This window comes from Diadema antillarum, unplaced genomic scaffold (genome assembly GCF_040938485.1).
Source record: "Diadema antillarum isolate AM-2024a unplaced genomic scaffold, OU_Dant_1.0 seq00000384_RagTag, whole genome shotgun sequence".
NCBI classification, from domain to species: Eukaryota; Metazoa; Echinodermata; class Echinoidea; order Diadematoida; family Diadematidae; genus Diadema; species Diadema antillarum.
Genome location: NW_027271382.1, coordinates 1556622 through 1618105, shown reverse-complemented (window position 1 = coordinate 1618105; position 61484 = coordinate 1556622). Strand labels below are relative to the sequence as shown.

At 39.4% G+C, this 61484-nt stretch overlaps 2 protein-coding genes across 2 annotated transcripts; one reads left to right on the top strand and one right to left on the bottom strand.

Moving 5' to 3' along the window:
* Positions 1 to 10821: 10821 nt before the first annotated feature.
* On the bottom strand, positions 10822 to 27984 carry LOC139731751 (methylcrotonoyl-CoA carboxylase beta chain, mitochondrial-like). Its single transcript, XM_071642633.1, has 14 exons — positions 27810 to 27984; positions 24628 to 24779; positions 23543 to 23644; positions 22824 to 22951; positions 21411 to 21523; positions 20516 to 20629; positions 19153 to 19217; positions 18192 to 18291; positions 17426 to 17594; positions 16032 to 16175; positions 14813 to 14969; positions 13907 to 14021; positions 12092 to 12177; positions 10822 to 11038 (listed from the first exon to the last, which is right to left on the bottom strand). Exons 1-14 carry the CDS (start codon positions 27945 to 27947, stop codon positions 10921 to 10923), a joined length of 1701 nt encoding a protein of 566 aa, XP_071498734.1. The 5' UTR covers positions 27948 to 27984; the 3' UTR covers positions 10822 to 10920.
* A 7547-nt stretch (positions 27985 to 35531) lies between these two features.
* On the top strand, positions 35532 to 52545 carry LOC139731750 (fumarylacetoacetase-like). Its single transcript, XM_071642632.1, has 13 exons — positions 35532 to 35826; positions 38709 to 38819; positions 41676 to 41797; positions 42434 to 42574; positions 43444 to 43538; positions 44470 to 44522; positions 45588 to 45687; positions 46357 to 46487; positions 48031 to 48106; positions 48633 to 48679; positions 49665 to 49766; positions 50421 to 50538; positions 51721 to 52545. The coding sequence occupies exons 1-13, from the start codon at positions 35740 to 35742 to the stop codon at positions 51792 to 51794; spliced, it is 1257 nt and encodes a 418-aa protein (XP_071498733.1). The 5' UTR covers positions 35532 to 35739; the 3' UTR covers positions 51795 to 52545.
* The last annotated feature ends 8939 nt before the right edge of the window (positions 52546 to 61484 follow it).

Sequence of the window (61484 nt, the reverse complement as noted above, 5' to 3'; positions counted from 1 at the left end):
GAACACCTGCGCACACACAAACACACTCATACTTATATACAGACATGCACAAACATACGTGAACATTTACATTGTATGTGCACGTACAGGATTTGTGTTGCTGGTAAAGGTTGTGTGATAGTTCATGTTCAAACTTTTTATGGTGGGGGGGGGGGGTGGTGGTGACCATGCCTGTTCCCACTGCTTGCATGCAGTGCTGGGATGTGTGGAACCCACCCTGCTAGCTTCTTTTGTTCCTGTTCCCAGATTTGTTGCAAAGATTTTCCGCGTCCCATACATAGCTTTAACAGGACCTGTTTTTTTTTTTTTTTTGGGGGGGGGGGGGGTTGGGGTGGGAGGAGAGATGGTAAACCTGAACTTGACTAAGAAAAAGAAAGAAAGAAAAATGTATAAAGTCTTCCTTTTTCCCAGGTATGCAATTTGCCACCAATTACCGGTAGTTGTGCTTTGGGAGTCCAGGTGTGCTGCTTGCCATTTTCATGAATGTTTTCATGAAATTTCAATTAATGCATGTTAGAGCATTATCAGGCCTTTTCAAAAGGATTTCCGTACTCTTCTTTTTTGTAAACACATGAAGTTTTCAATTAGTGCATCACAAAAACTGAGAATTTTGTAACTGCTGAGTTTAGCAAAGTAGTTTACCGATCAGAGAAAAACAAAACTGGTTTAAATGCAGTGAATTAGTCTTGCATACAAGTAGGTCTGCTGTGTCTGACTTTGCAGATATATTCAAGTTTTGAGTTTGTATGAACTGATGAATCTATTCAGTATGTGGGACTGAGCAACAAAAACACTCACAGTGAGCTATTTTCCATATTTGAAAACTGCAGAGTGTTTGTGTTGTTTTGTGGCAAGAAAAATTCTTAACAGGATTTGCAAAGCTTGTTGTAGCCACCCAACACAGAACTTGATTCAAGGAGGGGTAAATGTAGTTTTCTAACTTGCTTTCACCAAATTAGGTGGACTGTTTGTTGATGATGTTTGGCAGGTGCAGCAAGGAGCTCCATTTCCTAGTGTTAGGTTCCCTTGCATGTCTACAACATTCTACCCTGTTCAGAAGCTAATGCCCAGTAGATGAAAGACATGCAAGAAGGTCCCAAGTGGTGCTGGTTACCCCACTAAAGAAAAGGGCCTCGCATAGATCGCAGTAATTTGAGCCTGGGTAGGATACAGGTAACCATTGTTTGTATGAATTGTGATGGTAGGCCCTGCCTATTGCATTATTTTCTTTGCTTTCAATTGATTTCTTTTGTCACGTAACTTTCCTGTCCATCAGCCATCTTTATACTTACACATGATGCTGATGCAAGTAGCAGAAGGCATACTGTACGTTCAGTTAAGGTTTGTCAGCTTCCCGCCAAAAGGCCACTGTTGCCACACCTTGACGTCAGATAACTGAGAGGCCTCCTCGCAGGAAAAGTATCACACCAACTTGTCGTGGTCCCTGGTTTCGATACTTGCTCTTTGTTTATTCTCCGCGTTTGTCTTTTTTTTTAAAACATCTAGTCTCTGCTGCTATGATTAGTGGTTCATCATTCATGGCTTGTGTTAAATGTCACCGGATGATTTTGACATCAAATGAATTTTGTATTCTGCTATAAAAAAAAAAAGTAGACAAATCAATGAGCCAGAACATTATCTGTGTACAGGTGTAGATGACAAAGCAGCGTCACCAAAGACATCCGGATGTGATAATGATAGTGAAAGTGTATCATCTGTGAAGATAAGAATTCCATATCTGGGTTGTTGTCTGCAGAAGACATTCTTAAGTAGTTATCAAATCTAGGCACAACAATTCTTTTGCATTTTTTAATTAATTTTTCATCTTTTCTTAAATTTGGCAGCATGAGTCAATACTGTAAGACACTTGCTAACATGGCGATGGGTTTGCACAAGAGCAAGAATGCGTCGATATAACAATCCAGGGGCTGTGGAGAGTTGAAAAAGGCGCGTGGCGGGCAAATCTTTGAGCGGGAAAGTGTGATGGCTCACCCCAACCCCCGAGAACCCTAATGGCGAGAACTCAATGAAAAAGAAAAAGTAAAATGTGTACAAGTTTGATTCTCTCGCACTCTCTCTCTCTCTCCAAAAAAAAAAAAAAAATCCAATGCTGGTAATAATGCAGGGCAACACTGGCACAACATCTGTCTATTTGCAATGTGATTTTAAGCATCATTTCCCCAGTCATTGCATAAACTTTTGGCAAATGGGGTACATGTATTTGAAAGGATAGAGACAAAATTTCTATGATGTATCGACACAGTGTGACTTATAGCCATCATTACCATCATCACAAGCAACATCATCACCATCACCACTGTCATCATCGTCGTCATTCTCATCTTCAGCTTGGCCATCCTGGCCAATTTTGTGATTAAGTGAACAGAGTTTATGCACCAACTTTTTTCCTCACAGTAAACACAGTTATGGCTGTACGATAATGAAGTTAGGATAAGCTAAGGAAATGTATGTCTCTCAAGAACATATTGCTGACCCTTTTCAATACTGTTCTGCCAATGGACTGTAGCTTGGGTTATTTTATTTCAATTTTTTTTTATGTATAGTGCACTATGTATTGTACAACTAATTTGCAAAGGCACAACCATATTTGTATGAATTATGTGTGTATTCTTTTTTTTTTTATTCCCTCTCTGATCAGCATTATTTAGGATATAATCACTGTCAATAATATCCTTTTTTTTAGGCTGTTTTACATTATTTAATTCATTTTGTGTAAGACAATGATGGTTTTGCAGTCTGAATTGCATTACACTTAACTCTGAGAAAACTATCGTTACTCCAAATAACAAGTAATTACTCATTTCTTTGCTGACTCTTTCTGTACCTGTGCTGTAGGATGGACATCATCAACAGATGTCCTTCAATCATTAAAGATCTGTTGACCTGTATGTCATTCTATATGATTGACTTTAATCATTTGAATTTTGCATAGTATACATACCTCTTGCTTGAAAAAAAAAGAGAGAGAGATTAATGATGATGATATTGAAATGTGTTTGTTGATATTCAAAGAGGGCATTTATGTTTTACAAACTTTGTATCAAAAGAAGATGACATTAGTTTGTAAGCCCACTCACTGCACAAAAGTGCAAACCTTTGGCATAGCACTATTCTAGTTTGTTTTTTAATCTTTATCATGACCCCTTTGTTGTGTCTGTGTGTGCACATGCCTTTTAGAAACCAAAGTGTGAGATTCTTTTTTAAATCTAAGATTTCTTTTAAAAAGTGTAACCTTGCCACCAATGTGATTCATCTTTTTTTCGATATGATTTAAAATCCCTGAAACAGAATATGTAGGTGTTATGTAACATGGTGGCACATAGTGTGAGTCTGAACGGAGTACTGTAAAAGTGGATATTTTCGCGCGACTAATTTTTCACGCTTGGCCGAATAATAAGAGTTTCACGTGTTTCTAATTCCGCATTATCAAGACATCAACTGCAGGAACATATGGCAAGCAAAAATATTTGCGTGCTTTTCTTTTCACGCTAGTTTCTGATTGCGCGAAATGCGCAAAAATTTCAACACCGCGAAAATTTCCCCTTTTACAGTACCAGCTTCTTCGCAAACGGGTTTGGAATCACCTTTTTTTTTCTCTCTCTCTCTCTCTTTCCCCTTGAAATTCACCATTGTGTTTAGTGGTAACGTTTTTTGCAATCATCATAACACGTAAAAAGGCCCAAGTTTGCCATCATGTTGACAAAAGCATTCTGGTGTCAGAGCTCTAGGTCAAAGGTCATATTGCATGTTATCTGAACATGCTCTCTCCTACACTGTATATGTTGTGAGAGTCTCTGCCATCATTGACTGTAAAAGTGGATATTTTCGCTCGAATAATTTTTCGCAATGGGCTGGGTAAGATGAACTTCTTTTGTCTTTAATTTTGTGAAATCAAGACAAGTAATAGTGGTACATACAACAAACAATAATATTTGTATGCTATTATTTTCATGCTAGTTTCTGGTCGCACAAATTGCATGAAAACTTCCATGCCACAAAAGTGTCCACTTTTACAGTAGGGGTTTTTCTCTTGCACTGACTTTACGAAGAAAAAAGTAGAAACAATGCAATTGTAAACATTCCAGTTTAGTTCTTGTTAAGCTTATCCCGATTGTCTTTGATTAGGTCCATTCACACATTGCAACGCAATGTGAAAATTAAGTTCCGAAGTTTGGACGCAAAATATTATGAAGTATTGCGATACTCATCATGATACAAAATAAGTCCATCTTGATTTTTTTAAATCCTGGGATGTCAGTGCCTATGATCACGTTCCAGTCATTGTTTAAGCGTGCTTTGATAGATTAGAGATTTGAAGTTCCTGGTGTGCAGCAGCGCAAGGATTTTTTTTTTTGGGGGGGGGGAGGGGGGTTTGGTCCTTTTTCCATGTACGTTGCCATGTACATTGGCAGGTAAAATCTATTTCTGCATTTCCATCCCAGAAGCGATAATTCATATGTATGAATGGGCCTAAAGTGAGTTTATGTTACAAGAAAAATGAAATTAAGCGATTTCATGTTCCTGTTTTGGTCTTTAAAAAATAATTGTGATAAGACCTGATCCAACGTGTACTTCTCATTGATACATGTATACTTGAATATATCTTCTTGTAGAACATAAGATATGAGAAATTCCCCTAAAATCAGATCAGAGTTTTTTCACGTTTCCTTGTCAAACTTGTAAGTGCATTTTATTTACTTTTACTTTTTAGCGCTCAAGCAATCTGAGTTCTTGTCTGCATCCTTCCTTGATGATTCTCTGCAAGTTATAGCTACTTTCCCTCGCAGCATGTTGCTTGCATTGACTTGGTTGGCTCAATTTGCCCATAATTGACACAAGTTATATTCGTTCACAGTAAGGGTAGGGTGCCATCGCCCCCCCCCCCCCCCTTGTTATTTGATATGTAGCTGGATTTTCGCTGTTTTTGTTTTTTAGGGGAATATTGATTGTCATTGAGGCAAAATTTACTTGATTTCGGCTGAGACTAGAGTACAATGTATCTTCCTCCTTGATGTAATATCTCACCCCATCATGTACGTGATGTCATTTGATATGGACTATTTTTGGAGGTGTTGTTCTAAACCTCCGTAGGTATGAGTGTCGTGTGAAACTTGCTTTATAATAGTTTGTGTGTCAGTGGCCTAGAAGAAATGGCAGGGATAGAAATTGTAGGAGGGAAAACGAGAAGTATTATGAAATCCTTGGAGGTACCACTTGTATACTATTATTTATTTTGTTTGCCAAACTGAACTGCGTTTTGTATTCTCCGCTCTTTAACTGAATCCAGACAAGCTTAATTTATTCCAATTTTGAGAGCGCTAGGACGTTGTTTGTTTGGCGTGGTGCTGTACGCAGTGCAGGAGTTGGTGTGAAGCAAAACGAAACGAGCCACCAAATGCCATTGAAATGTTCCAGTTGGTGGAAATTAGACTAGATCACACAATATTATGTGCATTGAGAGTAAGTTGGGGTGTTAATAGGTAGTTCCCAAGCATGGGGTAATGCAAATAATATTCTTGGACTTTGCCATGGATAGATTAGGGTACTGAATACATAATTTTTCCAGAAGTCAGGCTGTGCTTGGCAGGTATTAGCACACTTACTTCCAATACTGTAAAATTCCCCTCTGTTGAATTTTACCATACAGGAAACCCATTTTAATTCAGCAGAGACCTGTAATTAGCAAGTTGAAGTATTAGATTGGGAGAAGAGAGTTGTAGTGGCTGTCCTTTAATATCAGTTGTTAAAGGGAATAGATTTTTTTTTTTTTTTGAATTTTGAGTAGACATTACTCTTGCATAGCTTAGAAGAATGATTACATTGCGAACCTTACAGAGATTTGCGATATGTTCATCATATAAATCATTTCAGTATGTGCTGGCATCGAAACATGGCAGTTTTAGTTTGCCTGACAGTTGCTCAGTCCATTGGAAATACTGGTTCATTACATGACAAAAAAAGAGAGCTAGGTAAGATTTACAATTTTTTCACCCTACGTCATATAAGATGTGCCAGAGCAAAACGTTGTTGGTTACATGTGCCATAGAAACGATGCAAGGCAATCCTTCACTGGGCCCCCTTGTTGGAAGAGTTGAAGTCAAACATTAGGCTTGTTCGAGGCAGGGCTGGCCAATTTGTTACGACCAACGCCAGTCTTGCAAGTCAAGTGCAACTACGCCGACAATTCATGCGAGACCCAGATTTTTAGGATGCACTGCTGCCACTTTGGTATCCGCGACTATGGGATGTTGTTCGAAACTTTCTGTGACAAGACAGTGTTTACGAGTAGGCTCGCTTCCTCTGTTCCAGCGTTCAGTCAGTATCTGTAGGGGGCCATGGCTTTACTACGTGTTAAAAGTGTTTCTACCCCACCTATCATCCAATGTGTGTTGTGCTGTGGTAAATGCTTGCTGTGTTGGCGGCAATTAAATGTGGACACGTACGTATATATATTTTTAAAAAAATTTCTCTTAGTGGCCAGTGTGAGGTCAGTGGTCGAGAGCATCTACGCAAGCCATCCGCCGTGGTCTGGGATGGAACGTCCCTCTTGACCACACCCATTCATTCATATGTACGTAGGGATGGCTTTTGTGAGATGACCTCTGTCAAACAAGGAGATGGAATGTTGACCGAACGTTGTCATTTGGTCCTACGTTGAAGAATTACAGAGAGCATGTTCCAGCTGGTCTGTGTGTGTGTAGTCTGATTTAAAAGAAAAAAAAAAAGAAAATATAATTCACCGGAAAAGGATGCCTCTTGCATATTTTGTGCAGAGACATCTAAACATTTATGTTTTTGTTTGTGTTTGCAATTTTAAGCTGAAAATAGAAAATTTGGGAAATATGATATTGTGGAGAGCATTTTTACATTTCCTATGTCAAGTTGATGTGTTGATTTTTTTTTTCTTTCTTTTTTTGCTCTACCTGTCCTTTTTATCCCCTGTCCACTTTTACCTGTATTTCTGTTTTGAGTGTGCAAGAAACTGAATTTCTTTTGAAATACAGAAATATAGATACAACCACTGATCTTGTGTAAGACGCGTCTTTCTGTGTGTACATATTTGTGTGCCTTCCTTGCCTATTTCAAAAATAGTGTAACTATTTCTGTTAATGTAAATACTTTCTAAAGCATTAGGCCATCTTTCAATATGCTGGTTACATTCAGTAACCATAGCAGATTGGGGAGGGAAAGATGACAATAGGATGGATGGGGGGGGGGGGGGGGGAATGAAACCCAAATATATATTATATGTTGATTTAGTGAATGCAGCAATTTTAGTTGAACGCATCAGTGAAAGTTTGAGGAGAATCGGACAATACGTTCAAAAGTTGTGAATTTATTAAAGAGTTTCAGTGTCGCCATTGCTGGATGAGAAGACTACACCATTTTGGATGTCTTCTGGGTTTGCTGCATTCACGCGATCCACATACTGTATAGTTGGATTTCACTCGCTTGAACAGAGATGAAGCAAAAGATGTTTAGTATCAAGTTTCAATTCAACCAAATCAGTATTAACTTACAGATATCTCATAAACTTTTAATGTACATGTATGTGCAGCATCTCGTAGTCGTACAAGATACATTATTGCCACAAACTGAGACGGAAGAAGCAATCACAGGAAATTTATGGTCAAATTCAAGAAATGTCTTCATTTCTGTCATCCGTGTATTGGTGTGGTTTGGTGAATTTTGGGCACCTGCACTTCTAAACCCCGTTTCATAAAAGATGTTAGGATGGCAACTCTTGCTGGAATGGCAACTTCGCACAGCAACAGCCAATCAGGACGCTCGATTCTTGTCGTTACCATGGCAATTGCCATTCCAGCAAGAGTTGCTATCATATCAACTTTTTATGAAATGGGCCCCTGGTAATCACTGGCCACTATTGGATATGATATTGGCGATGACAGAAGGGAACATGATAGGAGTCACCATCTATCTAATTTTTATACACAATGGAAATGCTTTCCAGGAATTCCTCTCTCCATTTCGGAGGACTTTTGGCCACATTCCAAGCCCAATATGAAGAACATGAATTATTTCAACAAATATCCGGCAGAGTGATGGGTCAATGACACTGTGCCTTTACAACAACAAAATGCTGTCGTACATTCCTTTGCAATAGTCACACATCATGTTTCTAGTTGGTACCCCTTTCATACTGGGATGGGAAAGGCAATAGACAAACACCATGCTTCTAGTAGATACCCCTTTCATACTGGGATGGGAAAGGTAATACATGTAGTCACACATCAAGCTTCTAGTGGATACCCCTTTCATACTGGGGTGGGAAGGGTAATCGACACACACCATACTTCCAGTGGATGCCCCTTTCACACTGGGGGGTAACAGTCACACATGTTTCTAGTGGATACCAATTTTATACTGGTGTGGAAAAAGTGGGTTTGTGAAAACATTTTCTCTTCATAAGAACACATGAAAAAAATGTGACCAATTAGAGAATAGCTTTTGAGCAAAATGGTGACGAAAAAACAACAACACACACACCGTAACATACCATGCTGTTTGTTAGATATGTATTATCTGATTTTATTTACACACAAAGATATTATAGTTGGTTCAAACATGATGTACCCCTGACACGAAATTTGACATTATCTTCCAACATTTTCAAAACAAAACAAAACATGAGGACACACCAATGGTATTTGGTTTAATTAAAGTTCATTACACCAGCTTGGTTTGCAAATCTGGAGATCGCCAAGTTGGACATGATAGAAAAAATCACATCTTTTCAGATGTAATAGTAACAACTCTTCCATTGGTGTCTCAAAACATACAGACATTGCAGCTTTTGAATACAGGTGTTGAAAGAGTTCTGCTTCATTCTACATTCCTGCAAATTGAAATAAATAGACATGGATATGTAAAACGACCTACCCCATGCCACATCATGGTTTGGCTTGCTAAGTCCTGAAGAGGCATAGTGAACAAAACAAAATGAAAACAAAACACAAAATAAAATGTAAAAAAAAAAAAAAATCAGCAACATTCAAAAACAAACACATGACATCTATCAAGAGTAGTTGTAAACATTCTTGTCTGAAATAACACATCTCCATTTGCACGTTTTCTGTGCATTCCATTTGGGGAAGATCAAGCCAACTTCACTTAAATAATTCCAGCCATGCATATGGGAGGAAGGATTGTCTGAATTCCATTTTCATCATTGCCTCCCATTCCAGTCCCATTTCTCTACGCTCTGTTACATGAAAGTTACCTCATTCCTGTTCAAAGTTCTTGCGAAAAAAAATTCCTCCCTTGACAGTGGAAGTGTACTGCCTACCTTGCCCCTCCTGACCCATTGTCCACTGAGCACAACGGTTAACTCAACCTCACCTCCAATGGGGGTCTAGTTACTGGACACCACATTCCATATTGCGACATGCTCCTGTTTCATTTTCACTCCTCCCACATTTCCAAACACTTTAGTTCTCCCCATTTCCCTGATAAAAGTGGAACCTCGTAACAAGATTGGATACAGCGCAGTACCTGGTATATTAAACAAGGTAATTGTGCAAGTCCCATTCTTTTTTATATACTCACTTGGTTTCATCCCTAATGTAGTGAGATACCAAATATCGTCGGTTGAGAATGATAAGGGCGTTAAGTTGCTACAAAACCCATAGTGTTCAAGACAACTTAACGTCCTTCTCATTCTCAACAGACGATATGAGGAGTTACGACAAAGTTCCCCCTGTACTCTGCCACAAGGGAAAGGAAGCAGACTGCAATTATCACAATCTAACAATGAATACTTCACTGCTAGTAAAACCAAACACCTTACAATGAAGAAAGAAAAAAAAAGAAGATAAAAATACAATTGGCAGCAAAAACACAGTTCTGCTGTGGTTCTTTCACTGATCTTTGTATCATCATTCTTGCACCACAACATTTTCCTCTTTCGTTTCCCTCAAAGACTTAAAATATAGTTTGTCCATCCACACGTACACAGAGATTTGCATCATCAAATATCTCCTCGCTATAATGAATGTGAGACCACAGTCTGTGTAGCTAGCTTGCCAGATCTGAAACAAAAGCACACTTGATTTTTTTTTTTTATTTTCTGCTCGGGGTGATCAGTTTCTTCCCCGGAAGCACCTGTCTGATAAGTGGATCACCTTCTACATCAATTTGAAGGCTGAGAACGTGACTCGGATTCAAAAGTGGTGGTGGGGGGGGGGGGGGGGGAGGTTGGGGTTGGGACTGTACTATATCTTTCATTAACGGCAAAAACAGGAAACTGACACTCAAATTGTGAGGAGTACTTGAGACTACAGACCACTTAACAAACCTACATATGCATTTGGATTGCAGGTTTTTGTTTTTTTATGTTCTTGTTCCAACGGGATATTGTGGTTTTCACTGCAGTCTTTATAAGATCATGCCATGTGCTACGACAAGTATACCAGAGCTCTTGTCATGAAGGTAGGGGCTTGACTTCTTTAAACGGATCCATGAGCCAAGTCCAGTTTCGATACAAAAGGGCTGTAATGCATGTACAGGGAATTAGATATAGTGAAGGAAATTGGAAACTCTGAAACCATCTAGCAATGAAAGGAAAGCCTTTTCGACCACTTCATAGGTGAAGATCCCATTAGTACAAAATATACCCTGTGCAGCAAAAGTCTTTTGGGGTTCTAGAGTTTCTGTTAGTCTGTGGTGCCTGCTTATCCTATCACATACTCCCACCACCCAACCCAAGCCCACCGTTCTTTCCAACCGATACCTAAATCAAACCAGAGGGGAACTACAGAAATGGCGATGTAACTCCCGAGAGAGACTGCCGACGACCCGCTGCCGACGACGATGATGATGCCGACAAAGCAGGGGATATTAAAACATTGTCACATTTGGTCGGTCTGCTCAGAGGAGGGGTTACATGCGGAACACCCCAAACTGTGTGTCAGGAACCTGGGCATTCAGAGAAGCACTAAGACTGAGGGCAAGGACCTTCCGGGTGTCGGCCGGATCAATGACCCCATCATCCCATAGCCTGGGGGAGTGGGAAGAGAAAACAAGGAAAATGTTGGCTGTAATACACACCACCAGTTTATATGCTCACATAGTCACATTTTGCACATGCCATGTGAACAAAATACCATTACTTTAACAAGATGTTTGCTGGCACTCTGCTCATACCATGTGAACAAAACACCCATTACTTCTTTAGGAGAAAGACAGCAAAAAACTCTTTAGCATTGATTCAGCGCAAGGCTTCTTCAAGACACACATACCCACGCACCCAGAAATACACAGAATTTTCACCTGCCTTTAGGCTCATTGTTTAAAAAAAGACTCTAACTTTTCAAACAAACCTCTATGAGTATTATCAATGATATTTGTCTTCTGGTTTTCCTACTAAACATAAAATACCAGCGCTTAACTTATTCATAATTCAACCTCCTACAGGAAGAAACAACATATATGTAAGGGGATCAGAACAAACACAGATTGCAGAATTATTCAATAAAATCAACCATGTTCAATTCAATTCAATTCAATCATAGTTTATTTCCAATCAACGAAGATCATAAACATAATACAAAGTATACATGAATGAAATTGTCCAAACGTTTACAAAAAGATTCATGTAGTATATGAAATAAATTATACATAACAACATAATGTACAATAATTACGAGGAACAATGCATGTATACTTCGTGAGCGTTCGGAAAATAACTTCAATCATGGAAAATAGCGATCTACTAAAAAGCAAAGCTTGTGGGATGTGGATCGCTAGATAAATAATGAGTAAACAATATATTATTCAAGGTTTTTTTTTTTTTTTTTTTTTTACAGCTAGTGTATTAAATATAGATTACTTAAGTCATTTGTAAAATATAGTTATTTTGATGTTATCATCATCATCACCATCATTTTTTTTTTTCATGGGGGGGGGGGGTTGTGGGGGTAATAAATACCCATATTTTCCTACTCCACTGGTACAGACTGTCAGCTATGCCCCACAAGTGTTATAAACTCTTCTTTTCACAGCATGGGTGTTCTTTCTGTTCTTTATGGGTGGCGGTCTGAATGGGTCTTACCTGGCGCTAGAATAGTACGGGCTTCCTTCCTCCTCATACTTGGCAAGGATGGGTGCCATGATTGCTTCCTCTTCCTCTTTGGACAACTGGATGGGACGGAGCAGAGGATTAATTCACAGAATCAAACAACGATGGCTTTAGCCCATCAATTCCTGGGGGGGGGGGGGGAGATTTTGCTGTAGAATTAATCATTTTTTATCATTTAACCCTGTGCATGCCACATTAATTTCCTGTTAACAGGTATGTTTGTGAAATTTGTACACATTTGACTCACTGGAATGGAAAGGGTTAAATTGGTGACCCTGAATTTCACTGCATATCTAAAGCCTTGTTTTTAAAGAGAGCCTTTCAAACTAGAGTTACTATGGCATACATCTGGGTAATGTCCTTTTTCACCCTGCTTGTTAAAACGGTCCCCACAAAGTGTTGCTCGGATGTTGTTACCGTAACTTGCCAAATTCTACCCTAGCATAACCCTGACATTACCCTGGCAATCCTTCTACTAGAACACAACTGCGGTAACATTCCTTTGATACACTCAACTCGCATGCACAACTTTGCAGACAGAGAATGACTGACACGCTACGGCTACGCGCCGATCATGTACATGGATTGTAACCACTGATCTCTACATGTATGTAGTTGATATCAATGATTGTACATGCACAATCTAAAACAATAGGCAGCGCTGGCAGGTAGGCATGGTAGGTACAAACTTGTGGTTGCATCAGTGGACACATCCCCTTCATGGAAACCTACCCAAGTAAGGTTTTCGGTGTGTGTCTGGTAAAACTGTACCCCTCACTCTCTCCTGCGTTTTCATTGAATTTTAGAGGAATTTCATTCTCTGGACTTTGTTGCCGCATTGCTACAGAAAGGTCTGTTAAAACAGGGCTTTATATATAATAATAATACAGGGTACTTATAATGCGCCAATTCCACATAGCTAACGTGCTCAAGGCGCAGTAGAAGAAGTGACTTATGAAATACAAAAATCCTTAATACACAAACATGCACATGAAAATGAATGACACAATAATGATGATGGAAAAAAAAATCATAATATACAATTCTACTGGAAAATGGTTACAAACAAATGAGTCTTGAGGGCAACTTTAAAGGAGTCAACATTCGAAATGTAACAGATAGCTTGAGGCAACTGATTCCACAGGTAAGGTCCAGCATGTGCAAATGACTGATCCCAGCATGATTTTTTCGTTTTTGGAACAACAAGCAATCTACAATCGGATGACCTTAAACATCTGGGAAAATTATAAAATGTCAGAAAATTAACATTGTACTCTTGGTCAGATCCGTGTATGCAATGAAAAACAAATAGTAATAGTTTAAATACGATGCGAGATTCAATGGGTAACCAATGCAATGAGGACAAAACAGGGGTAATGTGAGTATTTCTCCTGGTAAGGATAACAATGCGAGCTGCTGAATTTTGCAATTTTTGTAACCATGAAAGTTGAGATTGTGGTAGCTGAAATAGGAGTTGATTACCAAAGCCAAGTCGGGACGATATAAGAGCATGAACTATTTTTTCTGTGGCTGAACGAGTTTAACTTGCGAATAATGCCCAAATTGCGTAACTGATACCTCACAGATTTACAGACAGCAGAGATCTAAACAGACATGGGCATTGTAGAATCAAATAATACTCCAAGATTTCTACACGATTTAGATATAGTAGAGAAAGATTTGGTGGAATTGCTCCAAGTCATTAAATCTGCACAAAATCAGCAACCCACAGAAAGAAGTTCACGAAAATTTACAAATCTGAGAGAGAAACTGGAAGATCAACTTTACCTCTAGACCCTCCCTCTTCCTCTGGGCAGCCATGACCTGTGTCAGTACCAGAGCAGCCTGCTTCCCACCCATCACTGAGATGCGTGCATTGGGCCACATGTACAGGAATCGCGGACTGTACAACCACAAATCAAAAGAATATAATTATTATTTTAATTAGCATCTGCAAAAAAACAACAACAACAACCATAAAACAGAACAACAACAACAACAAAAATATATCTAATGAAAGGTGGGTGATTTCAATTCAAGGCTTTTTAATATCTTTTTGTTTCTTTTTTTTTTTCAAATTCTGCTTTTTGTTTAACAATTGGTGCGGCAAGTTCAACACAAAAGAGGATATAAGGCTTCTTGAGAGTATGAAATGAAGGTAACATACACATATATACAAAGTATGCACCATGATATCAAATCTACAGCCAAAAGATTCTGTATGGATTATGTGCCACTTCACATGTCAGGACTAAAGCATTTCACTACAAGGCACCTGTAGTCAGTTGTCCGGTGTAAATGAGCATTTGAGAACACAAGTTCTAGAAGTGAAGACCTTGGCCTTTCAACATGGAATCTTTTCCATTGGCTTAAATTTGATACCACTAAACGTTTGTAAATAATGCTTTTTGTCCCCAAACCTAGGTATGTTCTTAATATAATGCTGATGCAATGCTGAGCACTAGCATTTTTTAGATCAATTTTTTTTCCTTATTAACTCCCAATCACATGAGCACAAAAACAAGCACAGAGTTGATTGTTGACCATGGAACAGCAACCATTTCGTTCATCTGACTTTGCTCTATTCATCGAAGCCAGCTGGAAAATGGTGCGAAAGTGCCCTTTGATCGGTAAGTAACTCTCCAGGCATCTCTACATTCCACATGGTGAGAGCCCGTTTTGTTTTCGACTGACCTGTAAGCTCTTCCGCACATGCCGTAGTTGCCAGCGCCGAAGGAGCCACCAACGATGAGAGTGATCTTTGGTACGTTGGCACAGGCAACGGCCGTCACCATCTTGGCGCCGTTCTTGGCGATCCCTCCTGCCTCCGCTTCCCTGCCCACCATGAAACCTTTTTTTTTTTTCAAAAATCAGAAAAGCACATGACAAAAATAGGATGAGGTTGAATACTGTTATACCAGTGGCCTACACTTAGCAGCAAAAGGGAAATTTCAATATATCACAGCTGCTTACCTGCCTACTATGAAACTTTCTTTGATCAAATTTGGGCATATTTGTGTAATCCTCACATGTTTAAAAGTTACATTGTACCACAAAATCAGTGTTTTGTACATAATTTGATATCTCCAGAAATATTGGCAGGTTTTCATTTCTGTGGCAGTTAGTGCGGAACACAAAATTTGTGAAAATTTTCCACAAAGAAAAATATTTCACTTTTGCAGTAGCAGGTTGTCAAGTAAAATATGAAACACATGTAGAAAGTATTATGTGCCCAAAGGCACAATCACACAGTACACAGTGTGTGTCAGAAATTTCAAGACATGGGCCAAAAACCACTGTGATGGTTCATGTGTAAAACTGGAAAAACCGAAATCATATCAGCTCACATCAGCATTACAAACATCATACAAGGCAAAACTTGGTTAAATCTTGACAAAGCTCACATCAAAGACAACGTCTAATATTGAGGCAGCTCATATGAGACAACTGTTAAACTGTATTGACTGAGCATGATAAAGCTCAAATCGATGAAACAACAAAAGTTGATGCGTTGAAACATTTTTTGAAATTATCCTGTCACTATCAAGATTATGAAAAAAAAAAAAAAACATGCTAGGAAACAGTTAACATTAGTGTTCAATTGAACACTACTAATTAAGAGAAATCAATTCATTTACAGATTTTCACCTGTTGCTTGGAAGCATTGAGCATTCATTTTCAGCTGTAATTCTCTTGCTTCTTTTTTACACAATATGTTAGCATGTAGAAGACTAATGAAAGAAGTGAGCCTTGGAGGTACCCGAGTGGCATGGTTCAGAAAATGAGTATGAATGCTCCAGCACGATTCGCTATATCTGGGACTAAATGCAGCCATCGTCAAGCAGTGCCATTTTCAAACATGACTCGGAAACAGACAAAGTGGGAAAGGATGGTGACGGATCCACGCACTGACCTGTGATGTTCTGGAGGAAGAGGAGGGGGATCTTTCGCTGGCAGCACAGTTCGATGAAGTGGGTTGCCTTGAGGGCACAGGATGAAAGGAGCACGCCATTGTTTCCCAGGATACCCACTGGGTAGCCGTGGATGTGAGCAAAGCCTGGAACAAGGGAAGGCGTTAATATTCATGCAAGTGAGAGAAAACTTATTGTGCAGTCTCTGACTTTGTGCGGAGACTTTGTTTTTTGGTGGTCTTTTGTTGTTGTTGCTGTTATTGTTGTTTTGGTGGTGATTGAGCCAAAAAAAACTCTCATCTCATATTTGATTTTGACAGATATCATGCCATAAATGACATGATATCTGTATGATATTTCAAAGCCAGCTTTAAAGGTTTTTTGAGTGCAGCAGACAAGGGCATATCATTTCTACATCATAACAGTTGCATACTGAATGTACTAAGTCACAAAAAGCACAATATATATGACTGAAACAGTGTTTTGAGAGCAATTGCACACAACCAAAACCTAAATGGTTGACTATTAAAATGAGTCCCTATATACATTGTAAATTGAGCATTGTGAAGCCGCAAAAATGATATAAAAGGATTACAAGACCTGCTGCAGACCATTTATGCTAAAAACTACTGATAAAAAAATTGGAAAGATGGACAGGCTCTTTCAAAAGATAAAGAATAAAATCTAAAATAATGTAATTGAGTCGGTAAATAATTATAAAATTCTGCATTCAGTAGCATTTCTTGTCGCAACATTAATATTTACATAGAGTGGAATGTTGTACTGAACGTGATCAAAAAAAAAAAAATTGGCAAAAATCTTCAGTGCCAGCGCTTGGATGTGAAGAGTATCAAAATATGAGACTGGCTAAGCAAGACAGCTTCCACAGTGCCTACTATGAAATCAGCTTCACTGATTCAACTCTGATATCTAGGGTAAAAATTTGATTGACGAGTACTAAACTCAATGCAGGGAATGAACTGATGCACATTAGAACACATACGTAAGAAGTGAAGTAAAGAAACTGACACAAGTAAATTACCGAGTATCGAAAGGTATGAATGCAAACTGGTTGACAGCCAATCAGAGTCATGCATCATAGAAAATGCTGTACAGTGGACTCCCGTTATAACGAAGTCCTCGAGACCAGCCACTTTCTTTGGTTACATCAAAATTTTGTTATAACCGAACAAATAAACAATAAAAAACATAGAGCGGACAGTGTTACGGCCTGGATTTTTACTTTGTTGTAACCGGAAATCTCGTTATAACTGTGTTCGTTATAACGGGAGTGCACTCTATATCATTTTCAAGGTAGTGATTATTACAATCGCCTTGAGTCACCAGAGTCAAATATATATCAACATCGAGGTGGCGTGAGAAAGAGATTTATCACCTGTGACAAGTGTGTCTCCGTACTGCTGCTTGAACTCGTGGAAGACACTGCCGTCCACGATTCTCGCAACCACCTCCCTGATGTCGTAGACCTTGCTGAAGTCCACTGACGCGATCCCGTACAGCTCCTCGGGATCGTAAAGCGGTTCCCTCGGCTTCTGGATTGGGATCTGGCAGCGGGGGAAAACCAAAAACATACAACCTTCACAATCAAAAGCTTGAACTTCTTCTTCATACGGCATAATGTGCCTGGTAGATACCATTTGCTGTCGATTGCTAGTCACCTGGGGCAAAGCACGAGGGGTCGGGATCATTCGCCGCTTTTTCTTTTGTTGGTAGGTAGGTGGACTTCTTTACCAGGTTAGCACCCTGCTCTTTGCGATGAATGACGAGGGCATTTTTACAAGCATGCGTCATGACTACCCAACACACAGGACCTCCCCTTTATGTCCAATCTGAATCTAACTTTTTTGGGTAGTATTTTCATCGTAATGCAACTGATACTGTGTTATCACATTGTTATCACAGTGTTCTTTCACACATTCCTCATGCATACATGCCCATTTTAGAGCAAAAATTTTCTTTCAGCAGGCATGTGGAAACTATGTTTTACCTTTAAAGTGGACAATCCAAGAGCTATACAGGAAAAGCAGGAAATGTTAGGCAAATATTGCATGCCCAAGGCTACATTAAAAAAAAAAAAATCCTGTAATGTCTGTACCTTTCATGCCTGACATTGAACTTAATATCATGTGGTGTCAACTTACATTGACTTCCTTTTTCCTGTTCAAATTTGCCACCGCTCTCCTGGCTAGGTACAGTGCATGTTGCTCGTCATTGGCAAAGTGGTCAGTTACACCTGATACCCTGTCAGCAAGTGAAGACGAAACGGTCCATTTTATACTGATGTTTTAAAAATCACGCTGGATTGGAAAGAGAGAAGGGGACTGAAAGACCAGGCACAAAACTGCCTCTTGTTTCATTTACATTAGTCGCTGGTGATAATACCAGAAGTCCTCGCTTGCATATAAATGGCTAGGTCTTGAATAAGAGTAGGAGTATTACTTACAGCTTAGATTAAACAAGGCAGTTGGTAGACACAGCAGAGCAGTAACTTTATTACAGCAGCACAAGAACATAAAAGATCTGATTCTGTCATCTCTATAGAACCTAGTGATGACCTACGAATTAACACAAATGCCCACGACATACAGCCATGAACAATGTCAATTTCAGAATGCATAATCTACAAGTGCTTTTTTTAGCAACATTGACAGTTTTCATATCAAATGTTACCCTGGAATGAATTTGAAGATGGCTGGTTTTATGAATGAGGACTTTCACCCTTAATAATTGATGTAGAGGAATTGAAAATGTAATAATATCAACAGATTTATTAATATTAATCAATTTGAATACAAGTTGTGTAACTAGACTATAACTATCTAAAGAAAAAGACCTTGACAACGAAATGAAAAAGATACTCCATAATCGACTGATTCAAAGACTTTAAAGAAAAATTACTCTATTTGTTTAACAGTATAGAACATCATGATAACGAACAATAAAAAATATGACAACATTCACTGATTATAATTCTGCCTGCTGCGGCATCATATCACCATACTGAGATCATCCAAAGATTGATCGCTTCTTCTTGGGGAAGCAAGTTTTGAGTACACATCAGCTCAGGTTGATACAGTTGGCAGACAGAATCCTGAGTTTTACCTGCAATGGAGATCAGCTCCACCCAGGTCCTCCGGCGAGATCACTTCTCCCGTGGCGGCGCGCACCTAGTGATGTAGTGTGACAACATATAACAGATGAATCATATCTAACTCCACCCTTTCACCAGCCCGGCTAAAATAATAATAACAATCTACAGATATCAGTTAGTATGGTTTCATTTTTCCCCCTGTTACACTGACTACTGTAGACACAGTATATTTTACAGTATGTGTTTTTTTTTCCATAAACGTTGCACATCTTGTAATTACAAATGAACAACTCACGATAATATTGCCTTGCGTAACACAGATGCATTGTTTTTGTTTTTTTTTCAAACTTGAGAAATCACTAGCTTTTTTCATTGAAAAGGGATAGTACTTCTTTCTCCTTCTGTTAATGTGATTCTCGATGACAAATTCAGCCACTCACAAAATTGTCGTACAAGTTCAAATATGTGAAATATTGGACTCGCAAAATATATGGCATATACAGTACACGTTTTGCAATGAGACGTGAAAATACTGTAAACATAAACTTCGATGATGCTGACATCCATTACATTTCTCTCTTGACATTGTACATCATTTGCGCAATGTTAGAAAAGTTGTACACTGTATGCATCAAAATTAGATATGTTCCCTTTAACTAGAGAACAGCTTTGTATTTGACAAAGAAACAGAATGGTTACACAGGGGCCACAGTTTTGGAATGCCATTTGCTGTGATGCTGACAGCATTGCGCCCCCTGATTATATACAAAAAGTAAATGGTCACGAGTGCAATGGTAAAGATTTCGCACGAGGTGAAAGATAGAGGTGCTCTATTCAACGAGGAAAAGCAGAGTTGAATAGTGTGCCTCATTTTTCTCAGAGTGTAAAATCTTGTTCCCTTGCATGAGTAAAGACCATACACTATTTGTTTTATAAAACACCTTGGATGTCAACAGATGTGGTCCACACACATTCTTGAAAAAAGCCTAGAAATGGCAACCATTTTCTGTGAAAGGCAAATAAGTAGCACAGTCACAGTCAGCCGTATACTGTGATCGGTTGAAGTTGTTTACAAAAATGAGTGACAAAATATGTACTTGTAAGTACAATTATAATTGCTGAGTGCGCACGGCAAAGGTTTGTTTATTGTGACTTCAGAGCTGTGCAATGGAACAATCACTGAGTCAATTGTGAGACTAACACGGGAGTCAATGGAAATTAATAACATTCAACTGTGCGGTATCCATTTTTGGTCAAACAAATTTGCGCGGCTAACAGCGACAGCATGCACTGGAACATTTAACTGAACGTCACGTGATGAGCAATCGACCAATCAGATAGCTACATTCTTTTGAAGTGTTGTATAATACTCACCAGCGGAGGGCCAGCCAGGAAAATTGTCCCCTGCTCTTTGACTATGATGCTCTCATCGGCCATGGCTGGCACGTAGGCGCCTCCGGCCGTACAGCTGCCCATCACGACGGCTATCTGCAACAGCAAATTGAGCAGGCAGATACAGACATTGATTGAAAATGAGAAGTCTCCGTGACCTAACATTTTTACATGCATTTGCAGATCGCAATCAAATTTGTATTGTCCCTACCAGCCAACCCTGAAATAGTAATGAATGTGAGAAATGTTGCTACATAGGAATTTTCAGCCATCTCACATACATCAGTCTCTGCAAAATAGCAATTCAAAGTCGAGTACAGCTTCTTCATTTTTTCTTCAACAAACAAACAAACAAAAAAAGGAATACTCTTCTTTGCTGGGAATAGTTGGCAAGTACCTGTACTGTAAACTAGCCTGCATTTTCTGTTCACCTCGTATAGTTTTTTTTTTCCCATGTTTTCTTCTTTTTTTTTTGGGGGGGGGGGGGGGGCTTTCTTCTTCCCATAACCCCTACAAGCTGGTGAAGTTTTAATGAGGAAATTGATGTATATTCATGAACAGGAAGATATTATAGGAACAGACATGATGTTTGCTTTGAAGATGTTAGAAGTCCATTGGTCCGCAATCATTATGTAAACTGAAAAGAAAAAATCTTAGCCTCAGTGAAAACTCACGAAGAATATGAATTAAAGAAATCACAAAGGAAGCACAAAATCATGGGGATGAATTAGCGTGTGAAAGATATCACATCTGCACAAGACGTCAATAATAAATGAGAAATTCTTTTAGCATGGTGTCTGTCTGAGTTGTTCCGGCTAAGAGTTTGTGACTTGTAAGACCAAGGAGCAATATCAATGAGATAAAATGAGTCATTTACCTGGGGGATTCCAGCTGCTGACATTGTAGCCTGATTGAAGAAAATTCTGCCAAAGTTTTCTTTCCCGGGGAAGACCTCATCTTGTCTTGGCAGATTTGCACCTCCCGAGTCAACTGAAATGAACAGATCACAGGAATGGTTTTCAAGTTGATAACACGACATGTCTACACTTGCATTATGTGATCACTGCATCATGGGGAATATCAACTGCAAGATACAATCCTAACAGTATCAAGCTCAACATATGTGACCGTGCACTTCAAAACAAACATAAAGTCAGACACACTGATTTTGCGTGAGGACTGAAAATAAGTGAAATGGGTCAACCTAGCCGAACTTGACTTTTTCACATTTTCTGAAAGAGCGGGTCTTCTTTTACATTATGCTAAAATTTGGTATCATAAAACGGGCAGGAAAGTGTGTTTTTTTTAGCAGTTGATCTCGAACATTTTTGGTAGAATAGTGTGATTAGGTGTGTCTTTAGAATCCCTTTTTCATTTCTGAAAAACCTTGTCCACACTCTTCACTTTCAACTCTAATAACTTTTGAAAGGATAGTGCTACTGCTTTGAAAGTTGGCATTAATTATGGACAGAATGTGTTAATGAGGCATGCTTAATTTCAGTTTAATCTGATAATCCCTTCATTGTTGTTACTCTGGTGGTTTACTTCCTGTTTTTTTGTCCCATTCATCGCACAGCCAGCACAGTTTGGTAAAGATTATGAAAGCGCTTGAATGTACACTGTACTTCAGAGCCTCTTTTCTCAGTTCACACTTTTCCTGAGTTTGTGCTTTCTTTCCAATATTTAGATAGGATAGGAGAGTCCATTGATTTGAGTTATACATCATTTTAAAGCTTAAAGTCTGCTTTTTCAGAATATGGTCTTAACTAAAAATTCATGTCTGGCGACTTTTTGTTTGTTTTGAGGTGCAGGGTCACATATGGTTTGCAGCAGTTAAAGAGACACAACAGCATATCACACTCTCAACTTCACCTATATTGATAATTTGCATGCTGTGTCACCTTTACAATTGCACAATCGGGTAAAAAAATTGCATGTTGACTCCACAAAAGGTAAAATGTATTATAACTGAAACAGTTTCAAAGTATCTGAAGCTTTCTACAAGTTATATCTCATCTTGATGCAAGAGAGGTATGTTGTTTTCTTTTGTAAGCATGGTACTAGTTGCAACTTGTCCTTACAAGTCAGATTTAATCTCCACAACCAAATGGTCCATCGAATACAAAATCTCATCCAGACATTGCAAGACATTTTGTTTTTTCTCCCTCTGGCAGTCATAGCACTAGTTAAGAAACAACCGTCTATCTCGAATCAAATTTCATGGTAAACATCTAATGGTTACACTGGTGTCCAAAATACTCCAGAATGCACCAGAAAACAGAAATCTCACCGAGATATATGCAAGGTATGTTGTTTTCCCTGGCAATCTCCTGGGCCCGCAAGTGTTTCTTGACCGTGATGGGATAATAGGTGCCGGCCTTCACTGTGGCATCGTTGGCGACTATCATGCACTCCGTTCTGTCGGAAGAGAAGAAAACTGTGTCAAAATGGCTCAAGAAATAGAGAGTGTCTCTTTCAGTCACACACACCTTTTATTTGTTTGCTTGTTTGCTTGTTTGTTTGTTTGTTTGTTTCTTGGGGGAGAGGGAAATTTCTAGCAAATCAGGGTCCACTTTCATCAATATGCGCCAATATGAGCCAACACAGCAACAATTCTTATATAGCGCATCATATATTTTGGAAATACAAACTTGTAATTACAGAAAAGCAAAGTGGAAAATGCATGCAAAGAAAAAACTCATAGTATATGAATTAGCATGATAATAGAAGATATGTTGGGAACAAGGATTTTCCATTTCCTAAATGAACAGCTTACCTCTGCTAACAAAGCAAATTATTCAAAGGCTAACATTTGATTGGCTTTTGCAAAATTGCTGCCACAATATTTTCTTAAGTCACAGACGTTGTAAAATGCTTTGTGAAATGGATTCAGCACTACTGCATGAGTGTTCCTTCTGAGTGTTTCAAGCTCAAGTCACATTCAAAAAACATGAAAAAAATAACAAATATGTAACAAAAACAAAATGGTCACAATGTATATCTCCTCACCCACAAACTCTCCCGATTCCAGTTACCATGCCACCTGCTGGCACCTCCTCTTCACCATACAGCTGGTAGCCCGCTAGTTGGGATAACTCTAGAAATGGGGACCTGAGTGAGAGAGAACAAGAAAAGAAGCATTTGTGCTCAGATGAAGCAAGGATATCACACATTGCAAATTGCATCATATTCTAAATTATCATCTATATAGGACGTTTTCGCGGCGCATTAAAAATGCGTATTGTAGTCCGCTCATTTTTTACCGTTCAATATCAGAGCTTATTGAACGAATCGCATAGACCAACACATTAATTCCCCATAGGCTACCGTTGTTACTCGCCGTTCAAGATCACACGATATTCAGTTCTGTCTCGTTTATTGCGTGAGCGCTTGCTGAATGCGCAAACGCTTGCTACTAGTGCGCGTCATTTTGTTACATTTTTCACAAGCGCGCAAACATATTGCTAGTTGTTTGTTTCATACGCAGTTTTAGGGGCTTCCCCTTTTCAGCGCTGGGATGGGACTGCCGAGTCAACTTCAAAGACGAGTAGAAGCCGGGTAATTTTGTGCAGTTTATGCTTGCTCTGCTTGATTGTATAGATGATAATAATCATATTGGATGGCCTTGATTCATGGAATACCAGGGAATATTGCACTCGTTAGGGTCAATATTGCACTCATCTTCGATTCGTGCAATATTGGCCCTAACTCGTGCAATATCCCCTGGTATCCCATTCATAGCCATCCAATATAATATAAATATGCTGCAATGCTAGCATATGCTATAAATTTCTGATCAGTGCAAGTTTTAATGCCTCAACCTTTGATAGATTTGATACACTTTTCGGTCGAAGAATACAAGCATGCAGTTTTACTTTAGACATAAATTGATGTGAAACAAAAGGCAGTTGTCTCATCATCCAGCCAGATTCACACTGATCGTTTAAATGATTTAATTTCTTATATGATTTGAGACTTTGAAAAAAAATATAGAATATATGTATAAATGATACATTTCTTTTTGTAATTCTTTGCAGTGTGATATATATCAACAACAAAACTATCCATATCAGTCACAGATAAAGGAGACTTACCCTGGATCAAGGAGCGTGGTTATTCTCTCTCGTACAAGCATCTTTCCTTGCGACACATGTCTGGCTATACTCCTCTCTCCTCCTCCTTGTGCTATCTTTGAAACTGCTGACTTCAGCTCTGAAGCGAGATTTTTCATTTGCTCAAAATTCTCCTGTGGAAATGAAAAAACACATCACACAGAATGTCAAGGAGATCTGTGATGAAATGGAGATTGCTTCATATGTACAGGAGATCGATAACATTTGGAAACATGAAACATTGTTGATCTAAGTATCAGGATCCGTTTGTTTGACTAGGAGAGATTAAGTTGTGTCTGGAGTCACAACCAATTTGCAATGACAGGAAGCATTCATTCATCACCATATTTTAGTGACATGCAATCACCTCTTTACCATTTAACAGTCATGTCAAATGCCCAAAGTATTCCTGAAAAAAAAAATCTTGAACTGTACTAGATTGTATGAAGAAAATTAGGATACTTCCATACATAGAGAGCTACAAAAGCTGAAAGTCATCTTCAGAATGATTGGACCCCTGACTGAAAATGGGGGGGGGGGGGGGGGGGGGGTACATGGGGGCAGTGTTGCATGCTCAACTTGATGCACATCCCTGCAGCTTACAATTACAAGTTGAAGTGCACTACAGCTCTATGTTCTGAAAAAAAGATGACAAACTGTCCAAATATAAGTCATCATAATCAACAATGGTGGCCTTATTCTAAGTTGATAATCATTTGAATTCTCAAAAGCTTTCCAAACTTTACAGCCTGAGTGATACTACCCTGGGTCATGTTAGCATGGTTAGAGGCATTGCTAGATAGAGAGATCTACATTAGATAACTCAAAATGATGCAGACATTTGATTGCGTATCATGAGTTGAAGATCTCCTTGCCAACACAAGTGGGTGCAAGGTGCAAAGTACAAGCAAACGACTAACGGTCTTTGATCAACTCATTTTGACCCCTCAACATACATTACTACTTCAATTTTAATCGCAAACGCCGGCAAAAAGCATCTTCATGATCACCATTGTGCATTGTTCAATTCACGTAGCCTCTGAATTAGCAAAATTACATTTTGTAATTGTAACTAAGGTACTACTGTACAGCACTGATTAGCAATGGTATTCAGAGGAGGCTTCCTTTGCTGCTGCAGTCAAATACTGAATTAAAAGCTAAACTTGCCCTTTGGCCTAGCTACAACGCTGTAGCTATAGTATAAGCTATAGACATATAGGGTGGCATTCTGAAAATCTTCCTAAGTTTCTTCCCAAGTCAGAAAGTTAGGAAGTGCCTAGGAAAGACGGAATTGGTATTCTGGAATTTCTTCCTAGGAGCTTCTAAATGCAAATTAGGCCATCCTTATCCCTGCCCACTGTTCTTTCTTAAGCCAATACAAAATGCTGTATCATAAGAAACCAACTTGTAAATTACAAATTCGGCAAAATTACAAATCCGGCAAAATTATGAAAATCATTCACTCCGATTTCCGTAAAATAGACTTCAAATATACCCCTCTCCAAAAAGTTGTCTTTTTGCGCGGTGTAAAATCGCATTATAATTCTGGACACAATTTTTGTAATGGAATAACAACGTCTTTTGCACCTTGTCCTTGCACCAGAATCACAATTCATACCCATGATTCACCATACACATTCTTACCTAGCAGACAACTAAGAAAAAATTGGCGAAATTTGCATTTTACGGTAAAACATCAAACTTGAACTTTTCGAACAGTTCATGATAAAACCTTGTGATAAATCAACATCTTCTTCCAAGTTTGAGGTGAAATGTGAATTTCTTAGCATTTTTTTCATTTTTTTGTCACATTTTTTGCAATTTCAGTCCATACAATGCTCTAAAGGCAATTGGGAGAAGTCATTAGTATGCAGAAAATGTGCGCATCCGGAATTACCATGTAACCATGCTGTCCGGTAATGCCATACCTGTATGTGTGCAGCATGTCCCATTTTTCATGCCCATTTCGCATGAAATATTTCGCATTTCATATAAATTACATAATGTGTGCAGTGAATGACAAGCGCCGCGCCTTTCACAATATCACCATGTTTTGCAGCTTGTCATTTACAATAACGTACTTAGGACAAACAGGGGTGGGGCTTTCCTAAAGTAATAATCTTCCTAAAATTCTTTCCCAAGTGCATTTCAGAATCAGTCCGGGAAACCCGCTCATGAGGACCGCTCCCGCGTACGAGGACTGCCCCGCCTCATGAGGACCGCCCCCACGCCTCATGAGGCCCGGGAGGGGGGGGGGGGGGGGGAAACGCCTCATGAGGCCCCCTATTCACTTCTTATTCATCTCACATCTGACGTATAAATTGTCGCAACTTTGCACGGTGATTTTTTTGTTACACACACATGTCCACTATCCATGATGAAAAGAAGAAAAAATCCTGTCTGTTTTTTTTTCAAAAATAGAGTTTTAATCAACCGATGCAGAGGCGCACCTAACGGCCTGATCTGACTAGTCGGATCAGGCCGCTAGGTGCGGCAGTCTTGCATTGTGCAAACACGCTGGCACTCGTGTTTTGATGGGCGCTCTGTCTGCATCGGTTGATTAAAACTCGATTTAAAACCCCGGGCCTCATGAGGCGTGGGGGCAGTCCTCATGAGGCGGGGCAGTCCTCGTACGCGGGAGCGGTCCTCATGAGCGGGTTTCCCGGACTGGAATACCAACTTCTTCTGAAGTCAGTAATTTGGATTCATAGGATTCATCCTCATTAAACTTGACATTTATGTTTTAGTCATTGAATATTTTCCTAATTTAGTAATCAATAGTAAGAACTGTTAGAAGTCTAGTTTAGCCTGTTAGGAAAAACTCTACAAAATGTAAAGGTTAACGGTTAGGAAGAAAGTTACTTATGGAGAAACTTGGGAAGATTAGAATACCACTTAGGAAAATATCCTGACTTAGGAAGAAATTTCTTCCGAGGAAGGATTTCAGAATACCACCCATAGTCTCTACTAAGTAATCCCTGACGTTAAAGCCTAGCCTAGCCAGCGCAGCCCAGCGCTCTCTCTCCCCTCCTTCTCTCCGGCGACGTTCTAACCACCACTCGTGCACTCTCTCACTCACTGCATTCATCGTGCAGTCGAGCTACCGCTGTACGATGTCCTAACACTAGCTGTTCTTCGCACACGGGGACATCGGCATCGCTCACCTTGTATTGCTGAGAATTCTTGTCAGCCGGTGTACCGATCGTAGCGATTTTCTCGGCGTGGTAACATCTTCGCATCAACTGAATATTTCTCCTTTGAAACAGCAGTCGACACAACTGATTTGATGTACTCATGTTCATCGTAAATTTGCACAACAGTTAAATTAAGTCTCTTTCATCTACGCTTCGTGTTAGCTTCGCGCAAGTTACGGTACGCACACGGCAGCTCACGCGAAAATCATGGGATCGGGACCATTGGGACGTTGTATACGCTTGTTCCGCCGAACTAGGCTCTGATCCTCAATTTCGTGAATGAAATCACTCCATGTCTCAACGTAGAGGGCGCTGTACGGGAAATGCAGAGAAACTCCAGAAAAATCTCTTTGAGCCCCAGTTTCTATCAGTTTTGAGAAAAATAAGAAGGGCTGGCAAAAAAAGAAAAAAAAAAGGAAAAAAAAAAACCTGAACATACAAGCAATCAGACAAGAAGTGACTGTGTAATACAGGTATATCTTTTTTAGTCTGTTGATTTTTTTTCCATCTTTTACGTTGAACATTTTGATTAAGAATTCGTTTGCTGCAGAAATCAAATGAAAGAATTATTCTCAGCAAGGTCCACAGAGGGATTACAGAGGTAGTGTCGTGATTCGTTATAAGTAGAGGAAGATTTCAGTTCCTAAATTGTGTCTAGGAGGGCATTTCATCAAGCTTTTTGTCAGATATCTTTTATCCCTGACAAATAAGCTATTGAAATTCTCCCATCCTTGCATAGGCTGAGAGCAAAAGAAATATCTGACAAATTAAAAAGCGCATTATGAAATGCCCACAGGTCACTCAGGTGCATCATTTAAAGGAATGTAATTATCTTTTTTTTGGGGGGGGTGGCGATATCACATGATGATTAATCAATAGGTCTATTGAGAAATAAGTTTGTGGACTATAATGTTAAAAAAAGGAAACAAAAAACATACAATTAACGAGCCCAAAACATCCCTCACTGAAAAAATCAACAATAATACTTATAATTGTAATAAGTTTTGAATTTTTCTTTTCGGTCTGTAACTGTTCTGATTCTTTGAAGATCAGCAGAGCCACTGTGAAATGGTAAAATGGAGCTGTAAATATAAATATTTGCACCACCGTGATAACCCTTCGAACAGTCGTCAAGCTGGGCAACAACACTGTTCGCTGTCTTAAAACTTAGTCGGAAACAAAAATGTAGGCGTGTGCACATAATGCAACTTTGATTGGGTAAAATTTGAGGTGTGTGAGCACAGCCGAATTTTAATTGGTCGAGACCTCTTTGGTCGAGACAGTCGACCACTGATGTGGGAGATCAGTGCAGTCGACACGCGTACCTTGATGACAGGCACAGAAAACTCAGCGTGCAGTGCGCATGTTTCGCGTCATCACGCGGCCGTAGGTGTATGGAAAGCGAAAGTAATTTTGAGAATTTTCTAGTACAAATTGTACCATTCTCTACAAACTGACACACCATTAGGCATTTGTTATGCCTATAAGATAGGCATAATGATGTGTACAAGTATGTAAGCTTATAAGATAATTCTTGATTTATGGGCAAGAGCAGATGACCGAAAGTTTTCAATATGCTTTTTCCTATACATTACCCAATGATAAAAATGAAAAATGATATTGTATATTGTATATTACATCATCGAACAATTATCCACAGAATTTTCCGACGAAAAACCTTAGTACACTGGACCGAGTATTGTATACCGGAAGTCATTATGAAAATGAGTTGTGACAAACACGCACACACACACACACACACACACGCAGTACGCACCCGCACTAACACTAACACACACACACACACACACCCACAAAGAAAAAAACTTCTTCACTGGAATGCTAGGGCCCATGCTGGCTCGGTCATTGTGTTTGCTTTCCGGCTTACAAACTCACATTTAAAAAGGGCAAACACACACATTTTCAGTACACTGTACTTCATAAAAGAATCGGGGACGATGTAGTGCCACCAGTTTCAGCAATATATTCAGAAATATATGTATTTCAGCAATATTACGGCATAACATTTTCCTTGTATGCATGTCTTCGACCTCATAGTTTGGTAATCAAAACTGAAATTAATCATATATCAATTTTAGTATTAGAAAAGACAGCAAATCACAAATGCATGTCTTTTGCCATCAAGATAAAAGAGCAAATAGTTAAATGAATTAGTCTGTTTAGCCCGTGTATTTGTTATTGTCATGTTTATATCAGAATAATGCTGAAAACTTCATATTGATAACATCTCATACTTATAAAGCAGAGTATCTATTCAGCACTTGCTTTTATTGTGAGGCGTTGTTCTGGATGGGTTTGATAGCAAATGTGCAGCATAAATAGATATCTTAGCCAGAACTCGTGCTATAATTGATTCACCCAAGCGGTGTGTAGACCTAACGTTATATTGATTTTGTTGGGCTTTTCTGTCATGCATTTTCTCCTTACTTTTTACGTTGATATGATATTTCATCCTACATGCGGATGTACCGGCACTTGGAGCTATAACTAGAAGATCATCTGTGGGATCATTTCGAAACCGTCTAACGGTTGATCACAGTGGCTAGTATTTTCGTCAAATTGTCTATGTGCTTGTAAATATCTGTAAATAAATTGTATTATAATGTAAATAGCACCAGTCTGCAAGCAACGGCGTAGCCAGGATTTCATCTTAGGGGGGGCGGTTAGTCTGCGAGGGAGCGAAGCGACCGAGCCCGAGCGAGCGGAGCGAGCGAGGGGGGGAGGGTGTGGGAGGGGGGTGTCCCCCCTCCCACGGTAAGAACTTTTTGCATTTGGATGTTGTAAATGGTGCAATTTGATGCATGTTTTTGCGCGTTTTATCGACGTCGAACAGTCCCACTTGTTTGTGGTAGCAGTTTATTTTGATGTAGATTATTATTGAACAATTTGCTTATAAAATGGTCTAATTTAGATACACTTCTTGTATTAATTCTGTTCACTGAATATCATGAACGCGACTGAACCCGAGCGAGTGGAGCGAGCGAGGGGGTAGGGGAGGGTGTGGGAAGGGGGTGTCCCCCCCTCCCACAGTAAGAACTTTTTGCATTTTGATGTTGTAAATGGTGCAATTTGATGCATGTTTTTGTGCGTTTTATCGACGTGAAACAGTCTCACTTGTTTATGGTAGCAGTTTATTTTGATGTAGATTACTATTGAACAATTTGCCTATAAAATGGTATAATTTAGATACACTTCTTGTATTAATTCTTTTTACTGAATATTATGAACGCGACTGAACCCGAGCGAGCGGAGCGAGCGTGGGGGATATAGGGGAGGGCGTGGTATGGGAGGAGGTGTCCCCCCTCCCACAGTAAGAACTTTTTGGATTTTGATGTTGCAAATGGTGCAGTTTGATGCATGTTTTTGCGCGTTTTATCGACGTGAAACAGTCCCACTTGTTTAAGGTAGCAGTATATTTTAGTGTAGATTATTATTGAACAATTTGCCTATAAAATGGTATAATTAAAATACACTTCTTGTATTAATTCTGTTCACTGAATATCATGAACGCGACTGAACCCGAGCGAGCGGAGCGAGCGAGGGGCGAGGGGAGGGTGTGGGAGGGGGGTGTCCCCCTCCCACGGTAAGAACTTTTTGCATTTTGATGTTGCAAATGGTGCAATTTGATGCATGTTTTTGCGCGTTTTATCGACGTGAAACAGTCCCACTTGTTTAAGGTAGCAGTATATTTTAGTGTAGATTAAATTGTTATTGAACAATTTGCCTATAAAATGGTATAATTTTAAATACACTTCTTGTATTAATTCTGTTCACTGAATATCATGGACGCGACTGAACCCGAGCGGAGCAAGCGAGCGAGGGGCGAGGGGAGGGGGTGTCCCCCTCCCACAGTAAGAACTTTTTGCATTTTGATGTTGCAAATGGTGCAATTTGATGCATGTTTTTGCGCGTTTTATCGACGTGAAACAGTCCCACTTGTTTAAGGTAGCAGTATATTTTAGTGTAGATTATTATTGAACAATTTGCCTACAAAATGGTCTAATTTAGATACACTTCTTGTATTAATTCTGTTCACTGAATATCATGAACGCGACTGAACCCGAGCGAGTGGAGCGAGCGAGGGGGTAGGGGAGGGTGTGGGAAGGGGGTGTCCCCCCCTCCCACAGTAAGAACTTTTTGCATTTTGATGTTGTAAATGGTGCAATTTGATGCATGTTTTTGTGCGTTTTATCGACGTGAAACAGTCTCACTTGTTTATGGTAGCAGTTTATTTTGATGTAGATTACTATTGAACAATTTGCCTATAAAATGGTATAATTTAGATACACTTCTTGTATTAATTCTTTTTACTGAATATTATGAACGCGACTGAACCCGAGCGAGCGGAGCGAGCGTGGGGGATATAGGGGAGGGCGTGGTATGGGAGGAGGTGTCCCCCCTCCCACAGTAAGAACTTTTTGGATTTTGATGTTGCAAATGGTGCAGTTTGATGCATGTTTTTGCGCGTTTTATCGACGTGAAACAGTCCCACTTGTTTAAGGTAGCAGTATATTTTAGTGTAGATTATTATTGAACAATTTGCCTATATGGTATAATTAAAATACACTTCTTGTATTAATTCTGTTCACTGAATATCATGAACGCGACTGAACCCGAGCGAGCGGAGCGAGCGAGGGGCGAGGGGAGGGTGTGGGAGGGGGGTGTCCCCCTCCCACGGTAAGAACTTTTTGCATTTTGATGTTGCAAATGGTGCAATTTGATGCATGTTTTTGCGCGTTTTATCGACGTGAAACAGTCCCACTTGTTTAAGGTAGCAGTATATTTTAGTGTAGATTAAATTGTTATTGAACAATTTGCCTATAAAATGGTATAATTTTAAATACACTTCTTGTATTAATTCTGTTCACTGAATATCATGGACGCGACTGAACCCGAGCGGAGCAAGCGAGCGAGGGGCGAGGGGAGGGGGTGTCCCCCTCCCACAGTAAGAACTTTTTGCATTTTGATGTTGCAAATGGTGCAATTTGATGCATGTTTTTGCGCGTTTTATCGACGTGAAACAGTCCCACTTGTTTAAGGTAGCAGTATATTTTAGTGTAGATTATTATTGAACAATTTGCCTACAAAATGGTATAATTTAAATACACTTCTTGTATTAATTCTGTTCACTGAATATCATGAACGCGACTGAACCCGAGCGAGCGGAACAAGCGAGGGGGGAGGGGAGGGTGTGGGAGGGGGTGTCCCCCTCCCACAGTAAGAACTTTTTGCATTTTGATGTTGCAAATGGTGCAATTTGATGCATGTTTTTGCGCGTTTTATCGACGTGAAACAGTCCCACTTGTTTAAGGTAGCAGTATATTTTAGTGTAGATTATTATTGAACAATTTGCCTATAAAATGGTATAATTTAAATACACTTCTTGTATTAATTCTGTTCACTGAATATCATGAACGCGACTGAACCCGAGCGAGCGGAACAAGCGAGGGGGGAGGCATTGGGGAGGGTGTGGGAGGGGGTGTCCCCCTCCCACGGTAAGAACTTTTTGCATTTTGATGTTGCAAATGGTGCAATTTGATGCATGTTTTTGCGCGTTTTATCGACGTGAAACAGTCCCACTTGTTTAAGGTAGCAGTATATTTTAGTGTAGATTAAATTGTTATTGAACAATTTGCCTATAAAATGGTATAATTTTAAATACACTTCTTGTATTAATTCTGTTCACTGAATATCATGGACGCGACTGAACCCGAGCGGAGCAAGCGAGCGAGGGGCGAGGGGAGGGGGTGTCCCCCTCCCACAGTAAGAACTTTTTGCATTTTGATGTTGCAAATGGTGCAATTTGATGCATGTTTTTGCGCGTTTTATCGACGTGAAACAGTCCCACTTGTTTAAGGTAGCAGTATATTTTAGTGTAGATTATTATTGAACAATTTGCCTACAAAATGGTATAATTTAAATACACTTCTTGTATTAATTCTGTTCACTGAATATCATGAACGCGACTGAACCCGAGCGAGCGGAACAAGCGAGGGGGGAGGGGAGGGTGTGGGAGGGGGTGTCCCCCTCCCACAGTAAGAACTTTTTGCATTTTGATGTTGCAAATGGTGCAATTTGATGCATGTTTTTGCGCGTTTTATCGACGTGAAACAGTCCCACTTGTTTAAGGTAGCAGTATATTTTAGTGTAGATTATTATTGAACAATTTGCCTATAAAATGGTATAATTTAAATACACTTCTTGTATTAATTCTGTTCACTGAATATCATGAACGCGACTGAACCCGAGCGAGCGGAACAAGCGAGGGGGGAGGCATTGGGGAGGGTGTGGGAGGGGGTGTCCCCCTCCCACGGTAAGAACTTTTTGCATTTTGATGTTGCAAATGGTGCAATTTGATGCATGTTTTTGCGCGTTTTATCGACGTGAAACAGTCCCACTTGTTTAAGGTAGCAGGATATTTTAGTGTAGATTATTATTGAACAATTTGCCTATAAAATGGTATCATTTATATACACTATAGTCTTCTTGTATTAATTCTTGCACTGAATATCATGAACACTGTCTGTTCAGCAATAAAACAGAAAAAGCACGAGGGTGTAGACAGGGGCATATCCCCTCCCACACGAAGGTGATTTTGCGTTTTCAGACCTGAAATTCAGCGATCTGGTGCACATTTTTGGTGCAATGCTTTTTCATCGAAGTGTTAAAAGTGTGAATTTAGCTCTTATTCCGAATGTGCACCATCTGTGCGTATGTATAAAGTCTAGAGCTTAGGGGAAGGGGGATTCCCCCTCCCGCTCGCGGAGCTTTTGCGTTTTTAGAATTGAAATAAAGCGATCTGGGTATAGCCACAGTCTACTTCTTTGCATGGCGGGGGGGGGGGGGGGGGGGGAGCAGGGAGAAGGCGTGGGCGAGTGTTATCTCCACCCTTCCCTTCCGATGGAGCTTTTATCTTTTTAAGGTTGAAATTGAGATATCTCGTATACGCATATTTGATGGAATCAACATTTGGAAAATCACTAAAAAAAAAAAAAAAAACTGATGGGGGGGGGGGGGGACTGAGGGAGGAAAGGGTCGATTAAAAGGGGAAATTCCCCTTATGAGGGAACCTTCAGTTTTCGGAATATAAGTCTTGTGGACTCAGAATTATTCAGAATTTTTTGTAAATCTAAAAAGTGTACTTAGCTAGGGAAAGAGGCACAGAGGGGGAGGGTTTGGGAGGGGGATACCCCCTCCCAAGCACGAGAAATTTTGCATATTTTGAACTGAAATTCAACGATCTGGTGCACACTTTGAGTGAACTATTCAAAAAAATATCTTATTTGATGAAAGGTTGCAAAGGAGACCCGCTTCATGTGCATGCATACAGTATACACGCATTTTTTTTTTTCCGCCTCCCAAATCCCCGGTCCAAATCTTAGGGGGGGCGACCGCCCCCATCGCCCCCCCCTGGCTACGCCAGTGGCAAGAATCTTCAGTCTATTGAAGGAGAAGAAGAAGATTATTGTGACACTGAATACTAGTACATTTTCATTAGAAAAAAAAACAAACAAACAGAAGAAAGTCTCGTGTTGCACTCCATAGGTCATCGAGGGTATTGTGGGTTGCGCTGCTCACATGCACACTCCATAGCCATGCACGCAGCTATCTAGCTTGCTAGCTAGCTGCATTCCCCATCCATGCCACACGATCTATCCGCACATCCGATAATCCCGAGTTCCTCAAGCACAAGGTCCGTCCGTCTAGCTCCAATCCGCCGCTGCTGTAAATTTATCCTCGTCCCACTTTACTTTGTGCACGAGCGAGCAGGATCTCACACTTTTCGCACCTGTCTGTAAAGTGCTGACCACATCTTTGGGGCTCACCTTTACTCTTCTTCAAGCTAGACGCGTCTACATCAACCGTGATCACCATAATAATGGCGCCTTCTTTCATTCAGTATGGTGCTGATTGCCAGTTCCCCATTCAGAACCTTCCCTACGGAGTCTTTTCTACAGCGGCGAATGTGAGTTCATCATGAATATCGAATATCCATTGATTTTCCCTACTGTACTGAATCCTGGATCCTAATTCAACTGTCATTCCATCCACTGATTTTTCCTATAGTTCCTTTCAAATGCCATTCCATTAACCATCCACAGAGACTCCAACCCTAAGCACCTTCTGATCTGGAGATTCTCCCGCCTGAAACCCTAGCAAACGGGAGACTCCAACTTGATGTGCGCGAAGCGCATATCACGAGCGCAAAGTTCCTTGTGGCCGGGGTCCAGGGCCCGCTTGGGCCCTAGAAACTCTAATAATTAGGGTTCTTGATGATCTCTCGTGCTATCTAAGGCTTATTTTTCAACATACGAAGACAAAAAGTAAGAAATCATTTCAAACGGGAGACACAGAGCCAGGGCGGGAGAAATTAAATCTCAAGCGGGAGAACGGGAGATTTTACAAAAGTGGACTTTCGGCGGGAGATCTCCCGTCGAAAGCGGGAGAGTTGGAGTATCTGCATCCAGTAAAGCGTCATATACTGAGTAACCAATAGGACCCAATAATAGTGGAAAATCTTACCCGGTGCACAGTACATCACTCATCAGTACACTAATCGGCCTGTGGGTTTGGTTACAGGAAAGTTTTCCAAACTTAGTTTCAGAGACAAAGTGAACGAAAAGTTGTAAATATAAAGTACAGGTACGGGTAGTAATAGTAGATCTAACGTTAGTAGTATCATCCAGGAAACCGGAGGCTGTATGAGGGTATCCATTCAATCATAGACTCTGGTCTGGACTTCTGTAAACAGGACATTCTCAGCTACACTGTAGTGTAGTGCTCATCTTCTCAAGTGAAAACATTTTTGGAATCAGATGATTTATCTGACCCATAATTTGGTTGAGTATAACTTTAGACCCTAACTAGCTTTGGCCAAGATTAATGTTCATAAATGATAATAGAGGAACCTGGGTCCCATTTCATAAAACTTGTTATTAGTATACAACTGCCACATCACATATTTCTCTGACAAATTTGCTCTGAGCCAGTCAGATGCGAGGATTTCAGTAGACAGAAAAATCTGTCTGTCCAGAGGAGTCTTTTATCATTTTTTGACTTTATTGGCTCTTGGTATAGGACGGCATCTGTGAAGCCAGACGCAGTCTCCGCGGAACATATCCCCGACGACCAGATGCAGACCAATCTTTCAGTCTAGGATTTCCGTAGCTTATAACAACCATCATAACTTATTATTGATTTAACAAGTTTTATGAAACGGGGCCCAGGTCTTCTCAGGGTCTCTGTTAAACATTTATAACTATAACAATATTAATGGATTGACAACAAGCTTCAGAGAATGTCACATCCAAAAAGATGCAACGATTAGATTTATTGTGGGTTGTTTGCTTTAATTCTTGGAGATGATAATTTGTTTGCTTTTAATTCTTGGAGATGATTTGTCACTTTGGTCTTTAGTCTCTTTTTTTTTTATAATCAAAATGGGTCACATTAGATACTAGTAAAAAAAAAAATGCTGTAGACTTCACTTACAATATTGATGCTTCTAGAATGACGAGGTACCTCTAGTGTATGTTGGACTCTCCAATGACAACTGGTTAGTCTGCAAATGTACACCTCTATCAGATGTTGATCATACTGATAGAATCGTGATATTAAGTCTATCAATTGTATGCTATAAGCTGTGTGACTTCTGCAGCTGTTGCCAGTACAGCTATATTGACAGATAGTTGACACTATGACTTGGATAATTACTTGTCTGCTCTTAGAAGGGGCAATCCTGGCCTGGGGTGATGACACGTCAAGTGCCATGAATGAGTGCCATATAAGTTGGTGTATGGTACAATTCAGCAAAAAAAATAAATAAATAGAAGAAATGAAGAAAAATAAATAGCATGGGTACTAGGGAAACTTGAGCTATGTAGAGTTACGGATGTAGTAAGAGCCTACAATGAAATTGCATTGTGAGCTTTTTTTGGCGCTCTCCGACATACAACTGTAGCAGGGTTCATGGCGACAAATTCTAGTTTTTCATTGCTGATGCAAATGACAATCCTTTCAGACTGCTCTGTTTCATTTTTTTTTTCATCCCTGCATCCATGGAATATCCCAAGTTTTTACTTTGAGTTTGTTTCCTTTTATCTTTTTCACTCTTTTTTTCTTGCCATTGGGACAGATGAATACCATGGCGTAAAGGGGAAGGCTAGTAACTGAACAGTGGGAATCAGTAGGAATGCTGGAGGATGATTGTTCCAATCCTTGTGGGATTCATTTAAGAGAACATTATATATCTATTGTTGTGTGAAAATTATTTGCTTCAGAACAGTCTCATATTCAAGTAATGTGCAGTTTAATGTTTCCAGGTTAGCGTGCCTGGTCAGTGACGGGGCATTAATCTGCACATTACTTGAATATGAGACCGTTCTGAAGCAAACAATTTTCACACAACAGTAGACATGTAATGTACTCTTAAAGGAATCCCACAAGGATTGGAACAATCATCCTCCAGCATTCCCCCTGATTCCCACTGATCGGTTACTAGCCATCCCCTTTAACTTACAATAGTTATAAAAGTTATACATTTTCATCCTTTCTGTTTTCAGAGTAGCTGCCTGATGTTCCCTTGGGCTGGTGATGTGTATGAATTCAAGGAAGCTTATTTACTTTACACTCTATTAGTGGTGTTTTTGAGATTAATCAGAGCTAGTTTACTAAGCATTAGGAGATGACAAACTGACGTGAGTTACTCTTCCGTGACTATTAGAATCTTGTTGATGGACCTGATCATTCTGTTTGACCTTCCTCATGGCAAAAATCCCTATCTCAAAGAGAGAGAGAGAAGAAAGGCCTAAATGTTGATGATCTGATACACATTGTTCACCTATGCAGGCAAAACCGAGAATCGGGGTTGCAATTGGAGACCAGATCTTGGACCTTTCCGTCATCAAGGATCTCTTTAGTGGACCCATTCTTTCTGAATGCAATGAGGTTTTCACAGAGGTAACACTATTAATTAATCCTGCACCCCAAACAGATGTGATATGTTGTACTTTTAGTTGAACCCCTTCGCCTCCGAGATGTGACAGCATCCTACCAATACACAGTGTGTTCTGTATTTACAATCCTGCACTTTTCTGTATATTTTTGAATAGTTATTCCCTTTACTTCTACTTGTATGTGCTTTGGTGCTGATAAATATTATGTTATTGTCACTTCCATTTCCTTCGTCATTCCCTATTTTCATTCAGTGTCAGTTTACTATGTTTATTGCTCCTCTTCAGTTTATAACAACATGACTAAAAGCAAAAGGTCAACAAACAAAATTGATGTGCATGCATGTTGGCATTGTCTGAGAACCTGGTCTTGAAATTGTGTCTTGCAAAAGGCAGTGGACAAGACATTTTGTGTACACTACTTGGAACTCCCATAGAAAAAGTTCAAAGGCTGTATTTTGAAATGTTGGGAATGAAACTATAATGTAAACAGTAAAGAAATGCTGGAGCAGAAGTTGTTATCTCCAAGATACTGCACTGATATTGCAAATTAGCAAGATCAGGTAACAGGTATTATTTTCTTCAGCAATTTGCGTGGCACATTGCTATTGATCTCGAGGAGGGTACAAGTACACATTTTGTCACCTTTGCCATGTGATACATATGTATGTTGCCATCCAGCAGGGTCTCTAAAGGACAAGTCCACCTTCATATACATGTGGATTGAGTGAATGCAGCAATATTAGTAGAACACATCTGTGAAAGTTTGGGGGAAATCCGACAATCTGTTCAAAAGTTATGAATTTTCAAAGTATCTGCACGGTCACTACTGGGTGAGAAGACTGCTACATTGAATGATGTCACATGCATACAATGCTAGAAGGTAAATATAAAGAGAATTTCACAAAATGTTACTTTTTGAAAAAAGTGCACATTTCCTTGACTCATCGCTGATGTATGTTGAGGGTAATATTATTCCCCCTTGCCTTCTGAAAGAGGGAAGTCAAGTGTCCTTTCTTATGCGAGAAAAGTGAAAATATGGTGAATTTTCTTTATATTTTCTTTATATCGTTGTACACATGTGACATCACAAGCTGTAGTTGTCTTCTCATCCAGCAGTGACTGAGCAGAAACTTCACAAATTCTTAAATTTTAAACGGATTGTCCAATTTTTCTCAAACACTTGCTGATGTGTTCTATGAATATTGCTGCATTCATTCAACCCACATGTCTATCAAGATGAACTTGTCCTTTAATGTTACTAACCTACCAGTACTTGTTTGCCAAAGAAATGTTTTAATGCGCTGGCATGTCCCTAATATCTTCCCTTGCAGGCTTCTTTGGGCCCAGCCTGCCCCCCACCCCGAACATTTAACATGAGAAGAAATCAATGTGTCGTTTACACTGCTAGTGCAAGTAGATCAGTGAAAGTCCCCGATGCAGGTAGCGCCTTGCCTACAAACCCACCAGTAACTTTTTGTCTCCCCATCCACTACCTGCATTTTTCCCCCCAAGCAAGGAACCATGCATTCCCACTCACCTTTTTAGTAAGATATTTTCGTAGGGTTTTCTTGCTTCAGCTGGTACCTATGAGCATAATACATTTCACTGAGGTGAATTCGCTGTTGTTGCAGTCAAGCATTATAGTCCCAGTATAGCTTTATATACAATACTTGATTTAATGCTGGTGTTTGCATTCATTTTACTTGTGGAAGTGCATGCAGAACACATAATATGTGCAATAGCTTGTGAGCAAATAAAAGACAAGAAAACTGTGTTTGATCTAACTTGTAGATAATCATTACTAACACGTGGCCGGCGCCACGTTTTCAAAAGTGGGGGCCCACTTCCGGATTTCATGAGCTAACAAGCCCCCCCCCCCCCCCCCCCCCCCCTCCCAAAAAAAAAAAAGAGTAAAAAGAGGCCTTCGGCATAACATTGGGTGCCACTTCCAGGTTTCTTCACCTGACAAGCAAAAAAAAAGGTCTACAGCACATCTTTCTCACAACAAAAAAACAACAAGCAAAAAAACAAACAAACAGAAAAATGGTCTTCAGTGCAAAGATGTGACACCAGTTCCGCCGGCCTTGTATCATTATCATTTTGATATACCCTCCCCCCCCCTCCCCCCCCCCCCCCCAAGCAAAGCTATACTTATAAGAAATTATTACCCTGTGACTATCATCAAATTTTGTTCAAACACTGTCCACAACATAATCCACGTTTTGTTTGGGCATCTAGTCACTGTCCAAATGATACTTGAGAAATTTTTAGAGCAATATTTTGTGTGCAAATCATGTTTGTGGTAATTTGTCCATGACTTGAAGCTTTGATGGTCATTTTATGCCCTAATTTATGAATATGCAAATTCAAAAGGAGTTTGAAATGTCATTGCTCTTGTTGGTCACAAAACAACCACAAAATATTCAGTGAGATATTGCAGCACGTCACATATCCCAAACAGCTAATTTAAAGGAACTGTTTACCATTGGGAGCAGTGATTTAAGTGTTCGAGTTATCACATTTGATGCATATGTGTTGGTCAGTTATATCACAAAACATCCTACTGCCTATAAAAATTTTGCAATAAAGTCTTAAGATATAAGGAGATATCACTATTTTTCTCAATAATCCATAAATGTAGATGGTTTATTTTAGAAAAAATTTCATCATAACTATTGCTCACATTTTGTATTTATGTAACAATACTTAAAATTCATAAAATACTGATGATTGTTCTATCCCTAACTCACATTGTAGAACTATTTTGAAGGACCATTAAAAGCTGAGTTTTGTTTCATTGCAAATGGTAAATAATACATTTGTACCTTTAACTGACATTTTCCTAATCTCATTTCGAAAGGAATCCCTGAACAGCTTCATGGCCCTGGGTCGCCCTGCCTGGAAGGAGGCCAGAGCCACCCTCCAGAGGCTGCTGTCTGCTGATGAAGCTGCGCTGCGAGACAATGCTGACCTGAGAGCCAGGTTAGGGGGCTTGAACTGTGAATCATGTAATAAAGTGTTCACATAGCCTCTGCAAGACTTCTTCCACTTTCATAGTGAAGCTATATAGTTTGTGGTTACTGTGCACACATGTCATTGTCGTAACGTAAACACAGTTATAACGAAATTCTTGTTACAACGAAGTAAAAATTCAGGTCCCAAAATTGTCATTTATATATCTTTGTACATTTTACTTCTAAAAAAAAGAAGAGTTTTTTATATGAATATCAAAAGTAAAGCAGTTGCAATGCACTTGACATTTGAGATATCTTTAATAGCCAGAATATATCACATGTTTAACCCATTGAGGATGGACCGATTTAAACAAAGTATGATTTTCACCATGCATTTAGACATGTAGACAAGCAGGAAACTATACCGTAGTACATCACATATTCTCTGTGTTCAAAAAATAGAGAGGTAAAAAATAATAGAAATATTAATCGCATTTATCATTTCCTCTGAGACGATTTTGGTACTGATTACATCTCTACCCCTCTTTGCATTTGTTATGAATGTTGATATTTGTTTTCACTTTTTACCGAGAAAAGTTAACACTTATTATGTTGATTATAATGTATCTCTGCTTCACTTTGCATTTATTAATGAACGTTGCAGAGCCTTTGTTGCACAGAGTGATGCTACCATGCATGTTCCTGCGAAGATTGGCGACTACACGGATTTCTTCTCTTCGAAATATCACGCAACCAACACTGGGACCATGTTCCGAGGACCAGACAATGCCCTTCAGCCCAATTGGTAAGAAATTCCTTCACTGGTGATGGTTAGGGATCAATCCCAATCCTTGTGGAAATTATCTCAGTGTGCAAGGAATCATGTGACATAACAAGTGTAGACTGCATGTGGATAGAAGCCAGGCCATCACTTCTTAACCCCTTAATATGTAAACTTCGGCTTTCCTTGTGAGGAAAGCATTGTTGCGTTGCTCTCACTTTGTTTTGCTGGTGTCATGCCATTATGAGTTTAGATGTAGCCACTTCACCTGTTTGTGTGGGATTTTTTTTTTCTTTAACATGGTTTGAATAAGGATGAGAGAGTGATATGATCATTTCCATGCCATGTCAACCACTGCTTGCAAACTTTAAAGAAAAAAAAAAACTCATGCTGATGTTAAAAAAGATCAAAATGAGGAAATGATTTTCAAATATAGGATATTGATATTCTTTTCTGCAATGAGGCAGTTGATTGTAATTGTACGTAAAATAACACAGTGTTCAGCACATTTGCTTCTTAACTTGATATACACAGAACATCTTGTTCTGAGATTATATTTTAGATGAAAGGTGATGAAGTTAGTTGCATGACATTTGGCCCTGCAACAATTGATCCAATGAAACATCTGTATGCTAATCTGAACGTTGATTCTACCAACAGACATAACCCTAACCCCTGTCCTCAGAAAACAAAATCAAGATCATGACCCTGTTGCATAAACAGATGCAATCAAACATTAAGTCAGATATCAACCAATCAAAATTGAATATTTGGAGACTTATGTTTGATTTCAACCTAGCCCAGGAACATAAAGAGTTATGGTGTATGTTAACTAAATGATTGAGACACTTAACCCCCTTACGTGTTGAATGTGCTGAAATTTCAATGTGCAGGACTCACCTTCCAGTGGCATATCACGGTCGGGCTTCATCTGTGGTTGTATCTGGTACTCCCATCCGTCGCCCACGTGGACAGACCAAACCAGATGGTATGTGCAAATAATAATACATGTAGTTCCATTATATCTCTTATGTTTTGCCTGTGCTGTTCTCCCAAATTTGCATTCTTAAAAACAACCATGTAGAGATTGATCATTTTGAAATACAGTTGAACCTCTCGTATCCGGACAAGTCGGGACCGGGGCTCATCCGGATAAGGGATTTGGCCGGATACGGGAGACTCAATGCTTTATACATGTACATTGATTATACATACACATGTACTGATGTAGCCCATTGTAGGGCCACATGTAGTAATGTGTATACTGCAACCCTTTGATTGTTACATTTGGGGATGTTTGGGGATGTTAAAATGTCTGAAGGTAAGCAATTTGGAAGGAAATTTGATGTAATGTATGGTAATCATGTTGGAAGTAATATGTAATTCATGTGTGTTTGTGTAGGAGTTCTCAAGGAGTTGGGAATCCCCCTTTCCTCCCGTAATTATTTGAAAAAAAAATCACGGCGAGATTGTGTCCGTATAATAGAGAGATCCGGATAAAGGGAGGCCGGATAAGAGAGGTTCAACTGTATTGAGAACTTTGACCACTGTAAGGAATTTACATGACTGTGTTAACATCTGGTATTGCTGCAGGCTAGTAAACAAGGCTAGTTTTGAAAAGAATGAAATAGTATCGGCAAACAGTTTAGAATATGATTGAAATGATACGAGAATAGAAATAGAAAATGATAGAATTGTGAATATTCCTTCATTTTCAGTAATAATGTAATTGATCTCCTTCCCAGTATGTACATAGATGGACTGAAACTTTGCTTACCAGACAATATTGGAAATACATGTATATTGATATTATGTATAATTCGAAATTAAAATGTATCCGTTAGTTGTCATATAAAATCAGTTGCTCATGTCAGAAAGGTTTGTTATAATAGTTAATGTCTTTCTTTCTTTTTCTGTAGATAAGCCCCCAGCATTCACACCATGCAGACTGATGGATTTTGAGCTTGAAATGGTAAGAATTATGTCATTTTCATGTGATCTTTTCTATTGCATTGCCACGTTGCTGTCTATCAGTACATGGGTAATTTTAAGAGTAACTTAAAAGTCAATTCTAGTGGCAGTAATTCTTCATATTTGGTCTGTGAGAAGAGTAAAAGTATCAATGTAATAGTAATGTTGCCTTGCAAATTTAAGACTTGCAAACAAAGTTGTTGAGAGTTCACACTAAACTCTCAGGGATAGGAAGCCTTCATTTGTATAAAACAAATACTTGCATAGCAACTGAAGCTTGCAGCTACAGCTCAGGTAGTATAATTTAATAAACCACACTTATCCACATGGGGCAGCTGAAACTTGACATGTACATTAAAATTTCATATGTGAAAAAGAAATTCGAAGCGATCAAGTTCACTCTTCACTATGGCACTTGCCGTATAGTTTTGACCTAAACAATGATACATGGCAATTCTCTGCCAGATTTAAACGTATTATGAATGGGTGTATGAATTGGTGATGAGTTACATGATGCTGTAAGGCCTGTCAGCATAGCATTCTATTAAACCAGTTCATCATGCTGAGCATTTTTCATGTTTCCCCAAGTAATATAGCTGCTGGTAATATACATGTAGATAAAAGAGCGTCCGTTCGATGAATGATGAAGTATAGCATTGCTGCTAATACGATAATCATCTACTTTAGGTTAAAAAAAAAGGAAGAACATGAGTGCATAGGACAGTACACCTTGTTACAGTGCAGATGTGATGTACCTCTATAAAGTGTAGACTGATAATTAATGGTGTTACAGCAGTTGTTTTTGTTTTATTCAGCAGTAACCACATCCTTCATACATATTGTAATTTACATGAGTACAGCAGTACTAGTACTTGCATATTTGCCAGTTCTGACAAATTGAAGCAAACATGTCTATACTGTTGCAACAAATACACATTCAGTGGGAAATTGTAAGGTATTCATCTTACCTGAGCCTGTAGTAACGTCAGTGAGGCCTCTGCACCTAGGAAATCCTTAGAACGAAAGTAAACTATGTCCATTTGATATGCCTTTATGTCGGACGCAGGCCTTCTTCGTAGGGCCAGGCAATGCCTTGGGGGAACCGATACCGGTGGGCAGCGCTCACGAGCACATCTTTGGCATGGTACTGATGAATGACTGGAGTGGTAAGTACGACTGTCTCCTCGGGTGTGATGTTTGGGTTTATATGATTCTAGTTGTGTAGCAGGGTCTTGAGGAATTGGTTATGGAGACAGTGTATAGATCTGAGCTGTATTGATCAGAAAGACAGAAAGGGAGAGAGAGAGAGATTGAGATAAAGAGGGAGATGGAAACAGAGGAGGAAAAACAAATGTATTTTTCATTTATTTTTTTTTTTTTTTGGCGGTTGTATAATTTCTATCTCTAATTGCTATGGCCAATAATAAAAATGTTTTGAGTAAACGTCAGTATTTATATGGATGGGTCATGAATAAGGTTAATCGTCTATTTTTCCTGTGTTTGAAATGTATGGCACCTCATATCACTGTGAATAATGAGTATGCACAAATTGAAACCTGTGTGCTTGTGTAAATGTCTCAGCATTGTAAGGCTTCAAGCAGAGATGTTATTAGTGTTTCCCTGCTCTTCTAGTGGATAATTTCAAGTTATTACCAATGAAGGGTAAACATATCATATATGCAAACCTTCTGATTGCCATGCATGTTGATGGATGATTTTGTGGTCATGAGAGTAAACAGCACAAAGTTTGATTATTATCTTAGCACTCCAGTATCAAAACGCTACAGTATGGAGTGATTGAATTGTCCTAATTCTCCTTCCTCCTTTACATGCAGCCAGGGACATCCAGAAGTGGGAATATGTACCCCTGGGACCGTTCCTTGCCAAGAACTTTGGCACCACCGTTTCACCCTGGGTCGTCACCATAGATGCCCTCGAGCCTTTCCTTGTGCCCAATAATGTTCAGGTAGGGGGAGTTCAATATTTTTTGTGTTCAGACTGGTGATCTATCGCTTGGTCTACTCCCACTTCATCTGATAGCCATTTAGTCTCAACCCACATGGTTTAATCCCAATCGGTCTACAACCAGTTCGTCTATTGACCATTTTGTCCAATTGCCACTTAGCCTCATGACCAGTTGGTCTACTTTCAGATGGCTACGCCCATTTCATCTAATACCCACATTTCATTAGACAAAGTGGGAAAAATCCAAGGAGACAAAATTGCAAATGGGCTACGCCCATTTCATCTAATACCCACATTTCATTAGACAAAGTGGGAAAAATCCAAGGAGACAAAAATTGCAATTAGACCGTCTGGTCATTATATTAGACGAAACGATGATTAGCCAAACTGGGCATTAGACCAAACGGGCAGTAGACGAAATTGATAGTAGACCAAATGAGCGTAGCCATAGTGGTGATAGATGAACTGGGAAGTAGACCATCTGATAACATACCAAGTGGCAATAAACCTTCAGACTTGCTTCCCCATCCGAAAGAAGACCCACCCCCCCACCCAACACACACACACACACACACACACACACAAAGTGGTTTTTCTCCTCCAGTTTCTCTATGTTAGTGAGAGAGTGATGCACACGGCTGTTTATATCACAGTTGGAGACATAAACTACTTTCACTCTTCCCGAGTGGATGGTTTATGGTAGTGCTATCCAAGTGCCTTGTAATAGCCAGTCATTCTCCTCCACCCCCCCCCCTCATTTGTCATGAGAAAGGGACAATTGTGAACAGTCAGCCATGATAAAACTGACTTATAGCAGAGACTCCAACTCTCCCGTTTTCGACGGGAGATCTCCCGCCGAAAACCCATTTTTCCAAAATCTCCCGTTCTCCCGTTTGAGATTTGATTTCTCCCGCCCTGGCTCTTTGTCTCCCGTTGGAAAGGATTTCTTACTTATTTCTATCGTGTGTTGAAAAAATAAGCCTTAGATAGCACAAGAAAGCATCTAGAACCCTAGGAACTTCACGCTTCGCACACATCCAGTTGGAGTCTCCCGTTTGCTAGGGGTTTCAGGCGGGAGAATCTCCAGATCAGAAGGTGCTTTGGGTTGGAGTCTCTGTTATAGTGACAAGTGTGAACATGCCCTACATCAGTACCGATTATTTAGTCTAGTGATGTGTATGATTTACTGTCAATATGGACAGCCAAAATTACAACCTAAACTTAAATGCTAACCTCCTTGAGTAAATCTTTTTTTTCTTCTTTTCTTTTCCTTGAGATTACACTGATAGTATAGATTCTTACTGTTTCATTATTTTTCACAAATATGGCTTCCTCTGTTTGTTTGTTTGTTTGTTGTCTTTTGTCTTTTTCAAAGAATTGAAATATCGTTTCAAAGTCAAGTATCAGTTCCTTGCACCAGATATTGTGTCATAGCAAGGTATTTTGGTGACTGCCATATGCCTTGATAAAAGTTGCCTCAACTGTTCATTTAAAAGATAATGCTTTGGTATCAAGTGCTATTTCCTTTTTCTTTTTTCCCTAAGGACCCTGCGCCTCTTGCCTACCTCCAACATGAGGATCCATTCAACTTTGACATCAACATTAGTGCTGCTATTAAAGGTGAGTCTAGCTACAGCCAAGTTGAGCATGAGATTCGAATTCTCTCCCAGACATGAGATGACAACATAAAATGGCAACATCAACACCAAGGTCTCATTCGGTCCTCAAATGTCTCCATCTTAATTCAGGATGATTTTTTTCTTCTTCTCATACAAATTGTACCATTATTTGGCATTTTCAGATACATAAGTATTTAGTGCTTCAGTTAACTCTTTTAGTCATAATAGGAGCTTAAGAATATACAAGTCTTGCAATTCAGTTTCTGTCTGGAGATACACAATGTCATCATTGATTTGCCTTTAGAATATCTATTGAAAACTATGGAATGACTTCTTATTTTGATGTGGATGTATTCTGTATTAATGGCAAGTTGTTTGTGTAGGGTGTTTTTTGTTTTTTGTTTTGTTCTTTTTGATTTATTATGTCTAATACCATGTGATCAGGTAATATGTGATTCCCTGAGCCCTTTTCATGCTGACCAATGCTCACTGTCTTTTTATTTCTCTCACTCTCTCTCTCTCTTTAGGTGCTGACATGGTTGAGCCAGCAGTTGTTTCAAAATCAAACTTTAAGGTACAATGGAAGTTGCATTTTAGTCCTAATTCTATCAGTAGGTCACATAGATCACACATGCATGTTTGATGTCAAGGATTGCAATAAAGATTGAATCCAGTGTGCAGTCAATAGAGTGGTGTGCTGCAGAATACATAACACATTATATCTTACGGAGGATTGTGCTTAGATTGTGCTTTCCTGAGCCCCCTATCCTGACTTTCAAACTTTGCATTGCTGTTTATGCCTTAGCATTGCCAATATTTTGCTGACCTTGCTAACCTATATTTTGTCCCATCACAGGCTGATGGTGGTGTTAGCCCACTTATACCAATTGCCAGTAAGAACAGATTAATTAAGAGCTGAACTTCACTGTGAAAATTTGATGAGGCTGAGGCAGGGAGTAAGAGCCAATGTAGGGGAGTAGAAGTACAGAAGTGATAATGTCACAGAAGTGATAATGCTCACACCAGGTTAGAACCTGGTGTGAGCATGGTTAGCAACAACAGTGTCCACAGATATTCGAGTCAGGTGAGGTTGTTTAGAACGAGTTTCCGTGGCGATAAATGGCTGTCATCATCACACTTTGGTATTCTATAGCCCTAGCTTCTTGAGGGGGGCCACGCAAATTTTTGCCAATGAGAAAGGCCTGAAATATTACTTTATAGTCTGAACAAAAGGAAGCATTCTGTGATTATGACACACTGTCAGTGTGAATACTGTATATGCCGAATATTTCGCGAGGTTTTTATTTTTGTGAATTTCGCGAGTTGGGTGCTATTCGCGAAATTAAAGACATGCGAAAATATTGACTCTAATCCCGATGTGAATGTGACATACGCGTGTACATTTCTTCGTGCAGTGCAGGGACTCTACGATCGCGAATTTAACCACTCGCGAAATTGTCGGGAATTCACAATTCGCGAAAATTTAGACTCATGAAATATATGGCGTATACAGTAATAACTTCAGTATCGCACCATCTCTGTTTGCTTGGACTGTGCAGCATATGTACTGGACCATGAAGCAGCAGCTGGCCCATCACACCATCACAGGTTGCAACGCACAGCCTGGGGACCTCATGGGGACAGGAACTCTTAGTGGACCAGTGAGTAACAAACACCAGTACCCCCCAGTGGTAGATACCCCCCGAAGATCCACCAATTTTTTTGGAGACCAACAATGAAGTAGAACAAATGATTATGTCATGGACTTTTTCCAAATTCAGTCAACCTTGCCTATGTGGAATCAATTTGGACTGAAGAAATAACTCGGACTTAGAGAAAATGTGACTTTAATTAGGGATTAAAATCAATAGAATATAAGGAGAAGAGGACTTGAAAAGACCTTTGACTCAGATGATTATTCATTTTTTTTTTGCGAGGTTGACTGTACATCCCTGATGTATGGTGTGACAAACTCTTATAGTGAAAGAAATCAATCCCTTCTTCGGTCTTTTTTCGATGAATTATTAATTAATACGATACGTGTGCAACCGCTCTGAAACATTCAATTTCAGCAAGTCTGTGGGAGAGTGGGTTGATTTAGTTTCAAAGTTTATATCAAAGGTTATAAATGTCCACAGTCTTGAGTGAGGAACATTTATAGCGGATTTGATGAACTTTGTTCAACAGCTTCATGAAGGGAATTCCGCACAGTGAACAATAAAATCCTCCCGAAACAATGCTGTATTTTTTTTTTTTCTTTTTGAGGTCGTGTTCATCACACTCTTATTGATGTTCAATCCCTGCCCCTTATCCAGACGCCAGAGAGCTATGGCTGTATGCTGGAGCTGTGCTGGAAGGGGACCAAGGAGGTTGACCTCGGCAACGGCAACAAGAGGAAGTTCCTCAAGGACGGCGACACGGTGATCCTCTCAGGTGAGTTAGTCTGACCAACCTCAAGTCGCACCCTTGTAATGTCATCTTACCCCATTAGCAGGCACACATGATGGGTGTACAGTGCACTCCTGTTATAACGAACACGATTATTACAAAATTCCACTTTTAACAAAGTAAGAATTTAGGCCGCAGCATTGTTCGCTCTCTTTTTTTTTGTAATTGTTTATTTATCCAGTTACAATGAAATTTCAATATAATGAAAGAAAACTGCCAGTCCTGAAGATTTCGTTATAACGGGAGTCCACTGTACAAAACATCATCAGCATTCCGAAGCTAAACAATATACCTGGGACACTCATTTGTATTTCCAAACTATAAATATTGGACAGTACTACTGTGCACTCAATTGTAACAAACACTGTTATAACAAATGTCTCATTACACCGATGTAAAAATTCAAGTCCCAAAGTCATATTCTGTGTGTCTTTATGTAATTTACTCTTTGGCCATAGCGAAATTTCAATATACGAAAGGAAAGCTGTTGGACATGAGGAATTTGTTATAACGGGAGTCACCTGTTGAACATTCTGTCCCCTTTTCAAATTTAGAAATATCCCACTCGCCTGAGAATAATGCATTGTTGAATACACATAATTATGTAAATGTAATGTGGTTACAATATAGTGAATAGGATGAAGCTCTGTGCCATGCTCCAGATTACTTGCCATTTTAAAACAACAGGAAGTCAAAGTCTCTGTGAATCTCCTTTCCCATGATGCACCTTCAGTGTCTGCTAAGATTGTGGCAGAAGTACATATGTGTAAACAAAAGAATCCAGATCATTCGCAAACACTTTGATATTTCATGTTGTCATCTTGTAAATTCAGCAGATCACATGAAAACAGGTGCACAGGGATTATTCTATTAAAATGAAACATTAATTTCCTGGTTTCTTTTGCCCCCTTTGTTTGTTTCTTTTGGCAACCAATAAATCAACACTCTAACATGGTCACGAAAACAAGGTATATATATGTAATATCATTCTTTTACCTCGCAGTAATTGCCAGCATAGCAATCTTAACATGTACCATCAGATGTTGCAGCTGAAATATGCGACAATATTGAATACGGACTGTTTATGAGATACTTTAGATTTCAGGACATATTTGAAATGAGACCCCCAATGTCCATATGCAATAATTCTATCGTTCCACTCTCCAGGTTACTGCCAGGGAGACGGCTTCCGCGTCGGATTCGGCGAGAGTGTAGGTACCGTGATGCCAGCCCTCCAATGATCGGGAAGTTTTCTTTTCCGAGGGTCAACCCTGTATCCATGCATGGCCCAACCATTCTTACTTCTAGCATTCAATGCTAAAGATGTGGTATAAGGACAAACGTAGCTATTAGGGTACCCATTTGTGTCAAAACACTTGTGGCTTATCCTTCAATGAAGTGTAAGGTGAGGAGTATTGGTGTCTTGCTTTCTTCTTCTTTTTTTCTCTTTCCCTCTTTTCTTTTTTGTTTGTGATGACTCTAATTTGCATTTACATATACGTCTGTATATTTTTGTTGTGACATGTTCATGCGAAAGAAGCTTTTTAGGAATCATGGTAAAATATTCAGGTATTAAGTGGACAATACTGTGAGACGCTGCAAAAAATGAATGTAGGTCCAGTTGTCGCAAATTTTCGCATATCCTTGCTTCCAGCCACTGTATGTCATGATATACCAAGATCTTGTTATGTGCAATTTCTCCTGTGTATCCATCCCAACAATTTTATTGTTATACAATATTGATGTTTTATTTCCCTCAGAAAGAAAAAAATATATATTTTGACCTGACCATGATGGAAAAAAAAAATCATCTTAAGGGTGTTAATTCTGAATTAAAATACATGTACACTGTATACCATTTTATGTCACCTTAGGAACAGAATTGCTGTTTTTATTCTCAGTTATGATTATGCTTCCAAGAAGCAGTATCTGGGGCTCGTTTTGAAATAGTGCTGCACTTCTAGTGGGCTCTGAAGCGATTTTGGCTACCAGCAATGGCAACTCGACAATCAAATCAAGTGTGGGCATAAATAGTTGTTGTGTTGTAGCAGTGACTGCAACTAGGGCTTGGGCTGCAGACATTTTGTTGTTTGGGGGGGGGGGGGGGGAGTGGCTGCAAGCCGAGAGGTATCCCCCCCCCCCCCCCCCCCCCCCCCAAAAAAAAAAAAAAAAAAAAAAAAGTTCTGCACCCCCCTCCCCTTGTATGGTATTTTTAGTGGTCAAGAGTAGGTATGCTTGTGCATAATCATGTTAAGCAGAACAATAACGCTTAGTTATTACTAAATGCACAGGTTTTATTGTCCTATAGGGAAGCACTGAAATGAACAGTGATGTTGTCACAGAGTACTGTAACACCTTGTAGTAAATGAAAGGCTGATGTTGTTCAGTCTCTTAGACTGAGCACATGTTTTGTTTGTTGAATGTGTGCTAGGAAACCTTCTAAATCTTGTATTCAGTATTTTCATTTTTGTCCTTTAACAATTTCAGGGGCGATAAAAAAGCTTTTGTGCTTGGCTTCTGTCTGTGCCATTTGACATGGTACAACGTCCAAGCACTGTCACTTGCATAAAACTGCGGTTGCAATATGAGTGGATGATTACATTTGTGCATACACATTTGTGAACACATTTGTGAAAAAATTGGGATCAACTTTAATACTTCCATGAGAAAACAAACAATAAATAGCATCCTGCAAGGAGGTATATGTATATTTTACCACTATTTAGCATTGCGGGAGTAAATAGTACACTTCACTATCCTTTTGTCTATGTGTGTAGGTTGTTTGTGTTTTGTTTCTTTGCATCACTGATTTTGATCAAGTGTGTAGTGCACTCAGAACATTTTTAGTTTCACAGGGTTGTGTGCATATGTGTGTTTGGTTGTCAGTGTGTGTGTGTGGGGGGGGGGGGGTGTGTCTGTCTGTTGTGCTCATTTGAAAGTGGCAGATTCAACTGGTTAGGTTTTGTAGACAGTCTGTGAAACAATAAATGCTTTTAACTCTTCAAGTCCTTAAAGGTAATCTTATGGCAGAAGTCATCCTAAAATTGGCAGCCTGGAATTTCAGGTACAGTGAAACCCCGTTATAACGAGTTCGGTTATAACGAGGAACCGCTTTTAACGAGGTGATCGCGTCGGTCCCATTTTTCTTTGCATGCAAACCTATGGTAGAACGAATCGGTTATAACGAGTTCGGCTATAACGAGATTCCGGTTATAACGAGGACAATTTCGGTGCATCATGATAAAGAAAAACATAAGCAATTTGATCGGATATAACGAGGTTCCATTTCATGACTAAATTGTCGCTTTCAAACACGCGACAAACGAAACATTGAAAACCGAATTCACGCTATCCAAGTCTTTTTCCCGTTTTGCAGAGAACCGTTCCTTCCATTTTTTCTTCTAAACCACGCAATAAGACACAAGAATGCCTTCCGATGTTCCTACTGAATTATTAAACACAATCATTCGATTTTCTTTTTCGCGAGATACGCGTGCGTGAAGTGGCGAAAAAAAAGATAACGCATTCAAAAACTTTTCATGTAGCGACACTTGTGGCAATTAGAATGCGCGTGCAACTCATCATTATATCCTTTCCGTTTTTAGTTCCGAATTCCAGTTCTTTTGCTGGTTAGCAAATATGAGTGTGTATGATTAAAGCCGAAATAATTAATGAAATCATCGCGATCCCGCCGAGTGACAGTAGCGTAAAATTACTAAAACTGTTTGAATAACGCATGTTAACCTACTAAATCGGTGTTCAGAAAAAGAAACAAACGCATCTATCTAGTATTTAGTATTTATCTGATAATCTAAATATGAGTGTGTATGATTGAAGCCGAAATAACTGGTGAAATCATCGCAATCTCGCCGCGCCGTAGCGTAAAAGATAGTTGAATAACTTAATCGGTGTTCGGAAATTAACAGTTCAAGAACGGAATCGATGTACAAATCGCGAAGAGATTTTCGGAAGAAAATAAAGAATGCATTTTTAATCCCCTCGGGCACAACGATCATACATTGTATAAAATTACAGCCGAAATGATTCATGAAATTATCGCATTCCCGCTGGGCACTAACAGCGTAAAATACCTCGCAAGTTAACGGTAAACAACGCATGTATGTTACCCTGAAATCATCGCGATCTCGCCAGGTGAAAGTAGCGTAAAAAAGTTGAATGACGCAAGTTTACCTAAATTAGAAAAAGAAACCAACTCATTTATTAGTTTGAATAGATCTGGGTTTGTTCATTATTACAATTTTTTCACTGCACTTCACAAAGAAGATTTTTCTTTCTTACAGAAAGGTCTACCAGGTAAAGATTTGCGTAAAAAGGATCACAACCTTCCACATTCAATCCTGTCGCATATTTTTCAAGAACGGATGTACAAAACGCGAAGAGATTTTTGGGAAGAAAATAAAGAACGCATTTTTAATTCCTTCGGGCGCAACGATCATACGTTGTACAAGATAACAGCCGAAATGATTCATTAAATCATCGCATTCCCGCTGGGCACTATAAGCGTAAAAATACCTCGCAAGTTATGGTAAAAAAAGGCCTGTTTGTTACTCTATCTGCGCTGGTGTTAAGAAAAACTTCACAAACAAGAATTATTACAATTAAGATTTAACTCATTTCAGCCCCTACTTTTTCGTCTAATTCACAAATAATTTCCCTTTATTCTCTCAATGATAATGATCCATAATTGTGTAAATAACGCAAAGGATGTCCTTAGGTTTCATTTATGGGTATATGATGTCGTGCCTATGTTTTTCTTTGTTTTTGATGCGTACGGATATAACGAGGTACCGGTTATAACGAGGTAATATCGCCGGTCCCACGGACCTCGTTATAACGGGGTTCACTGTACAACGAAAATAATATTTCAATGAAGCAATTCGGCAGAGTGGATATTTGCCGTCTATAGCTCTTTATTGCCGCATAATAATTCATTCAAATTCATGGAATTCTTCCATCTAGATTGTCAAACAGTTGCACATAATAATTCATTTGATTCTGAATCAAAAGTATTTTTTTTCACATCATGCATAATATGTTTGTAGCAAAAAGCATAGCTGTGACTTTCTTATATATTGCAAACACTTAAATGTGCTTTAGCAATTATGATTATATTTTGAGCTTATATCTTTTATAATTTCTTCGTTTTTGGTTTTGTGGGGTTTTTTTGTTTTGTTTTGTTTTGGTTGTCTTTTTTTTTTTTGGGGGGGGGGGAGGGGGTTGTTGTTCTTTTTAAGGAAAATGTATTCACTGTAGTCACTAGACCAGTAATCAAATGGACACAGAATCACAGAGCATGATCAGGGGATGTCCAACATGAAGCCCGCTCCTTTGATACATTCCAGTTAGCTTGAAATCGGATCATCAACAGCACGCCCACGTAGCACGCACGTCATTCACACAATGCGACCAGCATCTCCGCGGCAGAGGGCGCTACGGCGAAAACTTCTCGGGATGCTGAAGCTATTGGCTTAGCTCCAGTGGTCCATGCAGCAAAGTCCACTGAGGACGGGTTGGCTTCACAGTGATTCCGAGTGTCCGAGATGACCCTTCCTCTGTGACCACATTTTGTGCAAATGAGTGAATTCTGAAGCTATTTCAGACCTGAAAAAATTCTGCCATCAACCCTCTCTTAACCGTGATCTTCTTCCAGGTTTGTTAACACAGACTCGAGTGCTTCGTATAAAGCGGGATTACACAACAGCCGAGTACTGTGCACTGTAACTTACAATAATATACATCAAAATGAAATTTGTAACATGAATATGCGTCAATAAATAACATTACTCTAAACATAACAATCATATAAAAAGCATGACAGCTGGCCGTCTTGACTGCGGACCATGGCCCATCCACCTCCAAGGGCTCCCCATGGTTGTGAAATTCCACGCCGATGGAAAATCGCTGGAATAGGGTGAGCTCAAGTTCAAGAGTGTCAAAGTACGACACAACGGGTTCTTCGCCTGGAGTTTCGGGTGGTTCTGAGCCGGTAGTGTGATCTGAGGTCTGAAAATGGAATTAGACGGGAGTGTAAACCTTTACCTGTCCACTACAAGTTTCTGAAAATCCAGTTTAATTTCAAGAAGTTCACGAGAGCATTTACAAACTTCAGATACGTATAGGTTTCCAGGAAGGAAACAGAAAACGAAAAGCAGACTGGTGAGAGGGACAGGTTGAATGGCGCTTCTAGGTTCGAAGACTTACTGATGGACAGAACCCACAATTACAATGACGAATTGTAAACACTGATGGGTCACAACTATAATATATTCATGGTTAAGTTACCAGGAGAGAGAGTTATTACCCGGAACGCCATACATGTATAACTAAATGTCCTTAAAACCCTTAATACACGTATGTAATGTTGAGGCCTTCTCTTACAAGTGTACACTTACATCGTAACTCCCATCTGTGACGTCGGCGATTGTTGGTCCTTGTCTTTGCATGTCAGCCAGATATTCTCTTCCTCCTTGTGTCACGGCATAGGGATCTCGAAACTCCCGCGAGAAAAACGGTCTCCATGGGAACCTGATGATGTTGACAATGTCTCACCGGGCAGCGATCATGCGAGGTGGTGATGATGACGATGTCGAGTGTGACGATGTCAGGTTATCATCGGCCGGGGGACGGGGCTCCTCCACGTAAGCAACAGACCTCTCCCTCCACTGGGCATGGAAGACTGGGATCTCAGAGGACCTTCTGATATGACCACTTGCATGAGGTCGTGCTCCAGCTGACCGCGATGTCGTCGTCATCACGTATTCAATGTGTCCCTGGTCGTTGCTCCAGGACTCCAGATAGACGTTAACGCTGTTCACTGACTGTTGAACCTTGTCGTCGGTAAATCAAACTCTGCCTTTAAAGAACCTGGTCATTGTGGCCACTTTTCGAATACTTTGATCTTCGTCAGTTCTCCTCGTCCAAAAGAAGGAGAATCGCCTTTCCCCAGCAGGACCTCTCTGACCTTTTGACCCCTGACCAGTAAACTGGGACAAACGTGAAAGCAAAAAGAAAATCACAGCCTTGCAATGATAATTACAATGCATACATGTAAATAACAACACAGTCAATCTTTCAGATGAAATAGTGAACAATGGTATGGTTTTATATGATGAATTTTGAATGTTGTTCACTATCTTTATAGAAAAACAAAATAAGATTTCGAAATTCACACCCAAGAGTACCAGTAACTTTTTGTGTGTGTATTCATGTGACATAGATAAAGCTACAGTGCACTCCCGTTATAACGAAATGCTCGGGACCGGCCGTTTTCTTTCGTTATAACGAAATTTCGTTATAACCGAACAAATACAAACAAAAACAAGGAAACCACGCATATATCATATTCTGTTGGTTGAATACTCATCATACACTGGAAAGCTATGTGAAATGGGATGGTACCTTTTTGATTTTGTTTGGATATTAGGCCTACATTTTTGAAAGAGCGCACAAAGTTGTTTGTCATAATATACATGTAGTCGTATAGAAAATGATGGTTTAGGATTCCGTTACAGTTGGCTATTCCAAAGATTCGTTTTTCACTAAAGTTCGTTACTCCGAAAGACTCTTTTTTTTCCGAAGTTTTGCCATTCCCCGGAAATCCGAAGTTTTGTTCATTATTTTGAAGCTTCGCTCTTCCGATGATTCGTTATTCAGAAAGTTCATGATTTAGATATTGTTCGTTTTCCGATAGCTCGTTTATCGGAAAATGAAATGAGTTTCGTCATTCCGAAGGCTTGTATATGAAAAAATAAAATGAGAAAGGTTCACTGTTCCGAAGGTTTTTTAATCCGACAATGAAATAAGGCTTTTTGTTCCTCCGAGGGTGTGTAAATAAAAAAAAAAAAGTGAGAAAAGTTAGTTATTTCGAAGGTTCGGTTATCTTAAGACGATTGTGAGGTTTGCAATTCCCAAGTTTTGTTAGTGGACACACCTTTTTCACCTTTGGATTAACGAAACCTTTTTTTTTTAATGTTCCGATTAACGAAAGTTTAGAATTCCTGTCATTTTCTGACTAACGAACCGTCGTAATAAGTACCATATCTCATTGTCGGTTTAACGAACTTTAGTAATAGCGAACTGTTTGAATAACGCCAAAATTTTCGTAATAACAAACCCTATTTCATTTCCGAACCAACGGACATTTATGTGTATAACAATCTGTGTGTTTTGTAATAAAGTACCTCGGGAACAATAAAACGTACCTCGTGTAATTTCAGATTATTGTATATTACAATAATGCAAGTTCCCCTCGGAAACTGTACACAGTGATGTGAAGCGTTCGCCCATGCAGAGACGCTATATAAATGCTTGTTCCGCTACATATTTTCGGAAGGGATCCGTATTTCGTTATAACGGAGCGCATTTCTTTTGTTTTTCTTTGTCAGTGGTGCTCAGAAAAGACTTCGTTGTAACGAAAATTTCGCTATACAACCATGTTCGTTATAAGCGAATTTTGTACCATAGACTTCAATGGCGATAATGTTGGGACCAGAAGTTTTACTTCGTTATAACGAAATTTCGTTATAACCGTGTTCGTTATAACGGGAGTGCACTGTATCAAGCATCATTTTCTCAAAATTATTGTCAAGTACTAGTAAATGAAACTCTCAGAGAAGAAAGTTTTGTTTTTAATCAATACAAGCGAGAAATATCAATCAAAATTTCGAAAAGTGAATACGGAAATAAATTATACTTATAACTGAAAGTAATTTGCTTGATATTTCTGATTCGGAATTTGGAACTCGCAATTCCGAAGTACGTGTTTCGGAATTCCCAAACATGTCACCCAAATAAAATGTCATAAAATGAGGACTTATTTTCAATTTCATCTTCTCATACGCTGGCCCTGTGAATTATATTCAGGTGTTCGGGAGAGAAGGAGCTAAAACTACATACATGTATCGTATATGATAACATCATCCGATGTCGGCTGTGTATACACTGTATTACAAACCTGTCGTGGGGGCACAAAGATTCTGTGCGAGGTGAAGAGCCTTTCGAAACGAGCGTTATAATGACGGCTACTGTTTCGTCTTACTGACCTCCACCAAGAACCAACGTTGATCACTGGACGCCATCGTCCCAATAGGCATGGGACATGCATGTTGCTTATGACAAGCGCACGGAATCCCCGGTACTCGCAGGTCTTTCTTTCTGCCAGTCGGCGTGGATCGTTGTTGTTATGTATAACCAGGTGTAAAAAGTTATGGTCGGTTGGCATGACGATGTGAACGGCAGCAGGGGGAAGGTCCCATACAATCACGTCTGCAACGCGATAGACCGCATGTGGATAGAGCTGCAATGTCGTGGATAGCATATTAAATGAGAAGACAAGAAACAAGAAAACTTTATATACAACCGTGTAGTAGTAAAACCTCAGCAGACCTCACAATTTTTGTAGCATTGTAGCAGAAACTTCGAAGAATTCATTGATGTATCGAATTCGTCTCGTGCAATGGTAACTACTATGGCAACAATGCTCAACAGCCAATCAAACTCAATAATTCCATGGAAATTACCATAGTACGGCACATAGGTGAAGAATTGTGGGTTTGGTGAAACAAGCATGGAATTTTGCATCATTAGATTATGCCCCAGTGGTGATTTTTAGATAGTATAGGGCCATCGCAGATTGAACCTGTGACAAAAAAAAAATGGCAGCCATTTTCCAAAATGGCCACTATCGCTTATATGAAAGGTGCTGATATTGTAGGTTAGATCAATCCTTGGGGGCGAAATCTTTTTCCACTATGTTATAAACCATACGTACATCAGGAGTTCTAATGTTCAGATAACATCTCAGATTAAACCTGTTTCAAAATGGCGGCCATTCTTCAAGATGGCCGCCATTGCTCATTAGAAATTGTTGACATTGTAGATGAGATCAATTCTAGGGGTGGAAATATTTTTTCATCCATTAAAAATCACCCTTTAGTAGTTTTACTGTCCACACAACATCTCTGATTCGACCTGTGACAAAAATGGCGGCCATTTTTTAAAATGGCCACCATCGCTTACATGAAAGTCGTTGATAGCAACCCTACAGTAGGTTGAATCAATTCTTGGGGTGGAAATCTTTTTCAATTATGTTATTAACCGTACATCAGTAGTTCTACTGTCCAGATAACATCTCAGATTCAACCTGTTTCAAAATGGGGACCATTTTTTCAAGATGGCCGCCATTGCTTATTATAAATTGTTGACATCGTAGGTGAGATCAATTCTAGGGGTGGAAATCGTTTTTCATGTATTGGTATTCATTCGGTAAAATGGCAGGCACTCCGCTCATGGAATGAATCTTAAATGACCCTGTAGTCAAACAAGCACTTTTTTTTTATGTCTGCAGGATGTAACTCTGACAATCCGACTTGATTAAAAGAGATATGATAAAATCATGTAAACTGTTATGAATTCGCAAAGGATTGCAATATACTAATGCTAGTGTGCAGCTATTTTCCTCACTTCTTGAACTACCGGTACATCTGTCGGATAATATGCTTATCAATGTAAAGGAATATTATTTCAACTCAAATGCACTTTTATGACATACACATGTGTCAATCTCAAATACTAACTAATAATCGGACTACAATGAGATCTTATGAATAAAATTACTGAATTTATACGATTCATTTCCATTTTACATTGCATTGTTGTCTACATATTGACACATAATATTACAGTAATATATCAGCATGAATTGACTGAATAAGGGTACTTATACAAACGGAAATGGGGTGACCCAACTAAAAGCATAACTTGTAAAATTTGTAGGCCACCATGACGAGTAATATTCATAATTATGATCAGAGTAATTGAGAATATAACATATATACAGACTCCTGAAACATATTTCCATAACTAATGTACATATTTACATCTTAAAGGTAGTAAACATGAATGATAAAGAG

What these genes read in the sequence shown, in the direction of transcription:
- LOC139731751 (XM_071642633.1), bottom strand. Translation starts at nt 27,947, where the DNA reads ATGAACATGAGTACATCAAATCAGTTGTGTCGACTGCTGTTTCAAAGG. An exon ending in CATACCTTGCATATATCTCG is followed by an intron (nt 21,524 to 22,823) that starts GTGAGATTTCTG and finishes TGTTCATTTCAG; the next exon opens with TTGACTCGGGAGGTGCAAAT. An exon ending in CTTCCTCCAGAACATCACAG is followed by an intron (nt 14,970 to 16,031) that starts GTCAGTGCGTGG and finishes AAAAAAAAAAAG; the next exon opens with GTTTCATGGTGGGCAGGGAA.
- LOC139731750 (XM_071642632.1), top strand. Translation starts at nt 35,740, where the DNA reads ATGGCGCCTTCTTTCATTCAGTATGGTGCTGATTGCCAGTTCCCCATT. An exon ending in AATGCCCTTCAGCCCAATTG is followed by an intron (nt 42,575 to 43,443) that starts GTAAGAAATTCC and finishes TTCAATGTGCAG; the next exon opens with GACTCACCTTCCAGTGGCAT. An exon ending in CATTAGTGCTGCTATTAAAG is followed by an intron (nt 48,107 to 48,632) that starts GTGAGTCTAGCT and finishes CTCTCTCTTTAG; the next exon opens with GTGCTGACATGGTTGAGCCA.